We start from the raw sequence: 72089 nt of genomic DNA on the forward strand, positions 1-72089 counted from the left end.
AGTGCATTGCACAACACGTTCTAATGGCATAGGGGTATGTTGGTTAGCTTGGCCTTTCCAATTTCCAGCCATGGGCTGCCTACCTGGACTCAAACAGTGCAATTACTTTTCAGCCTGCCCCTGTGTTCTTCCACCTGTCTTTCTGTTATTTTTCTCCCTCTTAGAGTGTCCATCACCATCTCCACAGTGGTGGCTCATTGCAGTGATTCTTGAGATCCTCTGTTTGGTTTTGCTAATAACTGCGAGGGTCTTTGATGCCAACTGTAAGTATCAGCAGGTAGATACTAAGGGTGATCATTTTGCTTATAAACATACAGCCACGGCATGGGAAACCAACTCACATATTTCCTAATGTATGTGCATTTAGACATATAGGGCCAAATTCTTCCCATTGTCTCCAGTGGAGTTATACCAGCAGAGAATTTGGCCTATAAACCATGCCAAATGCAAGTATTAACGAGGTACAAAACCCTAAATCCAAAGTAGGTTATCCCCACCCCTATACATATCAGGGCATTAGTCTCCTGTGCTTATCTGTCACCCACAGCCTGGGCCTGGGGCCTGCTGGCTCAACATAGGGGAAGACTGATGATTCTCTCTATTCCCGTCCCTCTCCATTCTGCTTCTTTGTCCCCTTTTATACCCCACTCTGGACTATTCCATTCTTCCTTCTGCCCTGTCCCCTTCCCCTTCTGTCACTTCCCCCACTGCCTTCTCTTTCTCCCCCTTTTGTTCTATCTGCATCCTTGTTCCCCTTCCATTCCCTCCTCTTCCATTGTCCCTCGGTTACTCCAGATCTCTGATTCTTACCTCTCCTGAATTCTTATAATTATTGTAAATTGTTGACAAAGGTTCCAATGGATTGTGAATAGAAGGACTACTTAAGAAAACAGAAGAGATAAGCAACAGGTAGAGCAATAGGCAGAGGCAAAGAAACTCTTTCTCCCTTCTCACTCACCCTTCCTGCATTCCACAACTTTTAATGTAGCAGCTGCTCAGCTCCTCCAATTCATTCCTTCCCTTTCAGCCTCCAGCTCTGACGGCTGCATGGTTATTACTGTCCCTGCCATTTTCACCTTGACCATGCTGGTCCCCTAAACCATTCCTGTCAGCAGCACAGGCCCCAGCCTTGGCTTCTTCCTCCCCACCATTACATCTGCTCTGCTCAGCTGAGTACTTCTGGAGGGAATTCCAGGATTTTGCTGACTTTCTTTGCTATCAGTTTATCCTCTCTTCCGTCAGCTCTGATCTTGACCCTAAAATCCTACTTCTCCTCACTTATCTGCTCTTAGGACTCTAATCCTTGACAGGTCTTTGTTGCCTTGGCCTTTCGTTAAACTCATCAGAATTGGTTCCTCGTTCTTCCCTTTTGCACCAGTATCTTTCCCCTTTATTGATATTCACATGTGAGCATAAGAATACCTATACAAGGTCAGACCAATGGTGCATCTAGCCCAGTATCGTGTCTTCTGACAATGGCCAATGCCAGCAGCCTCAGAGAAAATGAACAGAACAGGGCAATTATCAAGTGATCCATCCCCTGTCGTTCAGTCAATGATTCTGGCAGTCAGAGGTTTAGGGACGCCCAGAGCATAGGGTTGTGTCTCTGATCACCTTGTCTAATAGCTGTTGATGGACCTATCCTCTATGAAAATATGGTTAAAGATGCATGAAATATGGTTAAATATGCATGAAAACATGACTATGTCACAAGTTAAGGGTTTCATCTAACCAGCCCTTGGCTAGTGCCATTTATCAATCTCTTTTTCTATTTAATGGTATTTTCATTTTACTCTCATTTTAACAGTCAGCTCTTTTGACTGCTATCTGCTTATCACTCTTTGAAATCTGTTTGCTCCTTTGCACATTTGCTAGCTCACCTGTTTACACAATACCCAGACTAGCTTCCCAGTGACACACTGTCCAGCCATTAACTTCTGCTTCATTATCTTGGCAAGCTATGCAGGTTTCTGCTTTATTTGGCACAGCCAGGAAACTGGTTCTTCAGGGCACTTCCAGTTTTTCACTTGCTTTCTGTAGACTTGATTCTTCTCTTCATCTCTATCTGCTGATGCGGAACATCAGGGAATGATTGACTCAGGCAGAAACATTCCTTCATGGTGTCTGATTCTTTACCAAAGCCAGGTGGATATCTTCTCTTTCCAGATATACATTAAACACATTGCCCTTGTGTCTGACGAAGTGGGTATTCACCCACGAAAGCTTATGCTCCAATACATCTGTTAGTCTTAAAGGTGCCACAGGACTCTTTGCTGCATTAAACACAATGTTATTCTTCAGCCTATTCACCCTAATTCATTGCTAACTGATTATGCTGAGTCATAAACCTTCAGTGGGTCGCAGCAAAGTGGTGAATGTTGTCAGCAAGTCTCAGGTAATTTCAGTTCCCCTTTCTTCTCATATAATTTGTCCTAAGATGTTCTCCAGGCAGGAGATGGACATCTTGAAATGGAGTATTTTCTTATCATAAGTGGTTGACTCTCACAGTGGAGTAATGTTCATTATAAAACTTTCTTTTACAATACCACAGCACTGTAGGTGTACATGGCTCCTTTCCAGCAAATGTAAATAGGTGAGGCCTGATTCTGATCTGATCTACAATGGTTTTACCTCAGTGCAGTTTCTCCTGATTTCACCAATCAGCATCCCTGCTCATGGCTGAGTGTATCAGGCTCTCCATTTCTAGTGCCATAGATGCTGGAACTAGGGATGCTGGGGGTTCTGCTCAGGGGTGAAAGTAACTTAAGGGACTTACCAGTACGCAGGGCCAGGGGTCCTGACCGGAGCAGGGCCTCAACCGGAAGGGGCAGGGCCTCAACCAGAAGAGGTGGGGCATTTAAATCCCTGGACCCTTTAAATCGCGATTTAAAGGGCCTGGGCCGCCGGCTGCAGTAGGGGTGGCTGGGAGCCCTGGGCCCTTTAAGTCATCGCCGGAGCCCCATGGTAGTGGTAGGTGTGGCGGCAGCCAGGAGCCCCGGGCCCTTTAAACCACCGCCGGAGCCCCGGGGCTCCTGGCCACTACCCCGAGGCTCTGGCAGTGGGGCTGTGGCGGTGATTTAAAGACCCCGGGGATCAAGCTGTGGTAGCAGTGGCTGAGAGCCCTGGGCCCTTTAAATCACCACCAGAGCTCTGGGGCTCCCGGCCGCCACCACTACCCCGGGGCTCCAGCAGCAGAGCTCTGGCAGTGATTTAAAGGGCCAAGGGCTCTGGCCTCTGCCTGCAGCCAGGACCCTTTTAAATTGCCAGCCTGGGGAAGCTGCCCCCTGCCGGTATGGTCAGCTGTGTACCGGCTCTTGCAGGTATGCTGTACTGGACCGGCTTACTTTCACCTCTGGTTCTGCTGCATCCCCTGGCAAGGATTTACAGTTTGGTTCAATGGCTCTCAGCAACCCCACTCTACAAATTCTTCCAACTCCCCTGTCTAGTGCCCCTTGCCAACAACCACTCCAACCCTGCAATGGTCTGATTCTTCTTATGACTTGGCTTTCCAGCCAGGCTGCATTCAATCCCATCCCTTCCAGGGTAAGAAAGTCCCACAATTAATAGTCCAAAGATGCTATGCCAGCTCTTTGGCCCCCGATTCTGGGCCCAGTGTTCCTTACACCCCTTGTCTCCAGGCTTTCAATAGTCCTTACCCCATATATCAGGGTTTACTGCCTCCCAGGACTGCTTCTTACCTTGGCCTGTCTCTAGGTCCTTTTCCACAGCCCCTTTCCAAGCTCAACGAGTTCTTTCCAGCTCCTGTAAGGAGCAATGTCTCCCAGAGCTTTCTCTTGGAGGTTGGTTCTTGCCCTTTTATCATAGATCACTACAGGACTTCACTCTACCACCATGGCTTCCCTGTGTCTCTCCTGACCTTTTACCAGAGTTCCCTTCCTAGAAGAGAATCCCAAGGCCTGGTCTCCCTGGGCTTCCTGCCTCCCTACTATCCTGAAGCCCTTCCTTTATATTTCCACTTAGCTCCTCCCGAGCTGGGACTCATCCTTAACTAGGCTTGACACACACTGTAGTTGCCACAAGGTGCCATAATTGAGCTCTCCAGCTACCCTTAACCCTTTCAGTGCCAGCGTGGGGTACACACCCCATCACCCACTAGTCTAAGTGAGATCAGAATATGGCCCATTGTCTCTGCCTCAAGATAACTATGATGCAAAATTAGACCAAAAACATTGCAGCAGCCTGCAGTGGCTGAAGGGAGGACAATGATGTATAATATAAAACATTACAGCTGTTACAGTGATCATTGTTCTGTCGATTATTTCATTTCCTCCATGGCCCAGTAAAAACAATGTTTTGTTCCCTTATTCTGATCTGAAGCCTCTCAGCTGTCCTGCCTGGAAGCCAGAGAGTATGACAACCTCACCCAGCAGAGGGAAAACCTGAAGAACCTCACCCAGCAGCTGGAGCATCTCCAAGCACAGAACTTAAACCTTTCAGAGGCTGTCCAGCAGCTGGCAAGCTACCGAGGTACTAAACCATATTGGGGAGTCTGTTGTCACCCCAAGGCAGTTTCATAATTGTAAGCAAAACTATGTTTGAATACACTTGGAGCCTGCTTCTGCTCACGGTGAAATCAATTATAATTTTGCCATTGACACTTCAATGGGAGTAGGGTAAGGCCCTTAATCACGCAACAGCTAATGCCATTTTTGGCAATAAGTCCCATTACAAATAGACCGAAGAAATAATGATGGGTGAGTGGTACTGGAGAGTGTTAAAATGCAAATTTTCCAGCCATAGAATGATATTTTGCTAGGAAAATTACTCTGAAATTAAACTGCATCACCCTCAAATGACTGATAAATATGGTGTAATCATCAACTTGGTTTTGTTTTGAAGGCTCCAAATGCCGCCTTTGTCCAGATAAATGGTTACAGCACGGAGAGGATTGCTTCCACTTTTCTAATGAATTTAAAATTTGGCAAAAGAGTAAAGATTATTGCTCTTCACTAGCTTCCAAGCTGCTTCAGATAGACAGCAAAGAAGAACTGGTAAATATTTCTTTCTTTTTTAATACTGGCAAACATAATTCAACAAGATAAAAAATGTCTAAATGGCCTAGAGCAGAATAAACTATACAAAATCCACTGTTATATGGTTAAAGGAAAGCTGCAGCTATTCGTTATTTAGAACACAATGTAACTGCAGTATTTATTAGAAATGCTTTTCATTGTTTAATTATCTTCCTAACAGGCTATAGTGCTGGTAGTGCTTGCTTCATTGGCCCAATACTGACAATAACCCCACTGGTTTCCCTTCAACTGGTATTAAAAAACAAGTAACTGCTAGGGTAGATGGGACAGGACTATTTTCAGCACTGTTTCAGAACACTAGGGTCCTGTAAGGTCAAATTGACATGTTCTATGCACCACCTGAGTACCACTTAAGACTTACTGTGAAGGCTTATGTGGAACTTAAAAGCATTAAGGCTGCGTGCTGGCTCTCTGCTTAGCACATCTTTGGGAGTAATAAAAATAATTGTTAGTAGGGCTGCCAACAGGGCCGGCTCTACTGTTTTTGCCACCCCAAGCAGCGCGCTGAAGTGCCGTTAGGGCGGCACGCGCGTTTCCACGTCAGCGGCAATTTGGCGGCAGCTTCTGTCTTCAGCCGGAAGATAGAAGCCGCCGAATTGCCCCAGCAGGCAGCTGAACATAGAAGTTGCCACCGAATTGCCACCACCACAGAAACGTGCGTGCCGCCCTCATGGCACACGGACTGCCCCCGCCGTCCACGGCGGCAATTCGGCGTGCTGCTTGGAGCGGCAAAAACACACGGACTGCCGCCCCTTGCAGATTGCCGCCCCAAGCTCCTGCTTGGAATGCTGGTGCCTGGAGCCGGCCCTGGCTGCCGATTAATCACAGTTAACTCACGCCATTAACTCAAAACAATTAATCGCAATTAAAAAAATTAATCACAATTAATCACAGTTTTAATCACACTGTTAAACAGTAGAATACCAATTTAAAATGTATTAAATATTTTTGGCTGTTCTTCTACATTTTCAAATATCTTGATTTTAATTACAACACAGAATACAAAGTGTACAGTGCTCATTTTATATTCTTTTTATTACAAATATTTTCACTGTAAAAATGATGGACTGCTTTGGATTGTTATTGAGTAGAACCCATCATCAGCATGGATGCATGTCCTCTGGAATGGTGGTTGAAGCATGAAGGGACATATGAATTTTTAGCACATCTGGCATATAAATATCTTGCAACGTCGCCTACATAAGTGCCATGCGAATGCCTGTTCTCACTTTCAGGTGACATTGTAAACAAGAAGCAGGCAGCATTATCCCCTGAAAATGTAAACAAATTTGTTTGTCTGAGCAATTGGCTGAACAAGAAGTAGGACTTAGTGGATTTGTAGGCTCTAAAGTTTTACATTGTTTTATTTTTGAATGCAGTTTTTTGTACATAATTCTACATTTGTAAGTTGCACTTTCATGATAAAAAGATCGCACTACAGCACATATATGAGGTGAACTCAAAAATACTATTTCTTTTGTTTATTTACAGTGCAAATACTTGTAATTAAAAATAAATATTAAGTGAGCATTGTACACTTTGTATTCTGTGTGGTACATGAAATCAATATATTTGAAAATGTAGAAAACATCCAAAAATATTTAAATAAACGGTATTCTATTATTGTTTAGCAGCGCAATTAATTGTGCAATTAATCATAATTTATTTTTTAATCACATGATTAATTGCAATTAATGTTTTTAATCATTTGACAGCCCTAATTGATAGTAATTAATAATGGTGAAAACATGATTGAGACTCAGGACAACTACAACACCATGAACTTAGGCCTTGGGAAATAAGGGAAGGAAGAGAGGATATTCACTATTTCATTTTAAAATTATATAATTTTCATATGGAATGATAACCATTAAAAAAATAAACATTATCATCCATTAATACAAAATTACCACATTGTTACTACAGTTTTTTCCTGCTGAAAATAAAGAAAACAATGTATGGTGACTGTTGACAAAAAGATTTGCTAATGGCTACAATTATATTTTGTTACTGATCTGAAAACTTACAAGTGCAGATCTACTCTCCAAATGACTTCATAAAAATGGCAATGTATTATTTCACAGATTAGCTCCTTGTGTATGCAGTCGGAGTCAGAGCTGCTTATCTTAGTGACAAAAGTAATACTTTGAGGTAAAATTTTCAAAAGCACCTATGTGATTTGGAAGTCAAAGTCCCATTTTCAAAAGCAACTTAAGTACTTAAGAGCCTGATCCTCATTGAAACTTAGCCTCATAAGTGCCTGAGATACGTTTCAAAATGGCCCTTTGGCTCCCAAGTCATTTAGGTGCTTTTGAAAATCTTACCCCAGATCTTCAGCTAAAGTAAATCAATGTTGCCCCATTGGCTTCAATAGAGCTACACCAAATTACACCATCTGAAGATCTGACCCTCAGGCTCCAGGCTGAATTTACAGGGATGGCAGTTAAATAAAGGTATATTTTTACCCGTAATTTGTCAAAATTTCATCTTGAGTTACTGGGAGACAATGGACAATGAACAATAAAGTTTGTGGTCATTTTAGCAGATGTACTGAATAATAAATATGCATTTCAGTAATAAAGCGTAGTCCCAGTGCTGTTGTGCTAGGTATTGTATAAGCATATAACAAAGAGACAGTTCCTGCTCTGGGCAATTTATAATATAAACCTCACAAACGTTAAAAGTTCTGGGTCTGATCCTCAGTTGGTATAAACTGGTGCTAAGTCTATTGAGGATAATATAGCTATGCTGATTTATACCAGTTGAGAATCTAGCCTATTGTCTCCTAATATCCTCTTGTGGGGAAAAAGAACTGGGTAGCCTTCTTTTTGACAGCCAAAGTAACACCGAAGGCCCAAAATCAGGCCCTCTGACAGAGGCTCGATATACTGACTGCCCTTACAAAAGGCAGTACAGGCCAGGGCCTGAACAAGACTAAGCTGTACAATTCCCTGCCAAATACAGTCAAGGGTTATGACCAGAGGAGGGAGGGGGAGGGAGCAATGCGAAAGGCCTCAGCAACATAATAACCGCTTGTTTATGAAACATAATAACTGCTTATATGAAGAAATTGCTTCTAGTAAAGGCTAACTTCTCCTGTAGTTCCAGCTAACTGCCAAACTAGCCAATCATATATCTTCTTTGGGCGTCCTGTGATAAACCCCTATGCCCTTAACCGTAAAACCCCGGAAAAATAATATGTACCCTGACGAGAAAAGCATTCCAACTGGTGCCAGGTACCACCCATGACGGAAACCACCAAGAGACCCCCCACCCAATAGGCACCCAATTCTCGTAAAATAATAAGGAAGGTACCAGGAAAAGGGGACAGACCCCAACTCTTATTACTCGCAAATGACGTTTTATTTGGGGGAAGGATAGCTCAGTGGTTTGAGCATTAGCCTGCTATACCCAGGGTTATGAGTTCAATCCTTGAGGGGGCTACTTAAGGATCTGGGGCAAAAATCAGTACTTGGTCCTGTTAGTGAAGGCCGGGGGCTGGACTTGATGACCTCTCAAGGTCCCTTCCAGTTCTAGGAGATAGGATATGTCCATTTGTACTATGCTTGGGGTTTGAAGGAATAAAAGCAGCCTGCGTGCTGTGCTAGGGGTGGTAGTTTTCAGACTGCTACCCCAACGCGTTGGTATGTATTGCAATAAACTGGCCTCAGGCCTGAGTCTGTGAACTAAAATCAATGCGTGGGTTACTTTTTCCACGACACTCTGAAAGCACTTTAATTTTATTTGAGAGAACCAACTATAAACCTAGGCCTCCAGTATGGGAGAGAAAAAAGGAATGGGGGCCTGATAGACAGCCAGCTATTTTATTCCATGACACTAAAGAGAGGGACTCAGCTGAGACACTTGATTCTTTTTATTTTCCTTTTGGTTAGCATATCCTGAGGGCAATAATTTTTCCAAACTGAGTGAGATCATCTTTGGCCTGTGAAATCATTAACTGCATGAAACTCCAGTGATGATCCATATCACTGTGCAAGAGCACTAACATTTATTACTCTAATCCTGTCATTTCCAATGAAATATTCAAACGGGAGAAACTTAGTACTTACATTAGTTCTCTTGTTCTTGTACAGGATTTCATAATGCAGGAGTTATTTAAACTTTCTAATGTTTGCCAAGGTCTTCGTTACCATGAAAATTACTGGTTTGGACTGTCATATGACACAGCCATTAAGAAGTGGGTGTGGGAGGATGGCACCACTTTATCCTCTCATCTGTAAGTATCTCTTGGCATTTTAACCCATGTTTGCAATAGGATTAAAGGTATCTGCCTTAAATGAAATGTGAAATCTGACTTTGCATTCCAGGTTTCAAATCCCAGAAAATAATTATAAATTTTATCGGAATGGGGTTTGTCCTTATTTTCAAGGTGAAAAAGTCCTTGCTGGAGATTGTTGGCAATTGGGATATACTATCTGTGAGAAGAGAGGCGGATTTAGTGCCTGACTGGATTAAGACATCAAGAAAAGAAGATGAAGCAGAATGGAACAAAGATAAGTGTACCCAGGACTTTGAGTTTATAAGAGACTGGTCCCTTGGGCTTTTTCTAAACAATATATATTGTTATGTACAATTTTATTAAACAAAACTGCTTTTAATGATTGGGGCAAATATTGATTGATTAGGAATGTGGAGCAGCAGCCTCATTTGATACACCACATCCTTGGGAATGTTCCTCATCTGGTCAAACTTCTCCCACAAGCCTGAATAAAGGACAGATTCAGCTCTTAGTTACACAGGGGTAAAATGGTAGTAACTCCTTTGAAGCCAATGGAGTTACTCCTGATTTACACCTCTGTAAATGAGAGCAGAATCTCTCAGTTCAGAATCACAGGGAGCTGAACACAAGCACACTAAAGAGGAGTTTCATCTCTAGAACTGATTTTAAAGCAAAAGAAAAGACGGTTACTCACCGTTGTAACTGTTGTTCTTCGAGATGTGTTGCTCATATCCATTCCAATTAGGTGTGCGCGCGCCGCGTGCACGATCGTCGGAGAATTTTCTACCCTAGCAACACCGGCGGGTCAGCTGTGGAGCCCCCTAGAGTGGCGCCTTCATGGCGCTGAATATATACCCCAGCCGACCCGGCGCCCCCTCAGTTCCTTCTTCCCGGCTACTCCGACAGTGGGGAAGGGGGGCGGGTTTGGAATGGATATGAGCAACACATCTCGAAGAACAACAGTTACAATGGTGAGTAACCGTCTTTTCTTCTTCGAGTGCTTGCTCATATCGATTCCAATTAGGTGACTCCCAAGCCCAACTTAGGTGGTGGGGTCGGAGTGAGACATTGCTGTGTGCAAAACCGCTGATCCGAATGCAGCATCGTCCCTGGACTGCTGCACTAGTGCATAGTGAGCTGTAAATGTGTGGACTGATGACCAAACTGCCGCTCTACAAATGTCCTGGATCGGAACTTGCGCCAGGAAAGCAGTCGAGGAAGCTTGGGCCCTCGTGGAGTGAGCGGTGAGGTGAGGTGTTGAGACACCTGCCAGGTCATAGCAAGTCCGGATGCAAGACGTAATCCAGGAGGATAGGCGTTGTGAGGAGACCGGTAAGCCTTTCATTCGGTCGGCCACTGCAACGAAGAGTTGCGTCGTCTTTCTAAAGTGCCTTGTGCAGTCAATATAGAAAGCCAGGGCCCTGCGTACGTCCAGAGAATGCAAACGTTGATCCTGGCGAGTAGCATGTGGTTTAGGATGAAAGACCGGGAGAAATATATCCTGATTGCTATGGAATGGAGAAACCACCTTAGGGAGAAAGGCAGGATGTGGACGAAGCTGCACTTTATCCTTGTGGAAAACTGTGTAAGGGGGCTCGGATGTAAGCACCCTGAGTTCAGAAACGCGCCTTGCTGAGGTGATGGCTACGAGGAAGGCTGTCTTCCAGGATAGGTACAGAAGTGAACAGGTGGCCAGTGGCTCGAATGGAGGACCTGTTAGCTTGGAGAGAACCAGGTTGAGGTCCCACGTCGGAACGGGCTGACGTTGTTGTGGGTACATCCGGTCTAAGCCTTTGAGGAATCTAACGACCATCGGGTTAGAGAATACCGAGGACGCGAGTTCCCCTGGGTGAAAGGCCGATATAGCGGCCAGGTGAACTCTAATTGAAGATATCGCCAACCCCTGCTGTTTTAGGGAGAGGAGATATTCCAATATGAGAGGAATAGGTGCCTGTAACGGGGACGTGGCTCGTTGTTCACACCAACAGGAGAACCGCTTCCACTTGGCCAAGTACGTGGCTCGTGTTGAGGGCTTCCTACTGCTCAACAGAATCTGTTGGACCGAGAGTGAGCATTGTTGCTCTGCCTGGGTGAACCATGGAGCAGCCACGCCGTGAGGTGAAGAGATTGCAGGTCGGGGTGACGCAGCCGGCCGTGGTCCTGAGAGATGAGATCTGGACATAATGGAAGCGGGATCGGTGTCTGAACCGAGAGTTCCAACAGTGTGGTGTACCAATGTTGTCTCGGCCACGCTGGAGCGACCAGAATTACCTGTGTCTGGTCTCTGCGCAATTTGAGCAGTACCTTGTGGATCAGAGGAAACAGAGGGAAGGCATAAAACAGGTGGTCTTTCCAGGGAAGGAGAAACGCATCCGAGAGGGAGCCCGGAGCTCGACCTTGCAGGGAGCAGAACACATGGCACTTTCTGTTGTCTCGAGATGCAAACAGGTCTATCTGGGGAAACCCCCACTTCTGGAAAACGGAATGTATGATGTCCGGACGGATAGACCACTCGTGCGTCTGAAAGGACCTGCTGAGTCGGTCCGCTAAAGTGTTCTGGACTCCAGGGAGGAACGATGCCGTGAGATGGATTGAGTGGGCGATGCAGAAGTCCCACAGGCGAATGGCCTCTTGGCATAGAGTTGACGAACGTGCTCCTCCTTGCTTGTTGATGTAAAACATGGCCGTGGTGTTGTCGATGAGAACTAACACACAGCGGCCACGTAGGAGATTGAGAAATGCTTGGCACGCCAGGCGCACCGCCATCAGTTCCCGAACATTGATGTGCAGGGCTAGCTGGGGTGCAGTCCACAGGCCCTGGGTATGGTGTTCGTTGAGATGGGCGCCCCAACCCAGAGATGAAGCGTCTGTCACCAGGTGCAGAGAGGGTTGTGGGGCGTGAAATGGCATCCCCTCGCAAACCACATTGTGATCTAGCCACCAGGTGAGGGAGGTCAGGACCGAGTTCGGGACCGTGACCACCATGTTCAGGCTGTCCCGATGTGGGCGGTATACCGATGACACCCAGGTCTGGAGTGGGCGAAGCCGAAGTCTGGCATGTCTGGTTACGTACGTGCAGGAAGCCATGTGACCCAGTAGGGTGAGGCACGACCTCACCGTGGTAGTTGGGAAGGCCCTGAGCCCTTGAATGAGGCTCGTGATGGTACAAAAGCGGTTGTCTGGCAGGATGGCTTGTGCACGTCTGGAGTCTAGGACTGCGCCGATGAATTCTATTCTCTGGGTAGGTTCTAGAGTGGATTTGTCCTTGTTGAGTAGGATGCCCAACTTGTTGAATGCGTGCACTATCATGTGGACGTGAGCTCGAACTTGCTCTTTGGTGCGGCTGCGTACCAGCCAGTCGTCTAAGTACGGAAACACCTGTATCCCTTGCCGACGAAGGTATGCTGCCACGACAGCCATACATTTCGTGAACACTCTTGGGGCCGAGGATAGGCCGAAGGGAAGGACCGCAAATTGATAGTGCACCTTGCTTACCACGAATCGCAGGAAGCGTCTGTGGGGCGGGTAAATTGCAATATGAAAGTATGCGTCTTTCATGTCGAGGGCGGCGAACCAGTCTCCAGGATCGAGGGAAGGGATAATGGCTCCTAAGGAGACCATGCGGAACTTCAACTTTACTATAAATTTGTTGAGTCCGCGCAAGTCCAAGATGGGTCTCAGACCCCCTTTGGACTTGGGGATCAGGAAGTAACGGGAATAAAATCCCCTGCCCCTTAACTCTACTGGAACCTCCTCTATAGCCCCCATAGCAAGGAGCGTGGAAACCTCCTGTATAAGAAGTTGCTCGTGAGAAGGGTCCCTGAAGAGGGACGGGGAAGGGGGATGGGAGGGAGGGATTGAAGAAAACTGGATAGCGTATCCCCTCTCCACCGTGCGAAGGACCCAACGGTCCGAAGTTATAAGGGACCAAGCATGGTGGAAGTGGGAGAGGCGATCCCGAAAGGAGGGGGCTGGATCCTGGGGGATGACTGGGGCGCTGTCCTCGACCGCACCTTCAAAAGTTCTGCCTGGGGCCTGCCGGTGGCCTTGGTGGCCCTTGGTTCTGACCAGGTTGAGGGCCGGTCCACCTTCTTCTACCACCTCGCCCCCGCCTCCGGGCAGAGTCCTGTCTCTGACGAGGTGGGGGGGGGGTAGAAGCGCTGAGGCTGAGGCCTAAATGGCCTGCGCTGAGGACCCGCAACATGCATCCCCAGGGAGCGCATGATTGTCCTGGAGTCCTTGAGGCTCTGCAGGCGAGAGTCCGTCTTCTCCGAGAACAACCCCTGTCCTTCAAAGGGCAAATCCTGCAGGGTTTGTTGCAACTCAGGGGGCAAACCCGAAACTTGGAGCCAGGAGGTCCTTCGCATAGCGATACCTGATGCCAGGGTTCTCGCAGCCGAGTCCGCTATATCTAGTGAGGCCTGTAAGGAAGTCCGAGCCACCTTCTTACCTTCCTCAACTAGAGCCCCGAACTCTTCCCTGGACTCTTGGGGAATCAACTCCTTGAACTTCCCCATAGAGTTCCAGGAGTTAAAACCATAACGGCTCAAGAGCGCCTGCTGGTTAGCCGCTCTAAGTTGCAGCCCTCCGGCTGAATAAACTTTACGGCCAAACAAATCGAGGCGCTTAGCCTCCTTCGATTTGGGCGCTGCGGCCTGTTGACCGTGGCGCTCCCTTGCATTCACCGATGACACCACCAGTGAACACGGCTGTGGGTGAGTATACAGGTACTCATAGTCCTTTGAGGGGACAAAGTACTTTCTCTCCACCCCTCTGGCTGTGGGTGGGATAGAGGCAGGAGTTTGCCATATCGTAGTGGCGTTAGCCTGGATCGTGCGGATCAGGGGCAACGCCACTCTTGATGGGGCATCCGCCGCGAGGATATTTACAATGGGGTCCTGCACCTCCACTATCTCCTCCGCCTGTAGGTCCATATTACGGGCCACCCTACGTAAGAGGTCCTGATGAGCCCGAAGATCTATCGGGGGTGGACCTGTGCACGACGTGCCCGCCACTGCCTCATCTGGAGAGGAAGAGGAAGATGCCTCCGGTGGTAAGGGATCCAAGGGAGGGTCCTGGTCTCCCTGTTCCTGGGCCGGAGCATCACCTGCCCTTGGGTCCAGGACGTCAGGTGGTGCGGACACGGAAGCCTCCATGCCCCCTGGAGGAGGGCGAGAGATGGTGGACTCTGGGGCCCTTCTATCAGAGTGTCCCGAGCGAGAGGCTGAAGTTAGTGGAGCCCCTTGTGCTTGATGATACGCCCACGGGGTCCAGAAAGACCAGTGAGAGGGGCCATGAGCAGGGTCCTCTGCTAACTCCTGCCAGTGGCCTATATCTTGCTCCTCGGCTTGCCCCTGAGGGGGGTATGCCGATCTCGATACGTCCTCAGAGGAGCGAGACACCGATCTGGATGGCCATGGCGGTGCCGACTGCGCCGAGACGATTCCCGTGGGATACGGTGCCGTACGGTGCCGGTCTGGAGATGTTCTATCTCTACGCGGTGCCGGCGATCGGTGCCGAGATCGCAATCGGTGCCGATGACCGCGCCGGTGCCGGGAGTCGGACCTGGACCTGGACGGCGACCTCGAGTAGGCCCGGTGCCGGGAGCGACCCCTCGACGTTGAGCGTCGATCGTAGCAGTGCCGAGAACTACGTCTCGATGTTGACCGGTACCGACGATCATAGCGGTGCCGGGACGTAGAACGGTGCCGCGACGATGATCTTAGCCGCGAGTACGACCGGTGCCGAGGTGATATCCGGCGCCGGGACTGCGAGCGGCGTGGGGACCTGCTTCGGGACCTGGAACGGTGCCGTGGTTCCAGTCCCTGCGATGGAGGGCGCATCAAGGCAGGTTTCCCCCTGGATTGGACTGGACGAGTCAACGGCGCCGACGGTGCCGGTGGTTGGGGCGGTGCCGGCTCCGTGAGAGCAATCAAATCTCTCGCCGTCGCGAAGGTCTCTGGGGTCGACGGGAGGCACTGTATCACCGCCGGTCGCGGTGGTGACCCTGTCTGCACCGGACTCAACGGCCTCGGAGCCGGAGTCGACGGTGCCGGAGGCACCTGTTTTTGGTGCTCCACAGGCGGACGCGGCTCTACCCCCGGCACCGGGGGAGCCGGCGTCTTCGGTACGGCAGTCCCCGTCTTATGGGATTTTTTATGTCCCGGCGATGATGAACGGCGCCGAGGCACTTGCTGTGAGTGCGGTGCCGACGGGGTCCGGTGCCGTGGAGGCTTGTCCGACGCCACTCGCGTAGTCGGAATGGTCGGTGCCGCCGGGGCACTGCGCACCGAGGCGCTTGGTGCCGGGGCTTGACGCGCCGATGGAGCGTCCGGGCTAAGTGCCGCCTCCATAAGGAGTTGCCGAAGCCGAAAGTCCCGCTCCTTCTTGGTTCTCGGTCTGAAGGCCTTACAGATCTTACACTTATCTGTCTGATGGGACTCCCCCAGGCACTTCAGACACGAGTCGTGCGGGTCACTTGTTGGCATAGGCTTAGCGCAGGACGCGCACTGTTTGAAGCCGGGAGCCTTGGGCATGAGCCCGGCCACGCGCCGGGGGAAAAAGGGGGAGACAACCCCCTTAATCCCCTTTAACTATACAACAACTATTAACAAAGTGAATTAAACAACTATCTAACTATATACAACTAGAACTATAACTATAACTATCAATAAACGGAATAAGCTAGGGAGAGTGGAGAACAGCTACACCGCGCTCCACAGTTCCAACGACCGTCAGGGGCGGTAAGAAGGAACTGAGGGGGCGCCGGGTCGGCTGGGGTATATATTCAGCGCCATGAAGGCGCCACTCTAGGGGGCTCCACAGCCGACCCGCCGGTGTTGCTAGGGTAGAAAATTCTCCGACGATCGTGCACGCGGCGCGCGCACACCTAATTGGAATCGATATGAGCAAGCACTCGAAGAAGAAGAGTTTTTATGCACACTAAAATTTATTTGGCTTGTCATTCCTACATGCCTCCTCTTATCATTTTTTAGAGCTTTGAGCTCAAACCAGTGATTTGAACCAGATCTGAATTCCTGTGAAGTTTGGGAAGTTCTGACCTGGATATGAATTCCACAGCTTGGGCCTATCTCTCATTATTTTAAATGACTGTTTGATATAGTCTGTCTCTCTCCCTTCCAGCATGGTTCTTCCTGTTGCTGGAGCTTGGAGTGATGTCAGAATATTACTATATAGTAGGAAATGAAAGGACTGAGACATAAAAAGCTCAGCTTTATGACTTCACTGCAGGATGAGATTAGATGGGCTGGGAAGCAGCAAGCCCTCTAGACCTAAAGGGTCACATTCCATTCACACACCAATACAATCTCATGGGCCTCTTCTAAATGCAGAAAGAGAGTGACTTAAACACTTCTTGGGACCATATTTATAATTAGGGCCCTACCAAATTCACAGTCCATTTTTGCAAATTTCATGGTCATAGCAGTTTTAAAAACTTGAATTTCGTGGTTTCAGATATTAAAATCTTAAATTTCATGGTGTTGGAACAAAGCATGAATATGTATTTTAAAATGGCAAAATATAAACATGTAAAGCTCTTAAGTCAATGTTTCTCAAACTGGGGGTCCCGACCCAAAAGGAGGTTTGGGGGGGGGGGGAGTGTTGCAAGGTTATTGTAGGAGGAGTCACAGAATTGCCACCCTGACTTCTGTGCTGCCTTCACAGCTAGGTGGCCAGAGAGCAGCAGCTGCTGGCTGGGTACCCAGCTCTGAAAGCAGCACCACCGCCAGCAGCAGCACAAAAGTAAGGGCGGCAATACCATACCATGTGGTGTTCTGCCTCTTAATCCTCCCCCCTTCAGCAAATGGGATTGGAGACACTTTCCACCTCCAGGAACATCTGTCACCATTTATGACAGTGTAAGATGGCAGGCATTCTTTAGTGGACATTTACACTGGCAGTGAATCTAGCCCTTATTCTGGCAATCAGCCACCATAGTGAGAAAAGTTAGAAAACCACGTGAATAAATAGTTAATGGACTTTATAATGTCTTTCATATAAAAAATTTCAAATATGTATTTTCCAGCCTAAATTACTTTTATTTCCAGTTAAGGAAAACAACAAATAGACAAAGAACTATAGAGTGTATGAGAGAGAGAAAGAGAAAAAGCAGTGACTCTGTAATATTTTGCATCTGAAATAAGCTGCTCTACAAAAATGGAAAAAAGTCCATAGCACTGCTGCCTTCCCGCCCCCCTCTGGCTAATAAATGCCTTGTATTCAAATAGACTACAGAATCTTAACACCTCCTTATGCATGTGTGTGGGTACACACACACACACACACACCACATTTTTCTTTGAGAATTTCCCTCAGCATGAATATTCCTCTTCAACAGAACTGGTATGGTAGAAGCTTCACTTTAGTTAAATCTACTGGCAACTGCCAGGTTCTCTTTGTAATGCTGTACTTATTTTGCCTTTTCTACTCTCAAATAAATACAAATAAAACCCATGCAAAACGTCTTTTCTGTGGTGTTTGTTGTTTATCAAATTTGCCATTCTGTGCTAAGAATTTTCATCTATATTTTTGTAAATTTTCCAAGATTATGTACATTTTTAGCTGACCAAAGCCTCTCATGCACCTGGAGTTTTCAGGCACCATGAACACCTCAGTTGATACAAAAGACAAACCAGTATTTTAGCAAAGTGAATCCCAAGGTGGTCAGGCAATTCAAATTGAAACTCTCTCTTGTAAAGATACATATGTCCACCCCCGCAGAGCTTTGGTGAGAAATACAGCACATGTGCAAGCCAGTTACCACTTCCTGTGTGGTGTCAGCCAAAGAAGGCACATAAGCGTCCAGTTCATATACATGATATCTGCAACACACCCAGGGTAGGACACTGCTATAGGGTGATATGCTGTTCTTTTTCTCCCCTTTAAAAATTCTCTTGTTTGAGAAAGAAAGCCCTACAAGATAGAATTTGAACAGTCATCACCTTAGGATCTCACTTTGGGAAAGCAAAATACTTCATTGCATCTTAAGAAATAAAAGTATTGACCCAAAGTGTATTGATGGACCCTAGCCAGCTACCAAAGAACTGTGACCTGGATTCACAAAAGGTCCTTAGATGTTGTGATGCTCATTGCAACACCTCACTTTTGGGCATCTAGGAATACACAGGAACACACTGTGATACACATGCACACTGAGTTAGGTGTCTAGGCTCCTTATACAAGGAATGGGGAGAGACAGGCAGAATGGGATTCAGAGAAGCCAGCACACTAGGCAGGGATGTGTCCTAAGCCCCACCCCACTCAGGGAGATAGGAGCCTGAGTCCAGACTGCACAGAGGTGCTTAGCCCTGATAACGATTCACGCATAGAAACCCCTGTCCTGGAGGCAGTCAGCTTAGGCATGTAAGCCACTTCTTGTGAGAATGAGTTAGTCAGGTGCAAATGGAGTAGAAGGTGGTGGTACCTACCTCTAACCAGGGGTTAGAGCACTTGTCTAGGATGTGGGAGAACCAGGTTTAATTTCTCTCTCCCACTTGATAGGGAGAAAGAATTAACACCAGGCTCTCCCATCACTCGGGACAATATGCTCTAATCAAGAGGTTAAAGGTTGTTTTTATAGTCACCTTCCTCGATCTCTCCTGTTGAAGTTGTCCCAGTCTGGATAAATAATTAAAAAGTGACTGGAGCAGGGGGACTAGACCCTAGGTCTCCCCCTCCCAGGTGAGTGTCCTAACCTCTGGACTAGAGTCACTGTCTCAGTATTTAAAGTTATTTTACTGTGTCTAAATACTTAAATAATCAATGGGACAGGAAGAGAATGGGTGCAGGGTCCAGTTCACCTGTTCCACTCACTCTTTAATTATTTATCCAAACTGGAACAACTTCATCAGGAGAAGCAGAAGAAGCCTCACATCAGACTACTATGCCACAAGAAATATAATCCCAGCAAAGGATGTTTTCATGGTACGCCCAGCTCCACTGAAAACAGAAAGCTGTGGCCACCTCATGTGAAAAGTCTGTTTGCTCAGGGTCTGAGTCTGCATCTTTTGAAGTGAATGGTAAAAAATGCCACTGACTTCAAGACTAGCAGCCCTCAAGCTTTGTAAAAGTTTTGATGCCTATTAAGAAAAAAACCCACAAGCCCCCAGATATTTTCAGACAAGATTGATATGTCACTCATTATAAAATAGACTATAGAGCAGGCAAAATAATCCATATGATTATTCTAATACATTTATCCCTGTTCCATGCAGACTCTTCTGAGGTGCAGGTGGCATGGTGAAAAACAGACTTAGCCCTTCTCTCCACTGGGATGTTAGTCACTAGTGTAGTTGCCATGTGGCAAATTACTAGTGTAGAAACAACTGACATTAGTGTAGTGAGGTTTGCTCTGGGACAGCTTCCCCTCAACTGGAATAAGCTTCCCCAATGCAAATCACACTGAACCAGTATAGCTCACTAATGCAGCTATACTGGTGACTAAAACCCTAGTATAAACAAGGCCTGAAATTCACAGTAAAATGACATGCACTTGAACATGCCCCAAGCAAAGGGTGCCATATAAAGTATAATATCCAAAGCCTCTGTCACCACTAAATCTTGACTTCAAATCCAGCAGCTCGTTGTTATTCACAGAGTATCTATGCTGTCACAACATTAAGTCAAAATAGCTATGTGATCATCAATTTATTCACACAGCATATAAGGCATTGCCACATTTGTCACAGAGTAGCCATGTCTGCTATTCACACAGCAGATGATATCACCACCATGTAATTGTCACAATACTCTACCATCACCTTTTATTCTTACCCTATCCATGTAATTTCCATATTGTTTTCATATTAGCTGTGTCATGAGAGTAACCAGATGTATTTTACAATGATAAGGTAACATCTCAAAAAACTAAAGCAATTACTCCAGGAGCTAGAGTCTGAAAGGATAAATGTACAAGAAAATAAATTGCTCTGCATCACTTGGGGAGAACAAACGCTCATCAGATGCCTTCCCTGACAGTGTGATCTCAGTGAGGACTTCTCCCTGAGATGGTGGGATGGGACTTTTACCCTTGAGCAACCCTTTGATACCTCAGCCACCACTCACCAGGGGCAGCAGGTTTGTATAATTTTTGGTGGTGCCCAGAACGGGTCCAAGTCCCCCCCTCCCCCAAGGCTCTGGAAGGGAGTTTGGGTGTGGGAGGGGGTTGGGGGTGCAAGTTCTGGGAGAGAGTTTGGGTGCAGAAGTGGTGCAGGCTCTGGGAGGGAGTTTGGATGCAGGAGGGGGTTTGGGGTGCAGACTCTGGGAGGAAGTTTGGGTGTGGGAAGGGTACGGGTTCTGGGAGGGGGTTTGAGTGCTGGGTGCAGACTCTGGGCTGGGACAGGTGGTTGGGGTGCAGAAAGGGTGTGGGAGGGGGGTTGGGATGCTGGGTGTGGGCTCCGGGCTGGGACGGGGTTGGGGTGTGGGAGGGGGTGCTGGGTGTGGGAGGGGGTTTGGGTGCTGGGTCAAGGCTCTGGGCTGGGACAGAGCAATGGGGTGCGGGAGCAGGTGCGGGGTGTGGGGCTGGGCCGGGGATTAGGAGTTTGGGATGCAGCAGGAAGGCTGTCCAGGGGCTGGGGGCAAGAGAGGAGGACTCCCCCCAGCCCTCTCCGTGCTGGCAGCAGTGAGTTCTGGGGGAGGGAGGGCCCCTCCTGGCCCCCCCAGCATGACACTCACCGAAGCCCCCCCAGGCTGCTGCTCAGAAGGTCCAGCCAGGATAAGCCCCTCCTCCCTCAGAGTTGACTTGGAGTCTCCTGCTGGGGTGGGGGGACTGCCATGTGCCTCCTCCCTCTGCAGGCGCAGCAGCTGCCTTAGTCTGCCCCCAGCGCTGCTCCCTTGTAGCCGGCAGCAGCCGGAGAGGAAGTGCAATGTGGAGCTGCAGGGGGAAGCCACCCGCTGCCCAGGGCAGGCAGGAACGCTCTGGGGGAGGCACGCGGGGGCAGCAGGTGGGCCCAGGGGACGCTCAAGGGAGACGCGTGGAGGTGGCAGGCAGGGCCGAGGGAGAGACCAGGCCCCGAACATTGGTGGAGCTGGGCCCCCCAGGCCCTGAATTTGCTGGAGCCTGGGCACCATGGGCCCATACAACTCGCCAACCCTGCCACTCGCCACAAAACAAGACACATTCCTCCATCAAGTGGTACATCCTGCATTCCTGCATCAAGTGGTACGTTAATATAGCTATTTCTGCTGCATCCCTTAACATTCAAGGTATTTCATTCTATCAGAATACACAGTGTTCACTATTTTGCAGTTGGTTATGGCATAAAGCATCTGAGAGGTCCATCCATGGGGTGGAATGTTTAAAAGCAATGTTACCCTTCATCTGAATGGGCCCTCAGTTATAGAGGAGTTAGAGATGGAAAAGACTTATTTGGTATCATCTAATCTATCCACTTTCTTATCTCTAGGGCCACTCCAAGATTGTGTCCTATAGCATATTCTTCAGGGCATCATCCAATTCTTCTTTTAAAATGTTCAAGCAATGGCACTTCCAACACTTCCTTGGAGGGGAATGGGGTGGGGGGGTGAAATGGGAGGGGGGGTAGGATGACTTCCAAAAATCCTCACAGTTAGGAAATGGTTCTTGATATCCATCTGTAATTTCCCTTCATTCATTTTCATCCAGCTTCCTTCCACTTATATGCTTCGGAACCAAAGCAATCCCTTTCCATCCATGGTATCCACCTCTTGTAAATCCTTGTAGACAGCTTTCAGTCCCGTCCACCTAGTTGCCATTGCTGCAGGTTGAAGCCCTCTCTTCACATGTATGACTGGAAAAAGCAGCAAAAGTGGGGAGTCATGGGTGACAAGACTTTTTACCACCCCCACCCCCTTCTCCCTATGGTGGTACTGGAATGCTTCCTTGTCAAAGACTTCATTCACTCAAAGCTGTACAACTTCATAACTGAACCTTGAGGCCACCTTCATAACCACCTTGAGGTCACTCAGAATGATTGTTTCTGTTTGGCTGGTCCCCTTCAGTGTAGCCAGTCATAATGTAGACAGGCGTTTGAGTGGTGCAGGATATATTTCTCAATTTCAAGGTGGTGAGTTGGGAGTCCCTTCTGGATTCTAGTGTTTATTTCAGAACTTCCCACCCTCTTAACTACATTCTGCATTAAAAAAAATTAGAGGAACCCCTCCCAATACGCACTTCATTCTGAGTTCCAGAGGGGTCAGCCCCTTGTATCCCCAAAGAGAGGCAAAGTCAGAGATCCAGGCCTTCCCAGTACACAGAGGCATGCTTCAGAGCACAGTGTAGTCCCTGGTGAGACTCCCCAAATCAACGCCAGCCACATCAGCATATAGTTCAGGCACCACCAGCTCAGGCACCTGGAGCACCACTTGGTCATTGCTGCTCTTGGCTGCTGTTTGCAGGCGCTTGATCAGCTCTGCGGGTGACGGCCGGTTCGTCGCACTCCACCGCCAGCAGTACTTCATGATACCATACCTGTAAGACAGAGGAGTGGTGAGAAGCCAGGAATGAGGCACAAGGACAAAATTATGCTACAAAGGAATCCCCACCCCTCACTGAAAACTCTGGAGACCACACCTTGATGTCACCTACATACACAGCTAGCATAAGGGACCGTTGAAATCTGCACACTTGCTAGTATTAGAATTTATCTATGAAAATGGAATGGGGGAGGAGGGGTCATGTTCGTTAAGTCATACAACTGCCTTCCTTATTGAAAGTGCTACCAGGACTCCTTGTTGGATATCCAGGAGCTCTTTTGTCCAGGACTGATGTCAGCACAGGAGGTACTGTTCCACTAGGATTACTCATTCATTTAAGGGAGAATTCCCGTATTTCCAGGGGGAATGGACAAGTTATCATCAAGGAGACTCCTGTACCATTTGGAAGACCTGATCACCGCTTTCACATTTCCTCTCATTTCTGAGAGTCAAGAAAACCAGGTTCAAATTGGGGTAGACCCAGATGGAACAACAGCACAGCAGGACAGATGGGGTATCAAAGTGGCAAGAAGAAACTTCAAGAGAAGGAAAGAGACTTTTGGGCAGTCAAAGTTACATACAGTAGAGTCCCAAAGAGATTAAAGAGGTCTATTAGAGCACATCTAGTCCAGCCTCCCATATCTCCCTAGGCAATAAATGATTGCTACCTAGTCTATTCTCCAGGCTTTTTTTGAGTCCTAGTTTTAAGTGTCCCAAGTGACTGGCCTCCTCTATTTCCTTCCTTCCTAGTCTCATAGGGTGTGATTTTTAAAGGTATTTAGGCACCTAACTCTCATTGAAATCTATGAGAGTTAGGCACCTACATATCTTTTTTTTTTAATCTGTTCCATAGTCCCTCGCTGTTATATGTTCCCCGATATCCAGCCTCAACTTTCCCTTTACTCACTTTCATCCAGTTTAGCCCTTGCAATACTCTCTTTTACCAGTACCAAAGTAAATAACTTAGCTCCCTTATTATTTACATCCTACAAATATTCTTGTCCTTTCTATCCCCCTCAGATATAAGAACATAAGAACGGCAAAATTGGGTCAGACCAATGGTCCATCTTCTGACAATGGCCAATGCCAGATGCTTCAAAAGGAGTGAACAGAACAAGGCAATTATCAAGTGATCCATCTCCTGTCACTCAGTCCAAGCTTCTAGCAGTCAGAGGTTTAGGGGTTGCATCTCTGACCATCTTGGCTAATACCTATTGGTGGACCTATCCTCCATGAACTTACCTAATTATTTTTTTAACTCAGTCATACTTTTGGCCTTCACAACATCCCCTGTCAATGAGTTCCAGTTTGACTGTGCATTGTGTGAAGAAGTAGTTCACTATGTCTGTTTTAAACCTGCTGCCTATTAATTTCCTTGGGTGACCCCTGGTTTTTGTGTTATGTGAAGGGGTAAATAACACTTCTTTATTCACTTTCTTCACACCATTCACAATTGTATAGACTTCTATCATATCCCCCCCTTAGTCATCTCTTTTCCAAGATGAGCAGTCCCAGGGTTTTTAATCTCTTCTCATATGGAAGCTGTTCTATACCCCTAAGCATTTCTGTTGCCTTTCTTTGTACTCTTTCCAGTTCTAATATATCTTTTCTGAGAAGGGGCAACCAGAACTGCACACAACATGGAAGGTGTGGCCATACCAAGTATTTATATAGTGGAATTATGATATTTTCTGTCTTATATATCCCTTTCCTAATAGTTCCTAATCTCTCTATTCAAATCTTTCCTTCACTCCCTTAATCACTCTCAGAATTCCTCACTAGTCTGTCAACATCTTTCTGGTAGTGAAGTGCTCAGATATAGACTGAGACTGGAAAAAAGAAGAAAACCCTCAGGAAATAGTAGCAAGGACAGTGTGCGATCTTTGAGGGTAAGTGTAAATACTGTAAAACAGTGGTGTGCAAACTGGGGGGGGGGGCGGTGCCCATCTGGGGAAGGGGGTGCAAGAGGTTCCCTGAGAGGAGCACAAAGAAACTGGGATCCCGTGGGTCCCACCGGACCTGCTGCCATAATAGCAGAAGCAGGGAACAGAGTGGGTATTGCAAGATGGGTGTGGAATTAATAAAATAGTCCTCCCATGCCACAAACAACATGAATGCCCTGGCCAGCAGACGCTGCTCTCCTGCGCCCAGCTCTAAAGACAGCACCATCGCCAGCAACAGTGCAGAAGTAAGGGATTACTTCAGATTACAAGTAATGGGGGGAAGACAAATCCCATGAATGGTAAGAGGGGCGCGACTGGAAAAATTTGCTAAACCGAGGCTGTACGAGCTTCTCCATGCAGCTCTGAGCTGGGAGCAGAGTATGAGCCCCACCACTCAGATCAGGTTAGAAGAGGAAGCCCCTTACATAGCTGGCTGGCAGGTGGAGGGCCTCTTCATGACCTTCCATCTCTGAAGGTGTTGTAGGATATCAGAAGGTGGCACCTCAGGAAATGGTGGAGCCCCTGGAAGAGAAAAGTGAACAACAAAAGATAAAACTATCAGGGAAAATGATTTCCAGGTTCCAGCTTCTTCATGAGGCCTCTACTCTTTCCCACCACAAATAAACCAGTGAGGGTGTGATGCTAACTTTCCTTTCCCCTCAGAAAAATGCTAAGTGATGAGTCATGAAAGGTTAACACCTGGTGGCTGGCCAGGGTAATGGACAGAGCAAAAGTAACATCTGTAGCTAGATTAGGGTGGCCCTTTGTCCAGATTTTTCCAGGATGAATGATTCCTTTAACGTCGCTGTCCCGGATGAAATGGTTCGGATGCCCCAGTTTTTTGCCACTCAGAAGTGACAGCCCTAAGCCACAGTGTGGAATTGTGCAGCATAAAGAGGCCAGATGGAGTGTGGGAAAAGGAAGGTGAGGAATAAGGGTGACACACTGTGGCCACACACAGGAACTGCAGTCTTTTACTCCCTTAAATTCTTTATTCTTTTTTGGTCTTTCCTCTCTCTCTCTTCTTCCCATGTTTGTCAGGCCAGAAAAAGAGAGGCACATTTTTAGATATATAAGTTGCATCCTTATTTGGGGAATATGAAGATAACTGCTGGAGAAGCCCCTTTAAAAATGTGCTTAATATCAGAAATGGAATCTGCAGGGATGAGATAGCACAGAGTTTAAAGAATGGGATATGGAACCTTTCATTTCTAGGGCAATGTTTGCAGACTAACTAGGGGGACTGGATGACTCAGGAAGAGTGTGGAATAGGGTACAGAGCCTTTCTTTTTTAAGTTATCTGACACTAGATAAGTAAATGCAGAAAGATATTCTCATCTGAAGGCTGTTGTGTTCTCTCTGTGAAATGAGTTGTAGAGGTCTCAGTCCAGTTCCTAGCAAAGAGGGGTGATCACATGACATAAAAGGCACCATGGCCATTTCCCACACACTCTTGATTCTGATGTTGCCTGAGCTGTCGCTTGACACTCCCTCCTTTCCCTAGGATTTTATTTTTTCTCCTTACCTAATGTGATCATCTCATAGAGTAAGATTCCAAAGGACCATCTGCAAGAAAACACAATGTCAGTTTCACTGGCAGCTCTTATTCCCATCTTTAGCCTGAAAGCAATTGAAAAAAAATCAAGGTAGTAATTTAAACATATGATAACAATGAGTGTGAGCTGGGGAGGTGAGCAGAGGGAGAAAGGGGCGAGCCGCCAGGTGGAGCTCCATGCTGGAAGCAAGGGTGAGCCCTACAGTGGAGTTTTGATCTGGGGATCAGAACAAAGTGTTGTGTGAGGAACTGAAAGTGATAGATAAGATTTGAAAGCCAGATATAGTTTCACCCCAGAACAAACCATACATGTCTGACTTGATGCTGGGAGGTTTCATTAATAGCCGCTCTGGTGCCTGCCACTTGAGTGGCACAATCTGTGTGACACAGCTGGTGCCATAGGTGTGGGTTTCATAGGCCAGGCCCAGCCCACAGAGCTTGGCTGTGAAGTCAGACTGGATCAGGACATTTCTCGCTGCCACATCCCCATGGAACAGCTTCTTCTGCTGGAGAAACTCCTGGCAAGTTGGAAAAAGGGGAAGAGTCAGTTGTTTTTCTTTTTAACTGACTGAAAAAATCAATTAATTTATGCCCTTTGCCCCCACCAATGGTTCATGCACCACAGTGACCTGGGTCCCTGGCAGCCAAACATGTGGTGAGTGTACCTGGAACACCTACATAATACCACAAGGAGCTTTTACCAGAGGCATATTCTCATTGGTTAGGCCAAGAAGTTCCAATACCACGCAAAGACCTATCATGCTTCCCTCAGCCCTTTGGCCTTTCATGCAAAATTCCTAAGGAAACTCACTTCAGCTACCACCACTGAAAGCAGCCACCTATAGTGAATATCCACCAGCAGGGGCAACACCTAATCCACCGAGGGGGCGTGAGAAAATCCACCAATAGAGATCCTTGCTCCTACTAAAGGGAAAATCTACCAGTCAGGTGATACCCACTCCTACTGCTAAAGAGGACATTCTATTCCTAAAAGAGTGAAAATCACTAATTGAGAGACCGTCCATTGAGAGGGAACATCTGCTCTAACTAGTGAGAAGTGGGAGGGCGAATCCATCCAGTGAGGGAACCCAGTCCTGCTGAAAGGGAAAATCCAACAGTGGGGGAACCCATTGCCTCCTGTCTTTTCCCTGTTACTCTTGTGTTTGCTTCCCCCTTTCTTTGCTATAACATTTTCACTCATGAAACAGAAGGGCATTTGGAGTTTTTCTAATAATATTCTGTTCAGCTTTATTATTGTATTTGTGAGATTCACAAGCCTTTTTCTAGCTGGGTTAAATATTTGTATTCCAGTAGTGCCAAAAGGCCTCAACTAAGATCAGGCCCCATTGTGCAAGGCACTGTACAAATACATAGTAAGAGAAACCCCTGCTCCCAAAAAGCTTACAGTCTAAATAGAAACAGATTATTATCCCCATTTTACAGACAGGTGACTGAGACACACAGAGCTTAAGTGACTTGCCTAAATTTGTGACAAAGCTGGCCATTGAACATTGATGTTTTGAGTTTTTGTCCAGTGCCTTAACCATACTACCATCCTTCCTTTATTTTTATCTCTTCTGTTTCTTGAGAACTTCCATTTTAAACTACAGTTTTTCTAATTAAATGTCAGCTTGTGCTACTACGTCAGGTAAACAATACAGATTCTTGAATGGAAGTAATTCCTGGCCTGTTTCAAGGATTAATAAAAACAGGCAGTAACAGTGTCTTATCAAATCTAGGAGGAACTAAAACCATTTTTGCTTCCTATTTAAATCTAGCAAACGTAATTTTTAGTGGATTCTAAATTTGAAAGAATAGCGTTCCCCAGGTTGGACTCTGATGTTAGAGTGGGTTTCTGGCTCTTTCTTTGTCTCTCCTATCATGATAAATGAATCAAGATGCAGCTACATCAGACTTACCAAGGCAGCTGCAACCTGCTGCCCGACTTTATATACCTGCCTCTCCGTGAGGTCATACGGGATACCATCCATGGTCATTACATCCTAGAGAAAGAGAAGCAGAAAGCACATCAAATAAATGCCACAGTAGAGCAAAAGAGGGGGAATGCTGCTTCTTTCTAATGAGATTCTGGTTTCAGCAAATGGCACCATCTAACCCTTCCATCCTCCTACAGGCATCACTCTCCTTACGTGCCCCACGGCAAATTGGCATTATTGGCTCTGCTTGAGATAGTTATTCTTTATAAACATTTATAATGCTCAGGTATTGCATCAAAAAACAAACATGGAAGAGGTAAAAAGGTGAATGGTTAGACAATTGAAGGGTAGGCGCTGTGTAGGAGGAGTGGATGGCTGGTGGGGTAGGTGAGTAATGTAGTGGGCATAGCTTGTGGGTAAGCGGCAAGGAAGGGGAAATGTGACGGGAGGGGAATGACTAGGTGGAAATATACATACATAAAAAAGCAAGAGTTGTATTGTGAATGGATGGATGATTAGAGAAGTCTATGGATGGATGGATTAAAAGAACTACACATGATAAAGATATCTTCTTAAATAGATGTATGTAAGAGACATGGACAGAGGTGGAGGATAGACATGATAACTGGTCCGGCATTCACTTCCTCAGACTCACCCTGCGGCAGGTCCACAAGAAGTTCAGGAGGACCCCATGGGACACATCCTCCAGGATCATATAAAGGGGCAGCTGGACTACACAACATCCTATCAGTTCAACCATGTTATCATGATGACCAAGGGACTGATGGAACTTAATCCTTCCCAGGAAATCCTTCACCTCACTGGGTCCAGCAGTGTCTGAAAGTACCAGAGAAAAAGACAGTATCACCACAGGGAGGCAAAGAAGAGCAAAGATCCTATTCAATATTCTCAACACAGAATCAAAGAATGATAGGACTGGATGGGACCTCAAGAAGTCATCTAGTCCAGTCCCCCGCACTCATGGCAGGACTAAGCATTATTTAGACGATGCAATACAACCTCCTTTAACATGCATATATACTGCTTGTGACTAAACCCTGCTAAGAGCAAAGTTTAACCATGACTAGCTGACATGATGATGAACACTACTTGTGCTTGTCTACAGTGAATGCAAAATCATGGTCAGCATCTTGTCATCTCACCTCTTTACAGGCATGTTCAGATATGATCAAATTCTGTAGTGAAGTCAAAGCCATAGAGAAAGATTGAGAGGTACACAGAGAGAGAGGAATCACTGGGGGGATGCACACAGGAAAGCAGGGTAGCTCACAGCAGAGAAAGGGGCAGCCCCTTGTGCAACTGCTAAGAAAGAAAATGGACTCAGAGCTAGAGAATGGGGAATTTTTAGTGGATTCACACTAGTGGGTAACAGAGAAGTGTATACAAATGGAGCACTCCTGCCACCAATGTTACCCTGTAAGGCTTTCAGGATGACTGTCTTAGTCTTCCCAGGGTTCCCAGTCTCCAATTCCGCTCTGTAGATTCCCCCAAAACTGCCATTGTGTATCAGCTCCAAGGACCCTGGTATAAGTCGGTCTTGTGGTATTTCCAGTTCCTTCAGAGTCAAGGCTGCAGATCTTAGTAGACTCTCCACAGTTGTCTCACTCAGCTGGATGTAGGTGTTCTCTGACTCACTGTGTTCCTTCTGGTTCTTGTCCTTTGCTGGCAATGGGGCAACAGCTGTTACAAAAATAAAAGCCAAATGAGATATAAGTGTTTGGGGGATGAATTTTCCCCTTTTACATTTTGCCACTGGCCATGAACTGTTCCCTTTGGCTCATGCTCTTTTATGATTTTCGGAATCATGGATGGGGAAGTGTTATTTGGTCTCAGGTAGGCCAGCCCATAAGGAGACAGAGGACTTTGCTTCCCCAGGACTCCCACCCAACCTGTCTGAGAGGCAGGAGAAACTGAGACCTGAAATCTATGGTATATGTAACTACGAAACCCTTGTTTTCTGGGTACTGCATCTTTACATGTATAAGAACTCTGCCTGCGTGTAGATACAGCAGCCATTTTGTTCTCATAATTGCTGTAGCTTGTTACAGAGAAGAGACACACAGTGTCCTTAGAGACTTTACTTTCGTTCTTTCTTAATTCCTTTAATATATACCAATTAATAAATACCAATTCACTTTAGACTGGAAGTACTTGTTCCGCTCTTTGTGCATGGATACAAAACAAGCTCAAATCTGGGTTTTTTGCTTTAGCCACTTTGCAATGCACCCCAACTCTGTTGTGTTACCAGCCACAACTGAGTGGACTCCTGGGAATTGGCCACTATAACTGGGAATCAAATCTGTGATACCCACACAGCATATGCCAGCCAATCCAGCCTCATAGTGCTCCTAGCCATAGGACGCCATGACTGGAAACTGAACCTGGATCCACTGCAGTGCTGAGTATTAACTTCCAGATGGCACTGTGGCCAGCCTACACTGGCCCTGAAGGAAGTGAGAGACTGCAGCTTGAAACCATGTCCCCTGCATGATAGGTCTCAAGTGATTTTACCACTATGCCAGCTAACTCTACTCAGAGCAGGGTGAGATGACACAATGGTCTAAGTACCTGAGTCTTCTCTATGCTACAACCTTCACCATTGCTACCACTGGTGGAGCTGTACCACTGGTGAACTAGAGGTCCCAATTTTCCTAATGTAGACAAGGCCATTGAGTACCAAGCTCAGGCTCTTCAGTTCTCCTAGTCTCTGACAGCCCTGGGGGTGGGAATGAGAGACTTGCCATTGAACCCAGCTCTCTCCCCTTTGTTACCTTGGCGCCTGGGCAGTTGCTGTTGCTTCGACCTCCAGCTCCGATAGCGGAGCCAAAGGATCACACCTAACAGGATGACAAAGACACCCACTAGGAAGACAGGGATGATGATCACTTCAGTCTGGTACTCACGCACAACTGTCAATGGAAAGAGAAAACAGGAAACAAGGAGTAGTCGTTACTGCTCAGTGAAATCACAGTGTGTACAACACTCCCACACTGAACAGAGTCTGTACAACACCATAACAATAGTCCATTCTAGTAATTTTCAACATGAAGGAGCTATCTATCCATGCTGTGCTCATTGCAGTAGTATCTAAGTACCTTATCAACTGCTAGCCTGATTTCCAGAGGGGCTGACTATTTAAGACTCCCACTGAAGTCAAAGGGAGTTCTTCACCTCTGAATATCAGGCCACCTCTTTAGGTGCCTTTTGGTGGATGGGATCTCCTGGAGTCTCTCCCCCACCCACCCCCAGACCACAGTTTAGCTTGCTTCCTTCCTCTGACACTCACAGATTCCTACCCCTGCTTGGGGTATAAAGAGTCTCTCTCAAAAAATAACAACACACACACACCTTTCCCCCTCTCCAGGGACAGGGAAGACCAAACTAAAGAAAAGGGAAATACAAGACATTCAGTCTCATGGGCAAACCTTGGTCCCAGCTTATCTATAGGCATTTTATTGTCATGATCAGGGGTAGAGTCCTTCCCTACACCCTCCCTCCAGCTTTTAGGTAAACATCCACTCTGTACCTGGTCCAGGCAATCCCAGGATCAATGACTGCCTCCCTCTTCACTAATCTATCCCTGTAATCAACTGTCTCTGAGGCACAATAATTGTCCCCAGTTACCAACCCTTGGACTGGGGTTCCCGTCTTAAGCTTCCCCCTCCAGGCACAACAAGTCTTGCAGATGTGTGGACGAACCCAGAAGAGTTTATTATCTTCTTCCTCAATAGGGTGAATGCATGACCTCCTCCACCGCCACATACTTGTATATGAAGACTGAAAGTGTTAGCCAGTACATTTAGGGATCACTCACCAATGAAATGCAGCTGGCTCTGGGGTGGAGCCTGGCAGCCATTCTATGTCAACAATGCTGTACAACAGTGTAATTGAGGTGAAGTGAATAACTTCTCCCATTAAAATACTGGGGGAGGGGGAGATATTAGGGCGGAAGAGTAAATTAACTAGTTTGGAATTTGGCCAGAATGCTGGGGTTAACATCCTTACTCTCTTGGGTCACAATACTCTGGGATGCTGCCATTCTCATATAAAGTGATAAGTACCTTCAACTCCCAATTAAATTAATAGGGGCTGATGGGGCTTGGCACCTATTAATATTGGTCCCTTGAAAAGTACCATGGGATCTTTAAAGACCACATGTGGTCAAGACCTCATCTATATGTCTCAACCAAAAGATGGTTTCCTGTAACCTCCTGCAGGGAATTGATTTCAGTAGTGATTCAGAAGGAAAAGACTCCCCTAATGAGTCATAAACAGCATTTCTTGCAGCATCTGGGTTTCCCTTGGTGGTCTGCCTATCTCAAGTATTTCTAAGGTATCCATTTTTTCTAGGCACTGTTCTAGCTAACTCTCCCATCAAATGCTGTCCAAGTCCAACCCTGCTTAAACCAGAACAGATAAGGCTGCCAAGCCTGCAGCTGCAGGGCATCCCAGTGAGAATGCTTCTGTGTTGTTTATTGCTTATACTCTAGTGCTACTGGGGTGAGTGCAACACTGATTTGGGATGACTCAGAGCTCTGTGATGATAATAATTTGACCCCCAAGTGGAATTAGTATACCTCCCTTTGAACTCTGGTCAGGGTGTTACATTGCTCCTCCTGTTTAACAGGAAATCTTCACCCATCATTCCCCTATCCTTTCCACCCAGCCATATAAGCCAGTGCTGGAAACATATTCTTTGTTCTCCACCCTGAGTGACAAAGCCAATACACTCAGCTAGAAAGGCAAAACGATGGGGGCAGGTGTGAAGAAGAGGTCGTGCATTGGGACTTACTGCAGGGGAGGCCCAATCAAATCACTCTCTGGAGGTGAGGGTGGCTCAAAGTTGACTGAGCAGGTCCTGCTGCTTAGTTTATGAGACCTGGACACACAAAAGTAAAAGGCAAGGAAACAGTTGCCTTGAATCTTACCACATAACTTGTCACTGCTGTTGCATTCCAGTAGCATGCGTCTGAGTCTCCTTATGTCCCCTGCCATGATCAGCTCGGTGTGAGCATGTCCTTCACCGCTGGAATTTCCACTGCACAGATATGAAACATTACCATAAATACAGTGGCAGGACCAGATGGTTGCTGGGAAAGTGGGTGAGAAGCTATGCTATTCACCCTCTTTGTCATTGATTCTAATCCAGCCTCAGATTAGTGGGAGGAAGCAACTCAGAGAATCAGAGACTTGGAGAGCTATGGACACCTAGGGGTTAATGGTCTAATATGGCATAGTCGGAATCAATTTCTGGTGATGGTATCTCAGTACAGGAGCAGAGGCTAGGTTTGTTCTTACTAAGCCTAGGTTTGTTCTGCAGTACCATGTGGGAGAGTCAGATACCTCTGATTCCTCAGGCAGGCACATGTGCACAAGTTAAGAGACATTAGTTCACTCATATTTTAAATTATCTGTGTAAATCACATTTCAGATGCTGGAATAACTCAGTCTTTTATCTCCAGGCCTATAAAACATCAGGTGCATATGCATAAGACACCACATCACACCATTCTGGCATTCCTGACCAGAGTGCTTGCACTATGTTATTGCATCATGAATATATACTAAGAAACAGCAGCTTTCTCATTAAGGTCTCCAATACTGATTCCATATTACAGACATAATCAGATCTGTAAGGAAACTTCATACATGTGATTCATTACACCTGTAATTCTCTCTAACGTTCATTACACCTGACATTCTGTGCAACATTCAAATATGCACCTTTACACCTGTAATTTCACGTACTCCCTAGGAGAGACACTTTACACCTGTAATTATGTACAGTGCCCCTTTATCTATGGAAATCTCTATAACTACCAATTGTTCACTCTTACATACATAGGATAGATTCACCAATACACACCAGTTGCTCTGTGATACTCTGGCATTGCAAAGCAGCTGTAAACCCTCTTTAACCATCCCAGTCATATGGATTTACAGCAGTTTTGCATTACTTGAGATGCGTAAAGCAGCCAGAAGGTACTGGTACATAATGCTGTGTAGTATCTAGGTGTGGCCATTACAGCTGCAAGTCTGTACAATATGCAGGGGTACAGTTTCATACCAATAATTCTGTTCATCATAGTTGTTTGGCTGTACATCCCACACTTTTCAAAGAGCAATTTACAAATATTTGAACCATCAAATAACATATGACAGCACACCTATAACTTCACAATATCATCTGTGCAACAGCGGCATTTTCTACTGTACAACTCTGTTTTTTCTACTATACATATTTCACATTCTATCTGCCTTTAAATTGTCTCACCTGAACTCCAATGACAGGGTGATAGTATATACATTTGTGAAATACAGGCAGGTGACTATTTACCATGTCAGCGACAAACTCGCATCAGCTCTAATGCCAATATTAGTAAACATTTCCAGGTATGTGTCAGCTTATTGGTAAAACTATAAAACATATAGGTATATGTGTCATTTGGCATATCATGTTATGAGCCTTGCAAGATAACATAGCTGTAATTCCTACACATAGAGTGGGGTGAAAAATGAAAAATGTTTCTATTGTAAATAATGTGTTCTTTTGATTATTTATTGATTGAGACATCAATTGGTCAAGCTCAAATTTGGTTTACTAATCAAAGACTACAAAAACAACAAGAAGTCCAGTGGCTCCTTAAAGACTAACAGATTTATTTGGGCATAAGCTTTTGTGGGTAAAAAAAACACTTCAGATGCATGGAGTGAAAATTACAGATACAGGCATAAATATACTGGCACATGAAAAGAAGGGAGTTACCTCACAAGTGGAGAACCAGTGATGACAAGCCAATTCAGTCTTTAAGGTGCCACCGGACTCCTCATTGTTTTTGTGGATAGAGACTAACAGGCTACCCCTCTGATACTAATCATAGACTAGACAGCTAAGATCAAACAGCATAAACAGAAAAGGTTAACTTACCAATCCTGGAACATCAGGCCTGCCCACCCACACTGGTATGCATTACAGCAGTTTCAATGGACTTTTATAGACAGGATATTTATCCCACATTACAATTTGTGGCAAGTGACATGACTGGTACCATTCAATCATTGACAAAGGTCAATCTTGTTGCCAATGGCTTATATATTACATTTTCTCTAAATTTCCAGCATAACAAAGTATCACAACAGTGTAACCTTTTAACTGCAGAGTTTAGCGTGGGTTTAAAACAAGAGTTTTAACCAATTAAACATTAAGTTTATATACCTAACTAATATTAGGTAACTTTATAACTAATATTCCCTAGGCACCTGTGAGACATGCTATGTTTCCCATATGCGCCTTTCTTATATTTCAGTTATAATCAGAGTTAAACACAAATGTGTTTTTTTGCAAAGCACAGCTAATCATAAAGTATAAAAAATGTAAACAGCAGGAAAAAAATAGGTTATAACCTTAAGATATATTTTCTGGACTATAAGCAATATAAAAGCTGCTTCCTAATAACTCTTTATTGTCTCTCTTAACCTGACTTTGCAAAGCTTCCTGGGGAATTTTGCTTGACACTTCTTTAGCATAGTCATGAGAAATGCTTAGGTTTTAGGCCAACATGACAACCCTATTCTGTTTAATTCTAATTTAAGTTCAATTTGACCATATTCACATCACATCCATTCTTATTTGCCTACTGCAAATATTTGTGCAAGCATTTGTTTGCACCAATATTAAGGGGAAACTCATGACCATGCAAATGTTTTTATAGGAATATATGTGTTTTCCTGCTTACTCCTGGGAGAATGCATATGTGCATTGGAAGGGCTCCTGTTGCCATCCTAATTTTCTTTCTTTCTTTCTTTCTTTCTTTCTTTCTTTGAGATTGAAGGTACAAGGAGGGAGAGAGAGAGAGAGAGAGAGAGAAAATGACTGTAGTGAATTAGAAAATGGAGACCAGTAATTTGATCAGTGCTCTTGGAGTAGGCCACAACACAGCAGTGGGATAGTATTCAGGAAAGCCTTGATCACAGCCCTGACACTGATTCAATTTTAGTCAAATAAGAAAGTCAGAAATGTGTGCCCACCCCCTCCCTTTGCAGCTAGACCTAGTCACTCACACATGAGGCCAGAGTCTCAACTGGTGCAAACTGGCATAGTGCCAATGGAGTTGCACTGATTTACACCAGCTGAGGATCTGGCCCATTATATCTAAATTGTTTGAGAGAGTTACTGTGGTGAATGGTGGCAGCTGAGAGAAAAGTGAGTAAATTCATTCACTGTACTTGTATTGGACCAGTGGGACATTGTTCACAATACTCCTGCCCAGAAGCCTGGCCCTGAGAGCCAACTAAGACATTTCATACAGACCATTACACAGCTGCTAGGGCTTTGATCCTGCAAGTCCTTGCATGATTTAGAGCAGACTGTGCAAGGCTGCTGCATTTCAACACAATTGTTAGTGTTGCGCTGTTTCCTTACAGACACAAATAAGTTTTATAGCCTTTGGTGGTACAGAAAACACTCACCAGAGCTGACTTTAGGATACAATTACAGGTGGGTGTTTGACATGTGCATAGGAAAAAAGATGGGAAGAAACAAAATGAGATAAAGCTAGGGCCTGAAATGTGCTGGATGATCATGACGGTCCCTTCTGGCCTCAAGTCTATGAGTCTATTAGCAGCAGTTTGGGAATTCCCAGCTAGAGCTGTATTTCATTTTTTAATTCTCTTCCTGCTCAGTGCAACAGCAGATTCACCTGTTTTCAGGGAGTGGCTTCGAAGTGAGCAAATCACTGAAACCAGAGTCAACCAGACGGACGATTGTTACTGAAAAGTCAATAAGATCAACCCAAACCTTTCAGCCCTACCTTGTAAGCAAGCAAACTAAGTAAACCCACCTCAGGTATAATACACGTACACTGTCATGAACAAATACATGGACACAGTCACTAATAGGTACAATCTTAGGCACTTGCATTCCCAGTTACACATAAGCACTCACACAAATAAATACATGAATTTGGTCCCCCATTCAGACACACATGCAGATCCACACAAAAAAAATGCACATTTACACTTACACACATATGCACACCCAGAGACATGTCTGTGCGCACAGACCTGTATCTATGCACAGATGTGCTTGTACGGTCACAAAGGTGCTCAGAGCCAAACAAATTCACACAAGCATCTTAGACACAAAGGCTGTATCTACACCGGCCCTTTCTCTGAAAAAAAAATCCCATTGTTGCTAATACTGGTACACTCCATCAGCAATAGCTGTGGCAGGAGCATTAATACAGGAAGTTGTCATTTTAATTGCTGTGTTGTCTATCCATGATCAGGGCAGGTCTACGCAAGCTGGTGATAAAATAGCTGGCAGCGACCAGCACCTTATTTGCACTGGCACTCCCACTGTTGCTCCTTTTGGTGGAACTGCACTTCTGTTAGCAATGGAAAGAATTTTTTTCAGTCAAAGGCTAGTTTAGACAAGCCCATTCACACAACAGCCCCTCCAGCAAAATTGAACCAAGTGGGGGCGAAATCCAGGACACCATCCCATTTAAAACAAAATTATAATAATCTTCTGAAATACTTTTCAGTGTTATTTTCAATGTAAAGCACAAATTGATTCTAGTAACACTTGGCACTTTACATGGGCCACTCTTCTGATCTGCAATATAGCAATTCTTGTGTGCTAGGATCCCAGCTTTGAAGTGCAGCACGAATATTAACTGATTGATCACAAAGCCCCTGTTTGGTAGATAAGTATTATTATCCCCCTTTTACAGCCATGGGAACAGAGAAGGTTATATGGAATTTAACCTTTCCCAATTCCCAGTTCCATTCTAAATACACTCTTTGCTAATTAATTGTGTAACAAGCATGAAACTGTATCCAGAGGCATGAAGTGTTCAACTTACGTGGTGTTTAAAAAGAGTTTAAGCAAATGAATTCCTGAGGGGACTGGCTGGCTTAGCACATTTGCTACCAGGCTATAGAGACTTGCACTTTTCAGTAGACAAAGTGAACCCAGCTCAGCTCAGTTCAGTATTGACTGAAAGGTGTTACCATCGGATAGTTTTTGGGTGGTCTGTATAAAATCTTTTGGTAGATCTCAGTCCAGTTCCTCTTATTTCAGGTGTTCACATCACAAATAGATGGTTATAACACAAACTAATTGGCCTCCTGCTGACTGTCTCAGCAGAGACCAAACATGGAACAGGCTCTTAAGACTAACCTACCTTCTGCCTTAAAAATGGTCCCTCCAAGGTCAGGGTTAAGGGAAATTAGTGGAGGCAGAATGAGGAACCTTGCATTGCCACTGCCTATGCCATATCTCTTCTGAGAATAAATACAGCACTTCAGTCTCCAGGGTTGCCACCTTGTACCAGCACCATGTTCTCACAAATGTTTCAAAAGACAAAATTAAATAAAAGACACCTTCTCTCTAATAAGAATACAGGGGTATTTCTTGAACTACAATATTATTCCAGACAGTATGTGTAGACATACAAATGTGAATCTATATAGAGATTTACAATTATGTAACAGAAAGAAAGTCAGAACTAGAGTGATCAACTATAAAAACACTCTTAATTCCATGGAAACTCCCTGATTCTCTGGTACCAGTGCTACTTACTAGCCCTTTCCTCAAAAGCAGAGACTAGAATGAATTCATATCTTCTGTTGCTTGCTCAGTAAGAAAGATGACTGCTAACACTTATGAAAAGTAGCTCTGAGGCCCTCGAGTCGGACGCAGCAAGGCAGCAAAGAATATTCTAGCAATATCTGAGAACAGTGATAGATAAAAACCAACAAGTGAAGGGTTTTTTTCAATAATCTATTTTATTATATGCAAACAAGCATTCAACATCAAACCCGTGTATCAAATTTACACAAGCATTGGTAACAGAGCTAATATTTTACAGTTCATACAGTGTGTCTTGCTGAGCTTTTCCCATCAGCGTAGATACTCCACCTCCCAGAGGGGCGGTAACAATGTTGATAGGAGAAGCCAGGATTTCAGTCGGGATAACTGCAGCGCTTAGGGGTAGGTATTAACCACACCCCTGAATGACGTAGTTATACTGACATAAGTTGGTTATGTAGACTAAGTCTGGGATTCCAGTCTACCTTGTTTCTGTTATATGAAGAGATATAATGCCCTGGGTACAGATATGAAGGAGCTGGAGAATAAGGGGCAAACCCCATTTGTAATATTGCTCTATGATTAAGTGTTGCACTGGCAACTAGTGCAGTTGCAGGTAAATTGTTGGGTCAGCTGTTCTGACATCTCTTCTTGAACCTTTTTATACACAATGAAAACTTCACTTTGGAGCTGTCTGTCCTCCATTCTCATTTCCATCTCCTTTCAGAAGTAGTCTTGCTTCAATTCCTTGCCCTCCTGCCTGGGCCTCTCCTGTTTGTCAGAGGTGGCTCTTGTTTTCTTCTCTTCAACATTTGGCCTGAGTCTATTCATGTGTCTGTGCATATCCATGAATAGGTCTTCCCTCTTTTTCATATTCCTAGACCTGAGGTTTTTATCCATTCCACCACTCTGAATCCCATCCACTTGCCCTCACACCTGCTCTGGGACAGCCATAACCCGATAATAGACAGTGTAATAAAAAATAAGAAATTATAGTTAATAACCAGAGCAACAGCCCATTCTTCCCTCAGAATGCAAGTAATAAAATAAAAGTGACACTTCCGTTCAGTTTCAAATTTCAGTGCCTTCTGGGGAGCAATGAGCAAAGGAGCAATGGTCTCAAGTTGCAGAGGGGGAGGTCTAGGTTGGATATTAGGAAAAACTCTTTCACTAGGAGGGTGGTGAAGCATTGGAATGGGTTACCTGGGGAGGTGGTGGAATCTCCAGCCTTAGAGGTTTTTAATGCCCAGCTTGACAAAGCCCTGACTGGGATGATTTAGTTGGGGTTGGTCCTGCTTTGAGCAGGGGGTTAGACTAGATGACCTCCTGACATTTCTTCCAACCCTAATCTTCTATGATTCTTACAAAGCCACCATCCAAGGGACTGAGCCACATGGAAAGGCCTGAGCAACAGCTAACCCAAGGAGAATTAGGCCATATCTACACTACCACTTGTGTAGCTCAGCAGTGTGAGAAAAATACCCTCCTGAGGACATAAGTTACACCGACATAAGCACCAGTATGTACAGCGCTATGTTGGCAGGAGAGCTTCTCCCGCCGACGTAGCTTCCGCCACTCATTGGGGGTGGTTTAATTATGTCGACAAGAGAGCTCTCTCCTGTCAGCAAAGAGCAGCTACACAAGAGATCTTACAGCAGCGCAGTTGCATCGGTACAGCTGGGCTGTTGTAAGCTCTCTAGTGTAGACATAGCCTAAGAGGGTTTCTGTTGGGACTGGTTGCAAACACAGGGATTGTTTGGCAAGAAACTGTGTCTGAGAGTCAGGAAGCCCACAAAGTCAGAGAAGCAGTCATGAGCATAGCCCTGAAAAGGAGCCAAGAGACAGAGCTTCTTGGGCACAGAACACATTGGACAGGCAGGCTTGGAAACTCTGAGCAAGGAAACTGCTGGCTGTTGCTTGTTTCTGTAGCGTTCAGAAAAACATGACTTTATGTACACAGTTTGCAAATAAACAGGATTGCACCAAAAAATACATCTGAAATGTAGCATCCGAAATGGTTGCTGACAGAAACAACCCAGCAAGGCCCCACATACTGGCTAACTGTTCAGGTAAAAAGGGGCAACAGACTGAAATTAATGACAAGGAAAACTTATTTTTCACTAAAGGAAACATTCATAATAACTTTTCCCCCAGCCCTTAAGCCTGCAAAACTGGCCCCCATCAGAACATATTTAATCAAAAGCTACATACCTGGTGTACAGGGCCCCTTGTCTGCTGATTCCTCTTCTTCCTTCAGAACACCCCCGCTATCATTTCTACTGGCTGTCTAGATCCTGGGACTTCCCAGAGAGATCCTGAAAACCTGGCAATGTCCCTCTGTACACTCAGGCTTGATCTATACTAGCAACTTATGATGGTATAAAATCCACACCACTTAGGGTACGTCTATACTTACCTCTGGGTTCGGCGGTAAGCAATCGATGTTCTGGGATCGATTTATCGCGTCTTGTCTAGATGCGATAAATCAATCCCGGAAGTGCTCGCCGTCGACGCCGTTACTCCTGCTCTGCGAGAGGAGTACGCGGATTCGATGGGGGAGCCTGCCTGCCGCATGTGGACCCGCGGTAAGTACCTTGTAGTTCGAACTAAGGTACTTCGACTTCAGCTACGTTATTCACGTAGCTGAAGTTGCGTATCTTAGTTCGAATTGGGGGGTTAGTGTGGACCAGCCCTTAGAGACACGGCTATACCAACCTAACTCCAGGTGTAGACAGCACTAAATTTTTTTTTGGGGGGGGGGAGGGCTTTTCCCATCAACATAGCTACTGCCTCTCAGGGAGGTGGATTACCTACTCTGACAGGGGAAGCCCTCCTGTCAGCATAAGTTAAGTCTTCACTGAAGCACTACAAAGGCGCAAGTGCATCAGTGCAGCCACACTGCTGCAGCATTTTAAATGTAGACAAGCCCATAGACCATAGAGCAAGAACTATTGTCCCCTTTATCCCTCACCTGTCATTGCAAGTTGCTTCCATTCTATTACACAGCTCCTCAAGCTGCACTGAAGGGTGAGTTCTGAGGATTCAGTCCAGCTCGTCATAAAATGGACATGCTTTCTACCCTGAACCAGATATATATGATGTAAACCTAATGTAAATTAGATCAGAATCAGGTCCATAGGTATGTATCACACATACATAACACAGAACTTATATACAATGTGTACAGCATCTCTTTACATTAGAGTTTTCAACTCCCTTTTTTTTCTGATGGGCAGACTTTAATTTTGTGCAAAAATCTTCCTCTTCATCCAAAAAGTCCCCTAGAAGTCATTTCACTTAGATAGAACTGAGATGCATGTCCCCTACACAGCTCCTTTCTTCCCTCCCTCTCCCCCAACCCCACTGCCCCAACATCACCATTACCACTGGCATTTACAAAGACAGGTATTCTCAGCACAAACAGCTGAATAGCTAAAGAGCCACAGCATAGGCTGGATGACACACGAGTAAAATTTCTTTCAAAGGTTTAAATTAGGGTGACCAGACAGCAAATGTGAAAAACCAGGACGGGGGTGGGGGGTAATAGGAGCCTATAGAAGAAAAAGACCCAAAAATCGGGACTGTCCCTATAAAATCGGGACATCTGGTCACCCTAGTTTAAATATACATCATCTATTAGCTTCCAGCAGTGTTTTCTCTTGCCTACCTGAGTTAAACCCCTTCTACTGACACTGTAGCCTTTTCCTGAAGCTCCAATCTGCTGCTTCTTTCCTAGGCATCTCACAACAGTGCTGACGGCTATGTTGTGTGTTTCCCGGGACTAGTTCCTTCCTGGTGATTTTCGTACCCTGGACCTGCCCAACTTCCCTTCTTTGCTCCTCAAAGTCTTCTCAGCTGTCTCCCCAGGGAGATCATGTGATTGTATTTCTAACACTTTGGCTGACTGGTACACACACACTGGTAAAACGGGTCTGCCTGGCTCTTCCACATACAAATACCCCCTGCAGCTTTGACAGCAAAGGCCAGAGAGAGTCCTGGGGCGGGGACCTCAGAACATAGTAAGCAAGAAAGAGAAAAAAAGACAGACACAAACACAGATCAACAGAGACACAGAGAAAGAATGAAAAAGAGAAACTGGGGAACAAGAAAACACCAAAAGTCACACACTTCTGTCATATTTTTCAGAAAGAATTGGTGCACAGAATAAAGAATCTGTACCAAAAAAATCCCAAAAGCTAAAGGCTCCAGACACCAGGGAACCTTTCTCAGGCAGAACAGATCCTGAAGGACAATATGCAGAGATTTTTCCAAATATTTATTCTACTTTTTTTCCCTCCCTTTGTGGGTGAATTAGTGACTCAGAGACGGAGACAAAACTGATAACATTGGGTAGGCTGGCCATATAGACAGAGGCAGTGCAAGCTTTCTTCACATATAAACCTGCCACTTCACCTCAGTCCTACCCTGCAGCCCCTCTGCTATTGCAGTCCTAGGCTCATACACAGCTCTGTCAATGCCCCTCAGACCTGACCTACCACAGCTCTTCATCTCAATACAGCTATTTCAGATATTCACAAACCTCTTCCAATGCATCTCATTTCCGATTCCTGACTAGCAGCACCGCCTGCTATTCAAGTCCTATGTCACACACCCAGCTCAGTCAGTGCACCTCAATCCTGATCTGCAGCACACACTGCTATTCCAGTTCCAGAAGTCACCTCAGCTGCCACTGTAAAACCTTCCATTAGAGTTTCATGTTACTGCTATCAAGTTATGCGAATGGGTACAGGGTTATTTGCTCAGCTATTTAATAAAAGTGCGTGGCGGTTATATTACAACAGGAAATTACATATCACCTGCTGTTGAGACACAGAGTCCATTTCCTAGGCAATAACATGCTGCAGGTGGCTTTGGAGAGAGATGCATGCTGATATGATCACAATCAACCTCCTGGAGCAGAATAAACCATTTCCCCATTAACACTTTGGTGTTGTGCTTATGATTTTCTTTTGGGTAGATATTAGTGGTGGTAAAAGATGATGGTTTGACAATGCGGGAGAATGAGGAAATTGATTTATCCACAGAAGAGATTGAGCACAGATGGTGGCGGTGCTCCCCACACCTCCCTCGACCATCGTGCCTTAGCCCTTCACTGTACAACCTGCCTGTCTGAAGTAGGAAAGAGCGTTGTTGATTCTCTGGTCCATCAATGCTTTCTAATGAGACTGGCAGTAAGGGAAAATTAGTGTCAATGAAAGTGGGGTTTTTTTGTGATGACTCTTGCTCACTAGGAACCAGTGAGGCCTTATCTGCCTTGAAGATTTGCCCCAGTTACAGACATTGATATAACTTCATCAGTGCAAACTCCAGGCACTATTTCTAATTAACACTGGTGCAAGGGCAGATGAGTTGAATCTGAGGGGTGTCTCTTCTGTGAAAACAGCAGGAACTCCATTGTACACCCTGTTCCCTCTTGAAAGATGATAGAAAGAGCTGATGATCTATTCTCTATTTAATCAGGGTGCAAGGTCTATGAGGTGACACCTATGGTTACATTCCTCATGGAGACCCTGGGGAACATGTTCAAGTTTCCTGTTTCTATTAATAGACAACCTGCTTCCCTTCTTCCAGTCTCATTTCTCCCACCTCCTGACTCTAGGCAGAATGGTGGGAGAGATACGGGGTTCATATTCTAAGCCTGCTTTTGAGCAGCTGCTTCAGTTGTTATTGATTTCCCCTTTTAAATCTATTTCCTGTGCTCTTCCAGTCAGACTGGTTGAAGTAGGTATTTGCAGAGTTCAGAGTTCAGAGCTCAGGACATGGTCCCCCTCCCCGTTCCACTCTCCTGCCCCTCTTCCTGTTTGGTTCAAGGGACAGGACACTTTCAGATTTTCTCTTGTGAAAAACAAACATTTCTGCTAGGAGAAAACTCTCTCTCTCTCTCTTTCTTCCTTTTCACATCATAAAGAAAACACAGCATTGTTTAAATACTTTTGTTTAAGTAGATATTTTTAGCTCTGGTGAAAGGTAGTGGATTGACAGCCCTGCTAACTCAAGTTGTGTGTTGATCTCAGAACAGCAACAGCACAAGCAGTGACAGTGCAAACTACACAGACATATACCATCCCTACCAATATGCTTATGGAGATGAGAGGGTAATTCAGTCACTCTGATCATTTCAGTCCTGGGCCTCTCTGATCAGACTGCCAACAAGAGTGCCAGTTTTGATAGCCCAGTTCCTAATGGCTAACTGCCCACATTACAAATACCAACAAACAACAACCACTCTTACCCCCAATTATTTTAAAAAGTCATGAACGATCATTAGATAGGAACAATTTAAAGTATGTAGCAGCATGGAATTGGAATGGAGCCAATGCACTGGAAATGAAATGTCTATATCCTATTCCTAAATCCCAGTTAGGTATTCATTTCCCTTGCAACCAGCCTGGAACCAGTAATTTAGAAGTGACAGGTTGCCTGGCCCCACTTCCACAGCCCAATTTGAGGCTTGATTAAAAGAAGTGCCCTATATTTAAAAGGCTCTACAGCTGATTCATTGATCACCCTAAGCCTCCACAATGAGGGACCAAATGGAAGGCGGTATCCTAAAGGTGAAAGGTTCCACACCCATTCCATGATCTCCATGAGTCAGCTGTTCCTTTGTGAACTGAGTCAGAATTAGAATAGATGACCTAAAAGTGAAAGACTCAATCTCTCACTCCCACAATTCCCCTGAGCCATTGTCCTCCTTCATGCAATCTACTTATGTTCACAGCAAACCTTCATCAGGGTTGAAGATAACAGTACAGTTGGTGGTCTAACAATTAGATTTTTCTTGAAAACTTTGCTGTTGCCATTGTCTCCACTTCACCCTCTCACCTTTTACTGATTAGAAATTTCTAAAGAGAGGGAGCAGAATTACCTGGAGGATAAAGAAAAGATTATAAAGTTTTTCCTTATACAAATTTAAAAATGGAAAGACCTATTATGTATCTTATGCATTCTATCTATCTCAGGAAGATCGTTCAGTATAATCTCCAGTGCTCTGTCCAGTTTTGGTTTAAATGAATCATAACAATAAAAAAATGGCCATAGTGGGTCAGACTAATGGACCGGTGCCAGGCACTTCAGCCAAAGTAGGGCAGTTATCAAGTGATCCTACTCTTTTGTTAAACTGATTTAACTGGTTAAAAGATAGGAAACAAGGACATACACAAGTCCATGGGGCCGGATGCAATGCATCCAAGGATGCTGCGGAAGTTGGCTGATGTGATTGCAGAGCAATTGGCCATTATCTTTGAAAACTCATGGCAATCAGGGGAGGTCATGGATGACTGGAAAAAGGCAAATATAGTGCCTGTCTTTTAAAAAGTGAAGAAGGAGAATTCAGGAAACTACAGACCTCAGTCCCTGGAAAAATCATGCAGCAGGTACTCAAGGAATCCATTTTACAGCACTTGGAGGAGAGGAAGGTGATCAAGAACAGTCAACATGGATTCACCAAGGGCAAGTCATGCCTGACCAAGCTGATTGCCTTCTATGATGAGATAACTGACTCTGTGGATATGGGGCAAGTGGTGGACAGGATATACCAGGAGTGGCCAACCTGTGGCTCCAGAGCCACATGCGGCTCTTGGGAGACAGGCCAGTCCTTGCTTACAGACAGCGCCCAAACCTGAAGCAAATACTCACCAGCAACCACACAACAAAAACACTAACCCAGGAACCTATCCTTGCAACAAAGCCCATTGCCAACTCTGTCCACATATCTATTCAGGGGAACACCATCATAGGACCTAATCACATCAGCCACACTATCAAAGGCTCATTCACCTGCACATCTACCAATGTGATATATGCCATCATGTGCCAGCAATGCCCCTCTGCCATGTACATTGGCCAAACTGGATAATCTCTACGTAAAAGAATAAATGGACATAAATCAGATGTCAAGAATTATAACATTCAAAAACCCCAGTTGGAGAACACTTCAATCTCCCTGGCCACTCGATTACAGACCTAAAAGTCGCAATATTACGACAACAAAACTTCAAAAACAGACTCCAATGAGAGACTGCTGAATTGGAATTAATTTGCAGATTGGACACCATTAAATTAGGCTTGAATAAAGACTGGGAGTGGATGGGCCATTACACAAAGCAAAACTATTTCCCCATGTTTATTCCCCCGCCCCCCCCACACACACACAGTTCCTCACATCTCCTTGTCAATTGCTGGAAATGGGCCATTTTCATTACCACTACAAACAGTTCTTTTTCTCTCCTGCTGATAAAAGCTCACCTTAACTGATCACTCTCCTTATAGTGTGTATGGTAACACCCATTATTTCATGTTCTCTATGTATGTATATATATATATAATCTTCCTACTGTATTTTCCAGTACATGCATCCGATGAAGTGGGCTGTAGCCCACAAAAGCTTATGCTCAAATAAATTTGTTAGTCTCTAAGGTGCCACAAGCACTCCTATTCTTTATGCGGCTTTTCAGAAGTTAATATGCGGCTCCTTGTATAAGCACCAACTCTGGGGCTGAAGCTACAGGTGCCAACTTTCCAATGTGCCGGGGGGTGCTCACTGCTCAACCCCTGGCTCTGCCCACAGACCCTGACCACACTCCACCCCCTCCCGCCCCTTCCCCTGAGTCTGCCATGCCCTCATTCCTCCCCCTCCCCCCCCTCCCCCCCAGCCTCCTGCATGCTACGAAACAGCTGATCGGGAGGTGCGGGGAGGGAGGGGGAGGCGCTGATCAGAAGGCTGCCGGTGGGCAGGAGGTGCTGGGAGCAGGGCGCAGGGGCTGATGTGGGGCGGGGGGGCTGCTAACGTATTACTGTAGCTCTTTGGCAATGTACATTGGTAAATTCTGGCTCCTTCTCAGGCTCAGATTGGTCACTCCTGTGATATACCTTGACTTTAGCAAAGCTTTTGATACAGTCTCCCACAATATTCTTGCCAGCAAGTTAAAGAAGTATGGATTGGATGAATGGACTATATGGTGAATAGAAAGCTGGCTAGACAGTTGGGCTCAATGGGTAGTGATCAACGGCTCGATGTCTAGTTGGCAGCTGGTATCAAGCAAAGTACCCCAGGGGTCAACCCTGCAGCCAATTTTGTTCAACACCTTCATTAATGATCTGGATGATGGGATGGATTGCACCCTCAGCAAGTTCACGGGTGACTCTAAACTGGGGGGAGAGGTAGATACACTGGAGGATAGGGATGGGGTCCAGAGTGACCTAGACAAATTGGAGGATTGAGCCAAAAAAATCGGATGGGTTCAATAAGGACAAGTGCAGACTCCTGAACTGAGCATGGAACAATCCCATGCACTGCTACAGGCCAGAGCCGGCTTTAGGAACTGCGGGGCCCGATTCGAATACCCGGCGGCGGTCCAGGTCTTCAGCGGCACTATGGCGGCGTTGGGTCCTTCACTCGCTCCGGGTCTTCCGCGGCACTGAAGGACCCTCCCGCCGCCGAAATGCCGCCGAAGACCCGGACCACCCCCGAGTGAGTACAAAAAATTTAAAAATTAAAAAGGCGCCTAAGGCGCGGGGCTCTCATAGGCGCAGGCGCGGGGCTCGATTCTGGGGAATTGGGGGAATCAGCCTAAAGTCAGCCCTGCTACAGGCTGGGGACTGACTGGCTAAGCAGCAGTTCTGCAGAAAAGAACCTGGGAATTACAGTGGATGAGAAGCTGGATATGAGTCAACAGTGTGCCCTTGTTGCCAAGAAGGCTAATAGCATATTGGGCTACATTAGTAGAAGCATTGCCAGCAGATTGAGGGAAGTGATTATTCACCTCTATTTGGCACTGGTTAGGCCACATCTGGAGTATTAGTCCAGTTTTGGGGCTGCCACTACAGAAAGGATGTGGAGAAATTGGCGAGAATCCAACGGAGGGCAACAAAAATGATTAGGGGGCTGTGGAACATGACTTATGAGGAGAGGCTGATAGAACTGAGCTTATTTAGTTTGCAGAAGAGAAGAATGAGGGGGGATTTGATAGCAGCCTTCAACTACCCGAAGGGGGGTTCCAAAAAGGATGGAGCTAGGTTGTTCTCAGTGGTGGCAGATGACAGAACAAGGAGCAACGGTCTCAAGTTGCAGTGGGGGAGGTCTAGGTTAAATATTAGGAAAAACTAATTCACTAGGAGGGTGCTGAAGCACTGGAATGGGTTACCTAGGGAAGTGATGGAAGCTCCATCCTTAGAAGTTTTTAAAGCCCAGCTTGACAAAGCCATGGGTGGGATGATTTAGTTGCAGTTGGTCCTGCTTTGAGAAGGAGGTTAGACTAGATGACCTCCTGAGGTCTCTTCCAACCCTGATATTCTATGATTCTATGTTTCAGAGTAGCAGCCGTGTTAGTCTGTATCCGCAAAAAGAACAGGAGTACTTGTGGCACCTTAGAGACTAACAAATTTATTAGAGCATTAGCTTTCGTGGACTACAGCCCACTTCTTCGGATGCATATAGAATGGAACATATATTGAGGAGATATATATACACACATACAGAGAGCATAAACAGGTGGGAGCTCAGCAGGTCTGTCATTGAATGACCAGACAGGTTAAAGTGTTCTCCCACTGGTTTTTGAGTATTATGATTCCTGATGTCAGATTTGTGTCCATTAATTCTTTTGCGTAGAGACTGACCGGTTTGGCCAATGTACATGCCAGAGGGGCATTGCTGGCACATGATGGCATATATCACATTGGTAGATGTGCAGGTGAACGAGCCCCTGATGGTATGGCTGATGTGATTAGGTCCTATGATGATGTCACTTGAATAGATATGTGGACAGAGTTGGCATCGGGGTTCGTTACAAGGATAGGTTCCTGGGTCAGTGGTTTTGTTCAGTGATGTGTGGTTGCTGGTGAGTATTTGAGTATTGCTCAACCCCCCCAACCTAAAGCAAATACTCACCAGCAACCACACATCACTGACATCTGACATCAGGAGTCATAATACTCAAAAACCAGTGGGAGAACACTTTAACCTGTCTGGTCATTCAATGACAGACCTGCGGGTGGCTATATTACAACAGAAAAACTTCAAAAACAGACTCCAACGAGAGACTGCTGAGCTGGAATTGATATGCAAACTAGACACAATCAACTCAGGATTAAATAAGGACTGGGAATGGCTGAGCCATTACAAACATTGAATCTATCTCCCCTTGTAAGTATTCTCACACTTCTTATCAAACTGTCTGTACTGGGCTATCTTGATTATCACTTCAAAAGTTTTTTTTCTCTTACTTAATTGGCCTCTCAGAGTTGGTAAGACAACTCCCACCTGTTTATGCTCTCTGTATGTGTGTATATATATCTCCTCAATATATGTTCCATTCTATATGCATCCGAAGAAGTGGGCTGTAGTCCACGAAAGCTTATGGTCTAATAAATTTGTTAGTCTCTAAGGTGCCACAAGTACTCCTGTTCTTTTTATGATTCTATGGTAGGAATAAATGGTCAGTTTTCAGAATGGAGAGAGGTAAATAGTGGTGTACCCCAGGAGTCTGTACTGGGACCAATCCTATTCAACATATTCATAAATGATCTGGAAAAAGGGCTAAATAGCGAGATGGCAAAATTTGCAGATGATACAAAACTACTCAAGATAGTTAAGTCCCAGGCAGACTGCGGAGAGCTACAAAAGGATCTCTCAAAACTGGGCAACAAAATTGCAGATGAAATTCAATGTTGATAAATGCAAAGTAATGCACATTGGAAAACATAATACCAACTATACCTATAAAATGATGGGGTTTAAATTAGCTGTTACCGCTCAAGAAAGAGATCTTGGAGTCATTGTGGATAGTTCTCAAAAAAGCGAACAGAATTTTGGGAATCATTAAGAAAGGGATAGATAATAAGACAGAACATATCATATTGCCTTTATATAAATCCATGGTACGCCCACATCTTGAATACTGTGTGCAGATATGGTCACCCTATCACAAAAAAGATATAATAGAATTGGAAAAGGTTCAGAAAAGGGCAACAAAAATTATTAGGAGTATGGAACGATGTCATATGAGGAGAGATTAATAAGACTGGGACTTTTCAGCTTGGAAAAGAGACAGCTAAGGGGGTTATGATTGAGATCTATAAGATCATGACTGGTGTGGAGAAAGTAAATAAGGAAGTGTTATTTACCCCTTCTCATAACACAAAAACTAGGGGTCACCAAATGAAATGAATAGGCAGCAGGTTTAAAACAAACAAAAGGAAGTATTTCTTCACACAATGCACAGTCAACCAGTGAAACTCTTTGCCAGAGGATGTTGTGAAGGCCAAGACTATAACAGGGTTCAAAAAAGAACTAGATAAATTCATGGAGGATAAGTCCATCAGTGACTATTAGCCAGGATGGACAGGGACGGTGTCCCTAGCCTCTGTTTGCCAGAAACTGTGAATGAGTGACAGGGAATGCACCTGGCATTGACCACTGTCGGAAAACAGGATATTGGGCTAGATGGACCTTTGATCTTACCCAGTATGACTATTCTGCTATTCTTATATAGAACCAAGATGTATCTCTCCTTTACCTCCCCCACTGTAACCCACTAGACCCCACTCCCCTCCCAGAGCTTCTAGCAGTCAGAGGTTTAGGAACACCCTGAGCATGGGGTTGCATTCCTGACCATCTTGGCTAATAACCATTAATAAACCTATCTTCCATGAACATACCTTATTCTTTTTTGAGCCCAGGTATACTTTTGGCCCTCACAAATCATAAGACTTTTCACTACACTTCCATATAAATACAGACCCCATTGTTACTAAATCTTTTCTGATATCCAGCTTGAAATGTCCTTTGCCCAATTTCTTCCCATTTACTATTAGTTACAGTCATGAATCTTAAGAATTCTGTCTGTCCTACTGGGGATTTCTGTCCCTGCAGAACAAATTCCACTTAATAGCAGTAAATTCCTGTAAAGAAAATACTCCCTGCCTATAGGGAAAGTGAAATTTTAAGACTTCAGGAATGGATTTCTCTCTCACTGTACTCTAAAAATGGATGTCAGCATCCTCAGCATTTGCATCTTAGGGCAGGTCTTCACTACGGGGGGGGGGGTCGATTTAAGATACGCAAATTCACCTACGCTATTCGTGTAGCTGAATTCGACGTATCGGAGCCGACTTACCCCGCTGTGAGGACGGCGGCAAAATCGACCTCCGCGGCTTCCCGTCGACGGCGCTTACTCCCACCTCCCCTGGTGGAGTAAGAGCATCGATTCGGGGATCGATTGTCGTGTCCCGACGAGACGCCATAATTCGATCCCGAGAGATCGATTTCTACCCGCCGATTCAGGCGGGTAGTGTAGACCTAGCCTCAGAGATAGTTATCATGGGGCAGAGAGAAGAATTCTAGTATGCTACCAGAATATTATTCCATGTTTTACTGATCCCTATATGTGAGAGACAAACTTCTAAATCAACATTTTTAAAGTAAATTTCTTTTTTGTGAAAAGGATCAGGCTGAAAGCCATTGGAGATTCGAATCCCCTAATGCTTTACAAGAATGAGTGCAGTAAAGTGACAGTGCAAGCTACTTGTGTACTCTCACTATCATTCCCACACACAACACTGTTGAGCTGCCTTATCTCTGCCCCAGATGGAGTACTCAAGGGCTGATAGCGGAGTTCTCCATATCTCTTTCAGGCAGTGACCTCTCCACTGAGACTGCCAACCACAGGGCCGATTGTGGTAGTGATTTTTTTTGTGACACGGACGCTTGTCAGCTAGTAATTGGAATGAGACCTGAGACTCGTGAACATTACCGTTTAGTTGAAATAGGTGATCAGTTTCAGGAAACTGTTCAAAACCAGTATGAGGGGGATTAGATTAGATTAGGGAATGGGATGTGATGTCTTTCAATTGTAGGTCACTGGTTCCATTCTGTATCTAGATTGATAGTGATTAGATCAGTGGTTCCCAAACTTTAACAACCTGTGAACCCCTTTCCCTAAAATGTCAAGTCTCACGAACCCCCTCCTAAAAATGAATATTTCCAGGGATTTTCTCCTTTACCTGAGTAGAAATTATAAAAGCAGTGATCTTGGAAATATAAAATGTGTTTTTATGACATGCTTATTACACACTATTTATTATTAATTATTATTTATCATTACAGTATTTTTATTACATTATGAAAACGGCAGCACTCTTCCAAGATCTCACTTTCGTAGCTTGTATCACCTTAAATAAGCCTGTTATAAGACAAGGCTCCTATGTTTCATCAAGGAGTATCAGATGTGAAACAGCATGAAGGTATTTAAGAAATCAACTCAAAGAGTTCCTCCTACACAAGCATTCAGGTCTTGAGCAGTCCAGGCAAACAATGTACGTTACAACAAAGCTTAAACTTGTTCTATATAATAATTTTAAAAACAATACCAGCTGCCTATTTAATTTTAAAAACAGCAAAAAAATATCCACCTCCCTTTCCATTTCTTATAAGGAGTCTTGAAGTTTAAATCTCCTCAGTGTGATAGATATGCTTGCTTTGATCTGCTTAGCTCTTGGAAGTCCAGGGGCTATGGGCTGCTGGCCCCATGCTGGCAGGGGCCCCTAGGGACAGCTCTGTCCGCCATGAGGGAATTTTTTCCCGAGAACTCCCTGTAACATTTCGCAAACCCCAGTTTGGGAACCACTGGAGTAGATGTTGTCATCTGACAAGCCATTCAGAGAGTGGTATGAAATGTATTGGGCATCCCAGACCAGTTCCTAATTGGGCACATGGCAACATTAAAAACAAAAACAATAAACCCCCTCATAATTGCACCTAGCACAAATAAGTTCTTTTATCTCAGCAAAGACACAACAGACTAAATGACTTTTGGAAAATAAACTTCCATTTTATGGTTCAGGAACATTAGTAGGGGATGGTGGGTGTGGGTGAAGGTTGCAGTCTCACAGGTTGCACTGTACTCATTTAGTGGTGAACAGAAGACATCAATCTCGAGAGCTCTCAATTGACACTCTCTCCAGCACCAAATTTTCTTAAAATACAATAGACAATAAATCATCCAATCTAACACTGGAGTGGCCTGACCCTTAATTATTTTATCATTTTATCATAACTATTGCAGATATAAGTTTTGCTAACATCAAAACCTACCTGGGCTTATTCAATCCTTTCCAAAGTGCCAACAAGCCATAGCCTTCATAAAAATAAGTTGTTTGGGGTTTTATATTTTAGGACCTGATACTGCCCAGTATTCAGTGGGACTGCTCACAAAGGAAGGTAATCTGCAAGGAAAGTGTGTCCAAATCAGGCCCCCAATATATTTGTAAAAGGTGTGGAAGTTTTCTGTATTATTTTTTATAAATAATGTTTGTACCTCATAGCTAAGGTTAAGATTCTGTCACAGGTATTTTTACTAAAAGTCAGGGACAGGTCACAGGCAATAAACAAAAATTCATGAAAGCCCATGACCTGTCTCTGACTTTTACTAAAAATACCCGGCGGGGGATGGGGTGGAGATTAACAGTCAGAGTGCTGCTGGCAGCTGCTACAGCCCCGCTGCTGCTTTGGGGGCCTGAGACCACTGCTCTGGGGGTCAGTCAGTTGGCCAGATGCTCCAGCGGCCTTGGGGACCACTGCTTTGGCGGCCCCAGGGCTGACCACTGGCCATTGTTCCGGCAATGTGAGAACCGCTGCTCCAGTGGCCTCAGCAGCTGGCTGCCAGCCAGCTGCTCTGGTGGCTTTGGAGACATTGCTCCTGCGGCCCTGGGGCTGACTGCCAGCTGCCGCTCTAGACCTGCCACTGCTCCTGCGGCAGGGGCTGACAGCCACTGCTCCAGCCACAGTGCGGCTGACCCAATCCCAGCAACTGCTTCAGCCCTGGAGCCGCTGCTAACAGCGGCTCCACACTGGGGCTAACAGCTGCTCCACACTGCCCCAGAAGAAGTCCCGGAGAGTCACAGAATCCATGACTTCCATGACAGAATCATATTCTTAATGTAATATATAAATAGGCATCCTAAAGCCTAAGCTGTAAAGAAGTCTTAAGGATGCTCATACACTATAACTTTTAAACAAGTTTTAGCCAGTCAGGAATATAGTTGGTGCCAAACATAGTTTGTACCAATCACACCATTAATGAATAGGGTTGCCAACAGTCCCTTATTACGAGGAATATCCATTTTTCATCTCTGTACAAGATCGTTTGTTGCTGAGTGCTGCAAAAAGTAGCAAGAAATGCCTCTGGCGAATACAGGGGAGTACTGCTTATAATAATAATAATAATAGGATAAAAGGTGGGGTGAGGGTGCTAAGAAAACAGTCCCTTATTTTTGAAATACAATGTCGACAACCCTAGTTAATAACCATGGCAGCTAACAGTGTTTTTCCCTTGCAGCTAAACTGGGACATGGTTGTCATTCAGTAAGTAGTCTGGCGCACTGTTGTTTTCATATTGGGTTCTGGGAGGTGGGAAGGCACAAGTCCGCCCACGGCTAAAGGACCCTCCCCTAGCCTCTGGGGAGGATCCACTGAGCCTGGGACTCAAATAATTACGGGGGGCAACAGAAAAATGTAATAGGGGCAGGTGTGAGGGTCAAAGGGTCAAAAGTAGGGAACCCAAAAGGGACACTGAGCAGGGAACCCTGGACAGCGCCCACTGTTCCTCAAAGGTCTCAAGGGAGCCAACGGACACCTCCCAGAGGAACTCTGCCTGGATACCTGAGCGGAGAGAGGAACAGAAATAGACCCCAGAGTCGCAGAGAACCCCCTCAGCCAACATCCTCTCTCTGGTTATAGATGGCCACTTTGGCCATCGCTAAGAGGAAGTTGACAAGGAGGTCCTGCAACTTTGTGGGGCCATGGACAGAATGTGTATGTATAAGAAGGTGAGGGGGAAAGTGCAGCCAAAAACGTAGAAGGAGGTCCAGGAGGAGCCGGAATAGGGGCTGCAACCTGGCACACTCAAATAAGCGTGCACCAGGGTCTTCCTCATGCCGCAAAAGGGACAGGCATCGGGAACAGGGGTGAACTGTGCCAGGTATACGCCCGTAATTAAGGCTCCGTGAAGGAGCCACCAACCAATATCCCCGGCAGGCCATGGGGCCAAGGTGGAATATAGGCTAGCCCACCGGGGTTTCTGACCCTCAACAAGTGGCATTAGGTCCCGCCATTCAGTGTCAGGGTGGGATACAAAAGTGAGGAAATGGAGAGTATGGACCATGAGTGTGTACAGATGTGCCCTTAGTGTGGTTCGAAAGTGAACCGTCTGCAGGTCTTGCAGCCAGCTCAAGGTATACGGGTGGGGCAGCCAGGGGGGCTCACAGGACAGGGGCCCGATGAAAAGGTCCAGAGGGCACGAAGTGTGGGGTGGGCGGGGAGCACCCTTCCATAGGACCCGCTTGAGGTAAGCCCGAGAGGCGGCCAACAAGGCTGCCCTCAACTCCCAAAGTGTGCACTGTTGTTTTGCAAGAAAGGAAGGAAACTCTAACCATGGCTGATATTTAGCCAGTGCTCCCTTCAGTGGATCAAACAGTTCATTGTCCCAAGTGCTGCTGATGCTGGCCTGTGGACTGTCCTTCAGGCACTCTGCTCCTGTTGAAGAAGTGTGAGTGTGCTGCCTAGAATTTCTGAGAATGCAATGATACAAGCAAGGTCAGGCATCCTGATATGGGCAATTATGCACACATGTTGTGACAAAGTTACTGTATGAACACAACTACACTGTGTTTGTTCTGAGTTAGAGGAGAGCATCATGACCTGGTTACAAAAAAAACCATGGTTAATACTTGTAGCATAGACAGGGCCTAAGTGGGGAAGCTCTTGTGAACACAGCTGAGAAAGTTGTAAGGACCCAGTCATGGGGCATTGCTGACACATAGTGGCCCCACTGGACAAGTGTGGCACTCTATCTGCTTCCTGTCTCAGTTTCCTCCCCCAAGGTGGGTCTCCTCAGCTCTCCACACTCCAGTCTCTACTGGAGATATGGCTTAGGCTGGGAGCTCCAAGTTCCCCTGCAACCCAAACTGATATATTCCAGCGTATGGTTGAGCTTCAGGAAAGGCAGCAGGAGCCGAGACCGCCGCTACAGCCCCTGTGTAACCACCAGCCCTCCTCCCCAAGTTCCATAGCCTCCTCACCCAGACGCCCAAGAAAGCAGTGGGGGGGCCTCCGGCCAGCCAGCCACTCCACCCCAGAGGATTGCTCAAGCAACAGAAGGCTGGCCTTCAATAAGTGTTAAAGTTTTAAAGTGCAGTGTGTCCTTGTCCTTCCCTCCTCCCCCACCCCACCCAGCGCTTCCCTCCTCCCCCCCCCCCCCTCCCGGGCTACCTTGGTAGTTATCCCCCTATTTGTGTGATGAATTAATAAAGAATGCATGAATGTGAAGTAACAATGACTTTATTGCCTCTGCAAGCGGTGATCGAAGGGGGGAGGGGATGGGGGTTAGCTTACAGGGAAGTAGAGTGAACCGGGGGGGGCGGGGGAGGAGTTCATCAAGGAGAAACAAACAGAAGTTTCAAACCGTAGCCTGGCCAGTCAGAAAACTGGTTTTCAAAGCTTCTCTGATGCGCACCGTGCCCTGCTGTACTCTTCTAACCGCCCTGGTGTCTGGCTGCGCGTAATCAGTGGCCAGGCAATTTGCCTCAGCCTCCCACCCCGCCATAAATGTCTCCCCCTTACTTTCACAGATATTGTGGAGCGCACAGCAAGCAGTAATAACAATGGGAATATCGGTTTCACTGAGGGCTATCCAAGTCAGTAAACTGCGCCAGCGCGCTTTTAAACATCCAAATGCACATTCTACCACCATTCTGCACTTGCTCAGCCTATAGTTGAACAGGTCCTGACTACTGTCCAGGCTGCCTGTGTACGGCTTCATGAGCCATGGCATTAAGGGGTAGGCTGGGTCCCCAAGGATAACTATAGGCATTTCAACATCCCCAACGGTTATTTTCTGGTCTGGGAAGAAAGTCCCTTCCTGCAGCTTTTGAAACAGACCAGAGTTCCTGAAGACGCGAGCATCATGTACCTTTCCCGGCCATCTGGCGTTGATGTTAGTGAAACGTCCCTTGTGGTCCACCAGTGCTTGCAGCAGCATTGAAAAGTACCCGTTTCGGTTTATGTACTTGCTGGCTTGGTGCTCCGGTGCCAAGACAGGGATATGGGTTCCGTCTATCGCCCCACCACAGTTAGGGAATCCCATTGCAGCAAAGCCATCCACTATGACCTGCACATTTCCCAGAGTCACTACCCTTGATACCAGCAGGTCTTTGATTGCGTTGGCTACTTGGATCACAGCAGCCCCCACAGTAGATTTGCCCACTCCAAATTGATTCCCAACTGACCGGTAGCTGTCTGGTGTTGCAAGCTTCCACAGGGCTATTGCCACTCGCTTCTCAACTGTGAAGGCTGCTCTCATCTTGGTATTCTGGCGCTTCAGGGCAGGGGAAAGCAACCCACTTCACTTTCCATGAAAGTGCCCTTACGCATGTGAAAGTTTCGCAGCCACTGGGAATCGTCCCACACCTGCAACACGATGCGGTCCCACCAGTCTGTGCTTGTTTCCCAGGCCCAGAATCGGCGTTCCACGGCATGAACCTGCCCCATTAACACCATGATTTGCACATTGCTGGAGCCCGTACTTTGTGAGAGGTCTATGTCCATGTCTATTTCTTCATCACTCTCGTCGCCATGCTGCAGTCGCCTCCTCGCCTGGTTTTGCCTTGGCAGGTTCTGGCTCTGCATATACTCCAGGATAATGCGCTTGGTGTTCATAGTGCTCATAATTGCCGCAGTGATCTGAGCGGGCTCCATGATCCCAGTGCTATGGCGTCTGGGCTGAAAAAAGGTGCAAAACTATTGTCTGACGGAGGGAGGAAGGGGCGACTGACGACATGGCTTACAGGGAATTAAAATCAGCAAAGGTGGCTGTGCATCAGGGAGAAACACAAACAACTGTCACACAGAATGGCCCCCCCCCCAAAGATTGAACTCAAAACCCTGGGTTTAGCAGGCTGTTGATTTCACGGAGGGACGGGGAAGCAAATGAATACAGAACAAATCTGGTCCATTTATTGTTTTGATCCACTCAATCTATCTTTTACATCTTAGGCAGGCAGCAGACGGTGCAGCATGACTGATAGCCATCGGCATCTTCTGGGTGCTTGGCAGAAGATGCTGCATTACGGTTGCTAGCCACCATCACCAAGACGGTGCAATAGGACTGCCGGCAGGACTGAGTCTCCAGGAGACAAAACATGTCTGCCCAGGCGCTTCTGACCGAACTCACTGAGGAGTACGATGACGACGGCTACCAATCGTAATGCACCATCTGCTGCCAAAAGGCAAGGAGCTGCTGCTGTATAGCAATGCAGTCCCACGTCTGCCGGCACCCAGTATGCCAATGACGGCTACCAGTCATACTGCACCGTCTACTGCCAAAAGGCAATTAGCTGCTGCTGTGTAGCAATGCAGTCCCACGTCTGCCAGCACCCAGATGACATATGGTGACGGTGAGCTGAGCTGAGCGGGCTCCATGCTTGCCGTAGTATGTCATCTGCATGGGTAACCCAGGAAAAAAGGCGCGAAACGATTGTCTGCCCTTGCTCTCACGGAGGGGGAGGGGGACCTGATGACATATACCCAGAATCCCCCGCGACACTGTTTGTGCCTCATCAGGCATTGGGATCTCAACCCAGAATTCCAATGGGCGGTGGAGACTGCAGGAACTGTGGAATAGCTACCCATAGTGCAATGCTCCGGAAGTCGACGCTAGCCTCGGTACTGTGGACGCAGTCTGCCGACTTAATGCACTTAGAGCATTTTGTGTGGGGACACACACAATCGACTGTATAAAAACGATTTTTAAAAAACCGGCTTCTATAAATTCGACCTAATTTCGTAGTGTAGACATACCCTGAGAGTTAGACTGAGACAGCAGAGCTGTAACTAAGCATTTTAGCACTCGGGGGAGCAAGCATATTTGTGACCCCTAGAGGTGATGTGTAGAGGTCAAGTGGAGTTACAACCCCCTTCCCCAGGATTTCTTTCTTCCTGTTAGCAGAGAGGTTTTCAAACTGTGAGGTGCACATCCCTAGGGGGATGCTCCCTACACTTTGAAAACCATCGCCACCTGGAAGGAGCTGGGAGATTGGAGCTTGTGGAAACCATCCAGCCTGCTCAGGCCCCTGGCTCTCTGCGCTGTGGGAGCGGAGTGGTGGCTGACTGCCCGGCAGCCCTCCCTGCTCTGCTCCCCAAGTCAGGCCGCCACTGCATGGCTGGGCACTCCCCAGGCAGGGCGGGTGGCACAGCTCTGAGCTGCACCCCTCACTCACTCTTGCCTCTGTCCTGAAGGAGCCCAGCATTGACCAGCTTTGCCCCCGGGAGCCGGCCCCTGCCCATGGAGCCTGGCTGCCTTGAGATACTCCCCGAGGTGCTCCCTGAATGACTCATCTCCCTTGGGCACCTGCCTCTCAGCAGCCTGGTCACACTCCGCTTACTGCCCGGGGAACTGCCATTGCAGCTAGGTCACTCTCCCCACACTCCCTGCGTGCAGAGTGGAACCACCCCTTGATCCGTGGCAGCTGGGCTTGCAATTACACAGCCTGAGCTCTGAGCTCGGCCATGCGAGCCCAGTGCCCAGCCTAGGCACTGGAGGCAGGCAGCTGCTGCTGACAGAACAGACTCGCTCCCACCAGCTCCTGAAACCAAGGCCGTGAGAATGGAGTGATCCCTAGGATTACCACAATTCAAGTTGCCAAATAGAGGAGGACACTGCCGGAGAGAGGAGGAATTGGGGGGGTTACAGTTGGAGAGTGCTGGAGGAGGTATTTGGGGGGTGCTGGAGGGGTATGTGTGTACTGGGAGGGAGTATTTGTGGGGTACTAGAGGGAGTATTTGGGGGGCTGGAAGAGTGTGTATGTACTGGGAGGAGGTATTTGGTGGATACTGAAAGAGGTACCTGCAGTGGGGGTACCCACTGGAGGTGGGAGGCAATGTTACTCTCCCTCTCACGGTGACAGGGTGACTGGCACAGACCCAGAACGCAGCGCCAGCCCATCAGTCAACACCTCCCTGTGGGCTTCTCCCCCTTCCCAGGGCAGGGAGCTGGAGGCACTCAGCGCCCTGCCTGCCTGCTGCCACCACTATAATCCTAGCACCACGGAGAGACCCTGCTCCAGCCAGAGTCACTGGGCCTGCAATCCTGCAGGGAGGAGAGTCCCTGAGCCCCTGGGCTCCAGCTGATGTTGCTGGGCCCGATCCGGGGCGGGGGGGGGGGGGGGGGGAAGACTGAGCAGCCTCTGCTCCGGCTGATGTCACTGGGCCCAATCCTGCAGTGGGGGGGGGAGGGCTGACACTGCTGGGCCCAATCCTGCGCCACCCCATTTTTTGATCCCTGCCAGCTTTGTGACCTGGGTGGCTGCACTGTTCGTCCTGCACCAGTTACAGCCATATGTGACAGAGGCAGAGATTGTGGGGGGGTGCACACTATACCACCCACCCCCAATGCTGGGGTGCCTAGGTCAAGTGGAAACTACCTAAACTTGCAAGGAAAGGCTAAGCTTTAGGTAAGATAATATGGGCTAGGTTCACAAGCTGGACTTAGGCACCTATGTCTAACATTTAGGCATCACTGATATTCACAAAACCTCTGTGGAGGTGCCACCTAACCCTGTAGGCACCTAAATTTCGTAAATTCCCTTAAATAGGTGCCTAAATTTCTGGCAATGGGCATGCACACAGTCACCTAAGTCTTGACACTGCCAAGCTGCTTGATGCCTAACTCACACCTAAGCTCGAGTGGGATTTAAAACAAGGAGTTTCACCTGTGGGGACCAATCTGGTAGGCATAGCCAGAAACATGGCCCAATTAACATTTAACTAGTTACACAAAGCGGAACAGCTTCAGCTAGAGAAATTAAGAGACTCCCAGTCACAGAATACCCTAGACTCCAGTGGTTAGTACCCTCACCTGGAAGAGGAAGTCCTTGCTCTATATCGGACAGAGGAGGGATTTGAACCCAAGCTCCCCACATCTTGAATCTGACAATTGGGATACTCTGTACAAGAGAGGTGGCACCACCTCCTAATTTTTTCTTGAGAAAGGACAGGCCTGGCTTAAGAACTTAACTCCAGGAGATGGTTCACAGCTGTGAATCCCCAGTGGAAGAAAGCACCTCACTATGGTCTGGAGTTAAGTGCCTAAGTCTTTTTGAGTGGGCAGAGCTTAGGCCACATACACCCTGCTTTACATTTCCACCTGGCTATATTTGGCAGCTACCCACTCAACTTGCTGGCTTTTGTGAATCCATCTCTTACGTGCTTAGCTCCAGGAGCAGTCCTATCCATGTTGCCAGCCAGTGTGAAATGTTTTTGAGAGCACCCTGTCTCCCCGCTCCCCTAGCTGAGCAGTCCAAGGGGGAAAGCCAGCCAATCAGAGCAGAGCAAAAAAAAGCTGAGCAACAAAGCAATATGGTGCGCCCTGGAAGCTGGCATCCAGGATGACCACCCTGCTCACCAGCCCTTAGAACTGTTCCTACCTAACTATCCCCATTGATTATATAAGAAGCCTGGGCCTCTAACTCAAGCTGTGAATTCCACATGGTATCTAAAAATTAGGCATTGCAAAGCTGCTTGCTACAATGCCTAAGTCCCTCCTATGAACCTACCCCTAAGTGTCTAGGCCTGTTGTTGTTTTAATCCTTTTCTTCTCTGTTTGTTATGTTCCTATGAATACTTTGTTTTGACAAGGCTGTTCTCTGTCATTCATGTTCATAGTGTTTGCAGCTCTCAATGGGAAGTCTATAGGAAGGCCAAAACCTAGCTGGACCTGTTGACAAACCCACACCTGTACTTCTCTGGAAAGGAATAATTATTAGATAAGCAAGTGTTGTTTGCCACCTAATTTGTACTCATACTGCATTAAACATCCATGACAAGACCAGATCAAATATCAGTTTCATAAAAACACACATACACATAAATCCAGCAGCCTCCAGGACATAGGTGTAGGGTTTCTGATTCAAATCCTAGTCCCAGTCTCTTGCTTTCTTGGGTCAAGAGAAGGATGGAGACAGTGTCCTAAGATCTGAAGTCCTAACCCTACAAACATTTCTGATATGGGAATAGATTGGTCCAATTCTGTAAGGCAGATGGAGAGACAAACTAGATGTACACCTACTTAATCTCAAATTTTTGGCCTGAGACTTAGCTTTTCAGAGATTTCTTAGACTAGACAGTGGGTATAATAGGCCTGGGGAGGCTAAGCTGTGGTGGCCCCGCCTGCTCTCTGCCTCTTTCCGTCCCTGCTCCGCCCCTTCCCCGAGGCCCCCACCGCCCGCCACTGCCTGGCTGAGTCCCTCCTCTCCTCCACTCTGCTCCCTGCTCCTCCCCTGCGAGGCCCACACCGCCCCGCGTCCCTCCTCTCTTCCACCACCCCCCGTGAGGTCCCCCTGCCTGACACTCGCCGCGTCCCTTTGGGCGGTGGGGGAAGGAGGTGTGAAGTAGAGGAGGGATGCGGCGAGCAGTGGGGACCTTACTGGGTGGGGGAGGGGGAACGTGGCAAATGGCAGCGACGGGGGGGCCAAACGGGGAGGGGGCCAAGCAGAAGTGGAGGAGGGGATGGGGCCTGGGGTGGAGTGTGGGTGGGGTCACAGGCAGAAGAGGCGGGGCCACAAGCAGAAGGGGTGGGACAGGGAGCTAGCCTCTTCCAGGGGAAGCTTTGCTCACCGCCCATGTTTCTTAGGTTCTCTGGTTTGCCGGTGATTTCCAAAATCACAGGACTTTTGGTGCAACCAAAGTTATCAATGCCCCAAGTTGTGGTGCTGCAGGAGCCTCAGCCATGAAACTGACATGAACTAAGGCCTGGTCTACACTAGGCATTTATGTCGAAGTTAGCGCCATTACATCGAATTAACCCTGCACCCGTCCACACCGCGAAGCTATTTAGTTCGACATAGAGGTCTCTTTAATTCGACTTCTGTACTCCTCCCCAACGAGGGGAGTAGCGCTAAATTCGACATGGCCATGTCGAATTAGGCTAGGTGTGGATGGAAATCGACGCTAATAGCTCCGGGAACTATCCCACAGTGCACCACTCTGTTGACGCTCTGGACAGCAGTCCGCGCTCGGATGCTCTGACCGCCACACAGGAAAAGCCCCCGGGAAAATTTGAATTTGAATTCCTTTTCCTGTCTGGGCAGTTTGAATCTCATTTCCTGTCTGGACATCGTGGCGAGCTCAGCAGCACTGGCAAGGATGCAGAGCTCTCCTAGAGTGATGGCCGTGCAATCTCAGAATAGAAAGAGGGCCCCAGCATGGACTGATCGGGAAGTCTTGGATCTCATCGCTGTGTGGGGCGATGAGTCCGTGCTTTCCGAGCTGCGCTCCAAGAAACGGAATGCAAAGATCTACGAGAAGATCTCTAAAGACATGTCAGAGAGAGGATACAGCCGGGATGCAACGCAGTGCCGCGTGAAAATCAAGGAGCTGAGACAAGGCTACCAGAAGACCAAAGAGGCAAACGGACACTCCGGATCCCATCCCCAGACTTCCCGTTTCTACGAGGCACTGCATTCCATCCTAGGTGCGGCCGCCACCACTACCCCACCACTGACCGTGGACTCTGAGGATGGGATATTGTCCACGTCCGGTTCCTCGGACATGTTAGCGGACGGGGAAGATGAGGAAGGAGATGAGGAGGACGAGGCAGTCGACAGCGCTTACAACGCTGATTTCCCCGACAGCCAGGATCTCTTCATCACCCTTACTGAGATCCCCTGCCAACTGTCCCCAGCCATTAACCCGGACACAGAATCTGGGGAAGGATCAGCCAGTAAGTGTTTTAAACATCTAAACATTTATTTTTAACAGAACAGGAATATTAACAATAACAACAATGGGTTTCTCATGATTAGTTTGCCCTAGGCGCTTAACGTTTCAGTCCTGGGCAGTGCAACTATTGAAAAAAAATCTAACAATGTCCTGTTTAGCATGATTGTTCTGCCCAAGCCGCTCTACTGTTTAGTCACTGCCAGTGCAGCTAGAGTAAAATGCGGTCTATATGTCCGGGGATAGAGCAGAAATCCTCCTGGGACATCTCGAGGAAGCTCTCCTGGAGGTAATTGGAAAGCCGTTGCATCAGGTTCCTGGGGAGAGCGGCCTTATTGGGTCCTCCGTAGTATGACACGTTGCCGCGCCACGAGACAATCAAGTACTCAGGGATCATTGCTCTGCACAGCAGGGCAGCATACGGCCCTGGTCTTTGGAGGCTTTCCCGAAGCATTCTTTCTTTCTCGCTGTCTGAGATCCTCATCAGGGTGATGTCGCTCATGGTGACCTGCTTTGAATTAGGTAGGGGAATGTTACTGTTGGGACTGCTTGCCCGTTCCTTTACAGAACTGTAACCGCTGGTTTGCGGCCACGCAGTGGAGGCGGGAGAGGGGCAGCATACAGGGATCGTTCCTGGGGACAGCCGCGAGGGGGTGGGACAGGGGCAGAGTTCCTGCTTGCCGGATTGCTGGCAGCAGGGACTGACATTGCTTTCAATGTGAAATGAGGCCAGTGCTAATATTAAAGTTTTAAGCTGCCACAAGTCTACGGCTTACCATGTCTGCCTGCTACAGAAATTCCGGTGTCCTGCCCCGCTTCTCAAATCTGCTGTGCAAGACCCCAGGCACTGAATGCGAAGGCCGAGAATTCGACCTTGTGCTGAGTGCGCATGTGATAGGTGCTGTGCATGGTCTTGTTCACAGAGAAAGACTATGTTCTTTGTTCACAACTACATTTATCTTTCTGAGGAATTCACTCCCTTTTTCCCATTCCCACAGCCACATCTGCGACTGTCTCACAACCTAGCCTGGCATCACACTCCCAGAGGCTAGCGCAGATTAGGCGTAGGAAGAAGAGGACACGGGAGGACATGTTCTCGGAGCTTATGGCCTGCTCCCGAGCCCAGGCAGCACAGCAGACCCAGTGGTGGGAGAACTTGTCCCAAATGCACCAAGCAAACATGGATCGGGAGGAGAGGTGGCGGCAGGAAGACCAGCAGGCGACTCAAACGCTGCTTGGACTACTGAGGGAGCAAACGGACATGCTCCGGCGCCTTGTGGATGTTCTGCAGGAACGGAGGCAGGAGGACAGAGCCCCGCTGCAGTCTATCTGTAACCGCCCTCCCCCGCCACCAAGTCCCATACCCCCCTCACCGAAAGTGCAAAGAAGGAGGGGCGGCAGAGTCCGTGCTAACTCTCACTCCACCCCTGCAGAGAGCTCTAGTAGTAGAAGGCTCTCATTCCCCAAAATTTGACAAGTTCTTTCCTTCCCGCCTCACACAAGCCCCCGTCCAAGTTTCACCTCCCAGTTCCATGTGTAGTTGATAATAAAAAATACGTTTCTGTTAATTACTGTTTCCATCATGTTCTTTTGGAGGAGGGGGGAAAGGGGGTTGGTAATTGGACAGGACAGTCACCTTTGGCAGGGTACATAGGCGGGGGCAGGTCCAGCAGCAGGGCACATACACAGTGCAGTGACTAGTTACCCTGGTCAGTCTGGGAGGTGGTTTTCATGTTCTGTGGTGGGGGGTGGGTTGCTCTGTGACTTTGTGGCGGGGGAGGGCAGTTACAGATCTTAAGCGGCGGTCCTTATCCTGGATCACAGAGCCACGCAGCAGGGGATCTGTAACCGTCCTCCCCCTGCCACAAAGTCACATCGCCCCCCCATACACACAGTCCCGATCAGGAGCGGTGACAGGCTCCGTTGAAACAACCAGTCCACCACAGCGGAGCCTGTCAATCCTGGAGTTTAGAAGCTTAATTTGCGTCAGTACACTACACCCGCTCCCCACCACAGTCTGCGTCCCAGTTTTAAAACATTCCCGCGAAAACAGTAATAAAGACAACGGTGTTCATTAACAAAGTAGAAGTGATTTTATTTCTAAACGTGTGTTGGAAGGGGGTGAAGGGGGTATGTAACTGGAGAGGATAGTCAACATTAACTGGGTAAAGAAACGGGGGCAGGTTCAGCTTCTCTGTACACTAACTTAAAAGTCACAGGTTAACCTGCTCAGTCAGGAACCTAGCTTTCAAAGCCTCCCGGATGCACAGCGCGTCCCGCTGGTCTCTTCTAATCGCCCGGCTGTCTGGCTGGGCGTAATCAGAAGCCAGGCTATTTGCCTCAACCTCCCACCCCGCCATAAAGGTCTCCCCCTTGCTCTCACAGAGATTGTGGAGCACACAGCAAGCTGCTATAACAATGGGGATATTGGTTTCGCTGAGATCACAGCGAGTCAGTAAGCTTCTCCATCTCCCCTTGAGACGGCCAAAAGCACACTCCACCACCATTCTGCACTTGCTCAGCCGGTGGTTGAAGTGTTCTTTTTCACTGTCCAGGGCGCCAGTATAGGGCTTCATGAGCCAGGGCATTAGCGGGTAGGCTGGGTCCCCGAGGATGACTATAGGCATCTCCACATCCCCAACAGTTATTTTGTGGTCCGGGAAGTAAATACCTTGCTGCAGCCGTCTAAACAGACCAGAGTTCCTGAAAACACGAGCGTCATGAACCTTGCCCGGCCATCCGACGTAGATGTTCGTAAAACGTCCCCTGTGGTCCACCAGTGCTTGCAGCACCATGGAAAAGTAGCCCTTTCTGTTAATGTACTGGCTGGCCTGGTGGTCCGGTGCCAGGATAGGGATGTGAGTTCCATCTATGGCCCCACCGCAGTTTGGGAATCCCATCGCTGCGAAGCCATCTATGATCGCCTCCACGTTTCCCAGGGTCACTACCTTTGACAGCAGTACATCAACGATTGCCTTGGCTACTTGCATCACAACAACCCCCACGGTAGATTTGCCCACGCCAAAGTGGTTCGCGACTGACCGGTAGCTGTCTGGCGTTGCAAGCTTCCAGAGGGCTATGGCCACTCGCTTCTGGACAGTCAGGGCTGCTCGCATCCGGGTGTCATTGCGCTTCAGGGCAGGGGACAGCAACTCACAAAGTTCAAGGAAAGTTCCCTTCCGCATGCGAAAGTTTCACAGCCACTGGGATTCATCCCAGACCTGCAGCACTATGCGGTCCCACCACTCAGTGCTTGTTTCCCGGGCCCAGAATCGCCGTTCTACGGCATCAACATGACCCATTGCCACCGTGATGTCCCCGGCGCTGGGTCCCATGCTTTCTGAGAGGTCTGTGCTACTCTCAGACTTCAGGCCCTCACCGCGGTGCCGTAGCCTCCTCGCCTGACTTATCTGCATCTGCCTCAGGGAAAGGTGGATGATAAGCTGCGAGGCGTTGAGAACGGCCACAACTGCAGCGATGGTCGCAGCGGGCTCCATGCTCGCAGTGCTGTGGCGTCCGCGCTGTCACTGACTAGAAAAGTGTGCGAACTGATTTCCCGCCGGCGCTTTCAGGGAGGGAGGGCAGGAGTGATGGACGGATGACGACAGTTACCCAAAAGCACCCTCGACACATTTTTTTTACCCAGAAGGCATTGGCGGCTCCACCCAGAATTCCAATGGGCAGCGGGGACTGCGGGAACTGTGGGATAGCTGCCCACAGTGCACCGCTTCCAATGTCGACGCTTTCCCCGTTACTGTGGATTCACAAAGTCGAATTACTGTCCTTAGTGTGGACACACACGTTCGACTTTGCAATATCGATTCCAAAAATTCGATTTAAGTAAAATCGAACTACTCTCGTAGTGTAGACATACCCTAAATTGTACAGAGAGTAGAGAGATGTGTCTTTTCCAGACAGCATGCAGGGAAAATAGGTCTTGATTCCTTAAGCCTCTAACCACCCTCTTGTCAGTATTCACTTAAAATTAGAGATGGATTATTCTTTTAATTTAAAACAATTAAAATTTTAAAGTTATTCAGTGTCACTTGTTTTTAAATGGAGCAGGAAACCAGGCATGTGTGTAGAATGGGAGCAAGAAACAGGAAATGTGGTGTCATTGAAGAGGAACATCTCAGGCTTTTCAGTTTCCCAACTGTTTCCAGTGATAAGTAGGAGGTGAGAGACAACTAAATGGACCAGCGATTTGATCATGTGGTATAGCAAGAGTCAGGACACAAGCTTATCTGGATTAATAGTTGATACAGCATGGCGAGAAGTACCAAATAGACCAATGGTTTGATCTGATACAGTAAAGTCAGATGCCACACTAAATGCACCAGTGGCTTGATAGCCTCGTATGGGGCATGAGGTATGACACTGAAAGGATAGATTGCTACTGAGATGAAATGGGCCAAGGGACTGATATGGTGCGGTGTGACGGACCAGGGAACGTTTTTATAGCTCCTGAGACTCTCAGTGTAAAAAACACATGTACAGTCCTTCATGGGAGACTGCTTCCATCTACCCCTTTGGGGTTGGGAGGAGGGGTCGGGGTCTTGCCTGTCTGGTCCAGCTAACTAGATATTAAAGAAAAAAAAATAAACCTTTAGTTTAAATTAATGTGGCACATGAGTGTCAAGCCAGCGCAAACCCCAGCACGATTTAATGCGCCTCAATGCCCTAGTTATTAACCCAGCTTCCCAGCATTTCCCCTCCCCATCCTGTTTTTCATTCCCTCTAAACCGTGAAACATACATTTTATTGTACGACGGAGCACGTGAGGAGACCGATTTGAGAGGAGAGAAGAGAAGACGATGAATAGGGAACATCAATTTTAGTTTCCCGGTCTCGCCCACCTGTTTTATTTTCCTTTTCCTCAGTTCGAGGCAGCAGACACGTGACACGGCAGAAAGCGCGTGGAGTGGGCTGGAGACAGGCGCGCGAGTTGGCACAAAGCTGCTTTTCTGGGGCGCGCGGAGAAGCCGCATTGGTCTGAGCGGCGCGCGCTCCGCGAGGGGGTGGGGTGAAGAAGACAGTTGGTTTGGGCGGGAAAGAGGGAGGGAGAGACGCTCGCGGCCGTTTAAACTGGGCTATAAAATACCTCGCTGCAGGCGGAGGCGGTGCTCCCGGGGCCCGCTGGAGAATCTGCCGGGGAGGGGTGATAGGGACCGGCGGGGGGAGGCTCTGTCTTCGGGGGCAGGGATGCGGGCGGCGGGTGTTTAGGATCAATGAGCCCCATGCCCCGGGCAGAGCCTGGGGCAGAGGGTTAGCGGGACCCCCCGTTGCGGGGACAGAGCGGGCAGCGCCGCAGAGACCCTGCCCTGGGCACAGAGCTGCGGGTGGGGCTAAAGAGCTGCTGGGGTCGGCGGCTGAAGGCGACGCCCAAGGTATTGGCCCTTTTCTGAATGGGCTCTGTACATCTGTGGACAAATAAAGAATTGTGTCCCCCTGATGCCAATTTGACCTTAAAGATCCGTCCCCTGTTGTATCGCACATGTGTGTGATGTGAGATAACTGGCTCTGTGGATGAGGGAAAAGCAGTGGATGTTATTCCTTGACTTTAGCAAAGCTTTTGATACGGTCTCCCACAGTTAAAGTTAAAGAAGTATGGGCTGGATGAATGGAGTACAAGGTGGATAGAAAGCTGGTTCGATCGTTGGGCTCAATGGGTAGTGATCAATGGCTCCATCTCTAGTTGGCAGCCGGTATCAAGCGAAGTGCCCCAGGCAGGGCCGGCTTTAAGCCGATTCGGCTGAGTCCCCGGAATGGGGCCCTGCGCCTAAGAGGGCCCCGCAACGTCCAGGGCTACCGGCAGAGCAGAAAAAAAAAAAAGCCACGTCCTGCTTCTCTCCCCTCCCTCCAGCGCTTGTGTCGCCATGCAGCTGGTCAGCGCAAGCCTGGGAGGGAGGGGTGAGGAGGAGGAATGCGGCGTGATTGGGGAAGTGGCGGGGCCAGGGTGGGGATTTGGGGAGGGATCCAATGGGGCAGGGAAGGGGCGGGGATTTGGGGAGGGATCCAATGCGGGGGAGCGCAAGACAATTCGCGTCCCAGTGTGGGGCTCTGCACCTGCTGAAGCCGGCCCTGGCCCCAGGGGTCGGTCCTGGGCCAGTTTTGTTCAGCATCTTCATTAATGATCTGGAGAAGGGTGTGGACTGCACCCTCAGTAAATTTGCAGATGACACTAAACTGGGAGGAATGGTAGATACGCTGGAGGGTAGGGATAGGACACAGAGGGACCTAGACAAATTAGAGGATTGGTTCAAAAGAAATCTGATGACGTTCAACAAGGACAAGTGCACTTAGGACGGAAGAATCCCATGCACTGCTACAGACTAGGGACTGAACGGCTAGGCAGCAGTTCTGCAGAAAAGGACCTAGGGGTTACAGTGGTCCAGAAGCTGGATATGAGTTAACAGTGTGCTCTTGTTGCCAAGAAGGCTAATGGCATTTTGGGCCGTATAAGTAGGGGCATTGCCAGCAGATTGAGGGGCGTCATCATTCACCCCTATTCGACATTGGTGAGGTCTCAGCTGGAGTACTGTGTCCTGTTTTGGGCCCCGCACTACAAGAAGGATGTGGAAAAATTAGAAAGAGTCCAGCAGAGGGTAGCAAAAATGACTAGGGGGCTGGAGCACATGACTTATGAGGAGAGGCTGAGAGAACTGGGATTGTTTAGTCTGCAGAAGAGAAGAACGAGGGGGGATTTGATAGCTGCTTTCAACTACCTGAAAGGAGGTTCCAAAGAGGATGGATCTAGACTGTTCTCAGTGGTACCAGATGACGGGACAAGGAGTAATGGTCTCAGGTTGCAGTGGGGGAGGTTTAGGTTGGATATTTCACGAGGAGGGTGGTGAAGCACTGGAATGGGTTACCTAGGGAGGTGGTGGAATCTTCTTCCTTAGAGATTTTTAAGGCCCGGCTTGACAAAGCCCTGTCTGGGATGATTTAGTTGGGGATTGGTCCTGCTTTGAGCAGGGGATTGGACTAGATGACCTCTTGAGGTCCCTTCCAACCCTGATAGTCTATGGCTCTATGTCAGGGGTGCTCTGCTCAAACACCAGGGTCTGGCTCCCTTTGCAGGATTGGGGCCCAATGCTTTACAGCTTCCTGTGTCTTAAAAGTGGTGTAAGATGGTGAATGAATGCAAACAGCACCTCATATTGTGGAACAGACAAGAGGGTGTGTGTTCTGTTACAAGCAGGGCTTTGAGACAAAGAATCTCTCAATATCCAAGCTTCCTCATGAAATTTGCATGTGGTGGCCTGGCTGCCTTAAGCATCGGGGTGTCTAGGTTTAGGCTGGAAATCTTACCTTTTCCTTAAAACACTTTTAAATCCCATGGGGAAAATTGTCTTCCTTATTGACAATATTTATTCAAAATAGAAGCTAGAAAAATATGCCCACCAAATGTAACTCAGAAATTACCAGAAAAAAAAAAAACCCACCACCAAAACACACAACTCTTAACATCAGAGCAACATATAATTAG

General features: G+C 47.0%; 1 protein-coding gene and 1 long non-coding RNA gene across 5 annotated transcripts; one reads left to right on the plus strand and one right to left on the minus strand.

The window, feature by feature from the left end:
- Nucleotides 1-17333: 17333 nt before the first annotated feature.
- On the minus strand, nucleotides 17334-43526 carry STYK1 (serine/threonine/tyrosine kinase 1). Of its 4 annotated transcripts, none has more exons than XM_054040793.1 (10): nucleotides 43448-43526; nucleotides 33152-33261; nucleotides 30995-31132; nucleotides 29637-29903; nucleotides 28858-29039; nucleotides 28185-28268; nucleotides 26575-26783; nucleotides 26236-26276; nucleotides 25136-25232; nucleotides 17334-22762 (listed from the first exon to the last, which is right to left on the minus strand). In XM_054040793.1, exons 2-10 carry the CDS (start codon nucleotides 33216-33218, stop codon nucleotides 22558-22560), a joined length of 1290 nt encoding a protein of 429 aa, XP_053896768.1. In that variant the 5' UTR covers nucleotides 33219-33261; nucleotides 43448-43526; the 3' UTR covers nucleotides 17334-22557. The 4 variants fall into 4 exon arrangements, with proteins under 4 accessions (XP_053896768.1, XP_053896741.1, XP_053896749.1 ...); XM_054040766.1 differs by having other exon boundaries at nucleotides 43358-43522; XM_054040774.1 differs by lacking the exon at nucleotides 43448-43526 and adding an exon at nucleotides 42485-42640.
- A 21046-nt stretch (nucleotides 43527-64572) lies between these two features.
- LOC128830579 (uncharacterized) lies at nucleotides 64573-66168 on the plus strand. Its single transcript, XR_008443611.1, has 2 exons — nucleotides 64573-64604; nucleotides 65599-66168. It is a non-coding gene; the product is annotated as an uncharacterized LOC128830579 (long non-coding RNA).
- Nucleotides 66169-72089: the final 5921 nt, after the last annotated feature.

This window comes from Malaclemys terrapin, chromosome 1 (assembly GCF_027887155.1).
Source record: "Malaclemys terrapin pileata isolate rMalTer1 chromosome 1, rMalTer1.hap1, whole genome shotgun sequence".
Lineage (NCBI taxonomy): Eukaryota > Metazoa > Chordata > Testudines > Emydidae > Malaclemys > Malaclemys terrapin.

Excerpts from the sequence above, each read along its gene's own strand:
- STYK1 (XM_054040766.1), bottom strand. Across the intron at positions 31,133-33,151 it reads CAGCAGTGACAAGTTATGTG|TTGTGCGTGAGTACCAGACT; the intron begins GTAAGATTCAAG and ends TTCCATTGACAG. Across the intron at positions 26,277-26,574 it reads CCCAGCATCAAGTCAGACAT|ATGGTCCTTTGGAATCTTAC; the intron begins GTATGGTTTGTT and ends GTTTTCTTGCAG.